The sequence below is a fragment of the Dermacentor andersoni genome, chromosome 1 (genome assembly GCF_023375885.2).
Source record: "Dermacentor andersoni chromosome 1, qqDerAnde1_hic_scaffold, whole genome shotgun sequence".
NCBI lineage: Eukaryota > Metazoa > Arthropoda > Arachnida > Ixodida > Ixodidae > Dermacentor > Dermacentor andersoni.
In genome coordinates, this window is record NC_092814.1 from 307,205,729 (window position 1) to 307,277,817 (window position 72,089).

Consider the following 72,089-nt stretch of genomic DNA (forward strand, 5'->3'; position numbering starts at 1 on the left):
ACATTAGACATTTGCTGACGGATATTACTTTGAGAAATTTAATTAGTTCATTAACGCCTTTGCGTCATGCGGAATGTCTGCGTGATTCACGATGCGTGGCTTTTTGTTTCACGGTCAACGCCGCCGATGCTGACACAGGATTTTCTGCCACGCGAAGCCCTTAGCGCTATCGCGTTAAAAGGAGGGCCTCAAAAGCCTCATGAGAGAGGATGTAGGTTTCCTGCTGCACGCTGGCATGTTCAATGTCTGCAGATCCCAAACTACAGAAAAGCTAGAGCACGCAGTCTCAATAGAAAAAAAGTGCGTAAAGGCGAAATAGATTATGATACGCAGTGAAAATCGAAAAATGAGCTTAGCTATTACTTCCGTAGAATGCTTTGTCGCATGGCAGCAGCTACTACAATGGGCGTTTCTCCTTTTTTTTCCGTCGCAATTGTTGAACTAAGGAAAAGGAACACTGACGAACTGTGTACTTGTTCAAACACGACATGCGGGACAAGAAAATTTAGTCTCCACGAGTCTGAGTAATCTTGCACTGTTAAATAGCTCGTTTCTCCTTGTTCAAACGTTTGCTTAAAGCCGAGGCTTTCCTTGTGCGTCCAAAGTCTATCACTTCAAGCATGGCCTCCAAGATCTCGCGTGCAAGACTTGGACGTCATGCTTGAAGTCTCGACCTTTCTGTGAGCCCTCTCCCGTGTTTAGAACCCCGTTGAATAGCCTTCTTGGTGCCTGTTAATGCAGAGCTAGTTCTTCCCTTCGGTTTAGAGCTATCTATAATCTATCTAACCTCTATCGACTACACGGGCGCACAAAGGGGTCAAAACGCTGCGCTCCCACAACTCGCGGAAATCATGCCCCAATATATCTCACTGAAACTTTCTACGAGCATTTCGTGATGCATTCATGGTGTCTCCAGAGCAATACTGACGTTCTCCGTATGCACAGTTATTCTTAAGCGTACTTTCTTTGACGCATCGCGACTGGTAGATTCCAGTCACGAAAGGGATGCACGTATCAGCGGGACATAGCATTCCTGAGGGAAAAGTACCGAGCGTATTACATTAAAGGAGGTATAAACAAGATAGATGAAGAGTATAATTGAGGACAAGCTAAATAAGAAGGGTGCAAAATGTTTTTAGAGAGTGGGGCGACAATTACCACTGATCGTTTTAGAGCGCCCTCAATCTTCCAATTGCTTCCGGGACACTATGGCATCGTCGGAAATGACCTTGTTGATGATGCCGCCCGGTCAGCCCATAAAGAAACCCTGTCACTTCCTATACCCTTATCAAGGACAGATGCTGCGATCGGCCTTCGTCAACTTGCTCAAACCAGGACTGAAACTTTGGGGAATACCCCGATTGTCTCCAACTGCTTTTGTACATATTAAAACACGTGTTTGTCAACGGTTAATTGCTTGTTTCCTGCAGTACTCGCGACAGCAGGAAGTTTTTTTAAGCAGAACGCGTTTGATATTCAAACACACCTGCACAGGTGTACCACAATACACGTTCTAATATAGCGTTACGCAGAATATGTGCATTTTGCTGCCCTCGGCACCGTGCGCCGGCCAGTCGAGTCGAAGCAAGTAAAAGCCGTCTCCACCGGCTGAATCCTACATTGAAGCGGCAGATTTGAACTTCTCCCGCCGTGATGCAACTTTACTGTGCCGCCTCTGGTTAGGGGTGGCTTTTACGAAAGCCTATTCATTCCTTATTGGAATGTCCGACACACCAATCTGTGACTCGTGCAACTGCGAAGAGACGATAAAGCATGTGTTGTGTTTTTGTTATGTCTATGACAACGAACGCTACGTTCTTCGGAGGGTGCAAAATGGACTAGGTAAAAAATCGTTTTCAGACGCTAAGATTTTCGGACCATGGCCCCGCGCGTCGCAGGCTTACAAAGCGACGCGGGCACTGCTACGTTTCATGAAAGCGACTGGCCTCAGTAACCGATCATAGGTATGAAGTTATGGACATTCGCACGCATTCACACCGATAGTACCTTCTTCCCTCCGTCTCCTTTCTTTTATTCCCTTGAACCCGTTGCCTTGTGTGGGGTAGCAAACCGAACGTGCGTCTAGCTGACCTCCCTACCTTTCCTTCCTTCATTTTCCTCCTTATCCTCCTTACTGTGCTACAAAAGCGGTAAAGGAGCTCTGAAGCTGTATTTATAAATTAAACCAATTTATGCTCACACTAACTCTTATCTGCTGTCTTGCACGATCTTTGTAGTGCGCTGCCGGAGCGCTCTAAGTACAAAATCGGAGTGCCCCAAATCCACCAGCGTTTTGTATTCCGCTGCCGGAAACCACGGCATTGAGTCATTCAGCAGACACTGAGTCATCGCGACGTTTACTCCGTCAACACTTCGACCTCCTTACAGCCGGGGACAGCTGCATACAGTCACATCATCCGGAATAGGTTCGAGTGCTTGTGACGTCACAGAAGGGAACTCCCAATCGTAACATATATTACCGGTCCCTTGGAGTTGCGTTTAACGAGATTCCGTGTATTTGATTCACTCAACGTCATTTTCAGTGCCCGATTGGTAATGGTATTAATTTCTTCGCATTGCATTGCGCACTGTAATTGACATTTATCAATATCACAGCAAGTTCAAGTGCACCATTTTGGTTCGACTCTTCCAAAACTGTCAGCGCAGGTTAAAGCTTCCTTGGGAACCTCGAAGGTTGTCGTGGCCGACTTGGCTTTGATGGCATTCCAAACGATCGCCATTTCCATCGAAGAAAATCTGTTCAAATTCCAACGGAAGCGTAAAGATGAATCCCGCAGTTGATGAATACATTATAGGAACTCCACGCATCTGGTGGCCTGAAGAAAGCCTGTTTCTCATCGTTCGCCCCACATAATCTCAGCAGCATCTGCGGCTGAGACAAGTTCTTCGCCTCGAAAATCCAGTCTAATCTACCCAAAGCGAATGATGTGCCGTTAAAGTCACAAATTCGCGCAGTGTCCCTTCATACAAGATCGTCGGGGAACCAGTGTATGTAGCCTTTCGGTGCGTCGGTAACTAGAGTATGCGGAAATATCTCTTGGGGGCGCAAACATGTGACGCGGGTTCAGGCCACGCTACTTCGCCTGCGAACTGGCAGCGTATGGACAGCAGCCAGACACCACGCCAAAGGCCTCATCGCTTCACCTGCTTGCAGACGATGCGGGGATCCTGAGACGCTCGAACATCTCCTCTGCACCTGCCCAGCCCTTGCACAGGGTCGCTCGAGGGTCACCGCTGCATATAGACACCAGGGCCTCCCTGGTGTCTCCCGGACATGCTGTTCCCGTCCCGCCCCCACCGTCTCGCACTAAACAGCCTGCTGGAGTTTGTGGAGGTGAACGGCATTACAGCTTAACAACTGAGCACCACCGGCCTGCCCTTGCCGGCTCCTGCCTCTCTTCGGCCCCTCCTGGTGCGGACGGATGAGCTCCAACTGCTGCATATCTCCACCATCTTTAACTCACCTTCTCCCCTCCCCTACGACGCTGCGCGGTGCCCCCTAATGGGCTGCAGAATATAGCGCCTTTTTCCCTTCTTATTATCACAAAAACTTCGCGGGCTGCGGAATGGTATCGAGATGTTTTAGATCATACTTCGTGAAATTTACGCAATGTCCCATCATATTAGGTCGTGAGGGAAGCCTCTCGGTGCATCGCTAACTATATGTACACAGCACGCGGAAATATCTCTTGGGGGCGCAAACATACGACGCGCATTGTCAGTCGCGTTGTGTGTAGTGTTGAGAACTATTTTGCGTATATCGGTTTTTATTCAACGAAGAGGACCGGCGTTTCTGAAGCACCAGCATGAAATGGTAAATCTGCTCACTATCTGATCGCTTGGCGCAGGGACTAAAACTTAATAAGAGCGCATGCTCGGGTCGACCAACGTAAGGCAACCACGAAACACCTAAGCGGCAGGCGCTATAAAATATTTGTGGTACACCGGCATCCTTCTGACGCATTTCAAGTCTAGTAGGCTTGAAAACACTATATGTCTGCGCTAGCCTCCTCCATGAGGCCGATGGCACGGCTCAACACAGCGATGTGCTTCGGCATTGCCTTTTTTTTGCCCTGTAAAGCGGTAATATTCGAGATGGATCACATAAAAAGAATGCGATGGCTATTTTTGAGGACAAAATTTCCGTAATAAGTGTAAGTGCGTCGTAGAGAACGGAACGAACACAACCGAACAAAAAAAATTGGTTATCATCCTCTGTCTCGAAAAAGAAAGAGAGAACGGGCTAACGCCGCAATACGTTCATGGCATAGTCACGCCGCACAAGATTTATAGATCTATAAACGTTGATGCCACATGCTTGGACTAAGAGCTATATAGAACAACGTTATCTGTAATCCAGCACCTACCACTGCTTAGGATGTTCGCGCAGTTCGTAAACGGTCGCTTTGCTGGACAAGTATAGTTCACTCCTGTAATGTATGCTGTTATTACTAACCAAAAGTATTTTATTCATGGGTGGCTCCTGTCGTAGCAGAACGGCACTCACGCTGTTACGATCGTCATGTATGTTTCATTGCTCCTAAACCACAGCTTAGAACTAAAGGATAATACTGCAATAAGGTCACATTAGTGTATGGAACTTTCAGAAATACGCAATTGATCTCCCAGGCTGATTGTAGACCTGCGCGCACACATTGCGCTTCGCGCTCCGTCTGCCTCAACGTCTCCAGGAAGTTAGGCCATACTGACTTAAACCACTTCAGTACGTCTCACAGAATGTTTTCCACGTAGAAGTCACATCATACTAAATAGACCACGCGAAAACAAACGCCAGAAACTACCGCTGAGCGTATACCAGCCATGCAAAACGGAGCGCTCGCCCAAGCCAGCCAGCTAGCCAGCAAGCTCCTAGTCCCTTTTAACACAGGGCAGCCTTTTTAGGTGCCACAGGAAAATAAAGTTTTTTGCCGTCTCTCACAGTTCACTCTTTTTTTTTTTCGTGCACTGTAGAGTTTCCCCACAATATTGCAGAACTATCTATGAGCAGTACCCCCCCCCCCCCCCACTTCGTTCACAGTTCCGCAGATAATGCCGCGCCAAGACGGGCCAAGCCAAGTTTGGCGTCGCCAACAGAGTTGCATGGCGGTACATGGGTAGCGTCTCGTAGCCTGCAGCCAACGCTTTGGGTACCATCGCATGGGTAGATCTGGGTGTGCTCCACGCGGGTCTTGCGGAAGGATTGGCGACGGCTCCACCAGGTGTTCTTTGGCTGCACTCTGCGCAGCCGTCGTCTGTGCATCGGTGTTCAATAGGGGGCGTGCCGATGTGTGCGGTTGGCAAAGGGGTGTGTTGGGCGTTAACCTGGCCGGTCTGCTTTCGGTTTGTCTGCAGAGCCGTTCCCAATGCAACAATAGGTTCGTGGTTGACTGGATCCAATCGATTTGCGACTCATCCATTTGACCGGACAGGCGCAAGAGTTCAGTCAAACTTGGCGGTGTTCGGGGTTTATTATGCAGGCGTGAGCAGACCTGCAACACGTGGGCAACTGTTTCTTCGGGGGCACCGCACATAAGGCACAAAGGGTCCGAGTCGAACAGCTCCTGTCGTCGTTCTTGAGTGGCCAAAGATCCTGTGCGAGCTTGGAAGAGTAGTTCGCTCGGTTTGTCCCCCCTGTAGTATGATTCTCTGCAAGGTTCCAGTTTATGTTTCGCTTAGCACGATGGATTGTTTCTTTGAGGTCGCTGTGCTCCAGATGTCCGCGCTTGTCTGTGTTATCCATTTGCTCCCTTCTTTACTCCATTCGCTTTCACTTTTGGTTTCTTGGAGTTTTGGGTATGCGCCCGAATTTTGTTTCGATAGAGCCCAGTCGTTGCATCCAGAGGGTCTTTATGCTCTTATACCGCAGATGTAAGTATATTCTGCGGCTGTAATTGGCTTCGGACATAAATTTCCACCTACACATGTATTGCAATTTTGACCTTGCTTCTCGAATTTCTAACGGTGACCAGCCCATTTCACCTGTTATTGCGACATTGGCTGTGAAGATGTTTCCTCCCAGGAGCCAGAGTCCAAGTTCGTTTTCATGCCGGTTTAGACATTTTATTGTTTGTGTCGAGTATATTAGTCTGTCAGTTGCGTATGTTGTTGCTGGGACTGAGAATGTTTTCCACAGTGTGCGACCAACTGAATAAGGGTTGTGCGAGTGTCGGGATAGGTGCAATACTCGACCTTTTAGGCGGTTCGATTTTTTTATTATCGACTCAGTTTGTTTTTCGAGGTATTCTTTTTGTCTGATCTTTCAATTCCAACTTATAAGTTGCTGTCTTTGTTATAGAATTTCCTTATAGCGCGAATGTCAAACCTTCAGATTCTGTCTTTAAGCTCATCCGTTGCGATTTATCTGCGTTGAACTTGCGGTAGTCCTCAGCCGCAACTCGGGAGCAGATTTCAAGGAGGTCCTGTAGGTCTCCTGCCGATTCAGCCAGAAGCACAATATTGTCAGCGAATGCCAAGCATGAGATTTTTGCGTACACGTCTTGGTGGTGTGTTGTTATTGTGGAGAGACTCACTCCAGGTCCCTCGTCATTTAGTGCTTTCCGGAGGTTGTTTATGTAGATATTAGATAAGGTCTGTTATAGAGGACATCCATGTTTTAATCCGGCTTTTAGTTTCACTTTCCGAGATTTTGGTCCATGGACTCCATATACTGCTGTGCATTCTTTATAAAATGCCTTCAGTAATTCAATGAATTCCTGGTCCAATTTTATGATTTCAAGCTTTTCCCATAGTTTATAATTTGGTACAGAGTCGTAGGCTTTTCTATATCTGGGAAGGCCAGAAAGGAGTTGCGATTTTTTCTTTCATTTCATCTCGATTATTTGGGTGAGTTAAAATGTGATCACTTGTTCGTCTTCGGCGACGTAAGCCCCCCCCCCCCCCTCCCCCCCATTTTGTGATTCACTGTATAGTTTTTTTTTTTTTTCACAATAGTTTTGTAATCTACGATTTAGAGTTCTACTGAAGAGCTTTAATATGTTATTGAGCACCGCTATTGGACGATACGCATTGATGTCATTTTCTGTTTTGCCTTTGCGAATGAGTTGTATTAAGGTTTCTTTCCAGGCTTCAGGTATATCTTCTGTCGCAAGAATGTCATTGAAACAGTTGCGTATGCCGACTGCTCATAGATGGCGCCACTGCGCAGCAAAATGATGGCGCCCATGAAAAAAACGGTCTATGTATGTGCACTACATTATGTGTATGTACGTGCGCGTGCGCATGGTTTGTGCATTTCTCCCCTCGCACCTGCTTGATAGTTTGCAGACACGATTCCCACGGCGTGATCTATGCGCCGCGCTTCACTGTCAGCAATGACCACAGCCTTTATAGGGACGCGCAAGTAAAACACGAAATCAGCCTAGACGTATAAAGCTTCCTTTAAAAATTCTGCGGGCGTGTATTTCGAGGGAATATGTTTGTTATTCGAAGAGGAAGATGAAAGTTCTAGTTATTGAATTTCGCGTCGAATCCACAACGCCGGTTCGTCCCTGTGACGTTAGGGATTTCAAGGTATTTTATCGTACTTAGGCCGTGTTGGCCCAGCACAAGTTCCCGAAACTCGCCATGTTCAATGTTTGGCTCCTTTGAGAACACCATTCAGTCTGTCCTCACCGCTAAAGAATTAACTAGGCCCTTGAAGACGCTGTCAAAATCTATGACGTCACGCCAAGCTGGTGCGGGAATTTCACAGAGGCGTCGCCAGCCATTTTGTGTTGCGCTTTTTCTGAGCGTCTTCTCAGGGTGAGAGTGGTGTTTGTGACCTTGCGAACGGGTACTTTACTGATACAGAAGAAATCGCCTTTCCCTTAAGTGGCTCATTAAGCAAAACTGCCGTCAGAGGGCGTTTTCGGGGCGACGGAGACGGGACTGGACGATGCTGCCTATTATACTTTCAGGACCTTTTCCATCTTTTGCAGTTGATTGTATCAGTCTCTTGGATTGTGTGCTCTTACAGGCTGCTTGCAGCAAAACAGGTTCGGAAGGCCCATTCAACTAACGAACAAACCACTGAGCCTTTGTGGGTTTGCGGATAAACTAACTTGAAACCGAGGTGTTCGGATGCAAGCAGCCTACAAGAGGAGTTTCGGATCATTGAAGAGGACCTAACGAGGAACGGGTAACCTGAGCAATTTATTCAATGAACGATGAAGTTCGTTATGGGTAATCAGCAGACAAGCCATGGATGCTTCAGCATCGAGAAAAAAGCGCGCTGCTGTGGCGTATATTCTAGGTGTTAGCTAAGCCCTATAGCTCACGTTTTTAAGAAACGTGGTGTACAAATCGTGCATGTGCCAGCAAGCAAGCTTGAAGGTACCTTGATGAACGTGGAGCATACTCTCTTTCAAGAACGTTTTCCTGGCGTGGTATACAAAATACCATGCGCCGATTGCGAATGGGTGGTATTGGCAAAAGCGGAAATTTCTGCTGGCGTCTCAGAGAGCACTAGGATGATGCCGACAAAAGCCACACAGACTCGTACAACTGACCTCGCACAGCATGCGGAGAAGACGGGTCACGAGATAAACTGGGACAACGCGCGTATCGCGGACACGGAGAAAACTTGACAACGAGGCGCAATCTTGAATCAATAATATTTAAAACGCAAATAGCACAATCAATAGATCATCTGGTACTCGAAACGACGTGTATATTCCAGAATTTTGAGCCATTTGCTGAACGCTATTTAAGAACCTTGTGCTTAGCCGACATTCCATTGTGAACAAGGGATCTGTACAGATCCAGAAACGTAATTTTATTTTTTAATTTGACCTTGGTCAGTGTCCTGCATGCTTTATTTTATAACAATGCTTTGACCTAGCCAGACGGTATTCCGTCGAACTCTAGAAAATACTACAAGCTACGTTGTGCATCCTCGAATGCACGATAGGAATAATACAAAGTAAATTTTCTTCTCGCGGAAAAGTGCAGCATTCACACAGCTGACACATACAAGGGAGAAAAGAAAGAGCGCAGTTTTTTCACCTAATTCAAAACCTCCATTCTTTCACTAGACTTTCTTAGCACGCATGTACAAACACACATTACTCGTAGTTTATCTATGAAGGTAGTGCGGAAAAAAATACCACAGGCAACGTAATGACTAATGCTACTAGACCTAGACACACAGCAGTCTGGTTTGTTCAACAGCTGCAATGCCTTTGCTCCCTCCTTTCCCAGAAGCGTATCTCACACGAACATTCGGCTTGTCAATAAAAGGCCTCACCACCTTATCGATTCGTTGCTCGCTGTCAACCCATAAATCCGCAAATAACCACGAAATCACGTTATATGCTTAACTGAATTTGCGACAGCTGAAACAGCTTCGCTTGCTGCCTACTTCTGCGGTGTCCAGTGTGGTTAATATAAAGGGAATGTTCAAGAATGCCGCTGTTAAAGGTGCAGACCACATTTCGGTGTCGACAGAGTACATGACATCAATGTTTGAGAGCAAAACCGGCGATGTCGTATAGCCATGTCTCCAGACTTTGCTTTCTTGTCGACTCGATCGTTCAAGGCTACGAATGCGTTGTTCCGTTACCACTGCGAAAGGTTCCAGCAAGGAGCAAGTTATCGACGCTGTTTTCTCGCTCTCCGAGTTCGAGTTCCGGTTGCTACTGCTGATATTATAACGTCCTCAGTTTCTGCATCAGTCGAGACTTCGCCATGCTCTTCAGCCGCTGTTTTAGTGCCTGGCACTGTTCTTCGGTGTCTCTCAAAACCAGTTCCATGGGTCAAACGCAAGTGCCAGCGCGATGGAGAGTTCCATTATCGCTGGTTAAAGACCACGTCCGGCATGTCTGCATTCCCATGAGCCCCACGGGCCAGAAGCGCAAGTGAATGGCGAGCCTCGGGGCGCTTGTGACCACACATTCCGCACATGTAACATTTCGGCGTATGGCAGTTATTGAACGTATGACCTTCTCTGCGGCACCTTAGGTGGAAGGGCGGTCGCCCTGGGATAACTGCAAGAAATGTTGTACCGCTCAGTAGTAACTCCTGCGGCAGGTCTTGTTCGGTAACTCCTTTCTTGAGGAACATGCGCATAATCACGGTGGTGGATGGGACACAATCAAGCTCTTTATGCTCCACGCAGCTGACGCCTTTAACATCACCGAGCTGTTCCAAATAGTTTCGCAGAGGTTCTGCTGACATGTCGGACGGCACCCAGTGAACCTTTATAAAGTACAGCTTGAGGCTGGCATTGACGATTGCGCAGCGCTGTTCACTCGCCTTAATGCCGCCAATTTGGGCGACGAATCGTTTAGCCTCAGTCGTCCTCATCTTCAACACACATGCGCTGCTGAACCGTATTGGACAGATGGATTGCACGTCCCGAGGTTGAACTCCATGTTCTTGCAGTTCTTCTTTTTTTTTTTTCAAAAATGCCGAGTCAGCATATGGGCGTCCTTCTGGGTCACAATACACAAACAAAAACGCTGCGCTCAGCATCTTGTGGCGACAGGCCAAACGCTCGTTTACGCACGGCGGCCATGGCGCAGGGATGAGGCAAGGCCTCGCGAGCGTGCCGGTCCCACTCGACAGCCTAATGCGGAATTCTTACGATACGTCAGCTTGTATATCTGACAAGTAATCGCGAATTGTTTCAACGAGGGCCACCTGGTAGCCGACAGCAGTTTCCTTTAAGAACTAAATAAAACGAACAAAAATGAGCGTTATCGTGACATTGGGTTTTGTTAGTGCGAAAGGGATACGTCGCCATTTCGCTTGGCTTTTGCTTTGCCCACGGTGGAATGAAAAATACAACAGGGCAGCTGTCCTTCCCGTAGGCTAGGAATGATTGAACTAGAAAATTTTCAACTGCTTGAATAGCTTTCGAAGCCTCCAATACTACTTGAGAACTCAGCTCCACCGTGATAATGTTCTTCCGAGCATAAATACGGATCTCTCTCACATGACCTCAAGCTATTAGATTGTAATATTTGGTCAGAGATTGCCTGTTCAGCCAATTCGTATTCGCTCCCGATGTAGTTGCCGTGTAGCCAATGGAGAAGAACCGTTCGCCACATCTACATTTATGAGTGGAATCACTGCTGCTGACGTCGTGCGAAGCTTAGGCTTCAAGTGGCACGATTGGACTAGCGTGTAATGACTGTACGAGTCCATCTCTGCTTCTATTTATCTGCGAGATGAATCTGGAAGCCTATAATCTGTTACGTCACGGTTTACAAAGGGCTGGGCTACCGCCGTAGGACTCCCTTTGTCAGGAGGACGCGGAGGTGCTCCGTCCCTCATCACGGAGAACGACGTCTTCATTGGAGCTCCTGATAGCAAGAAGTCGCACAACTTCGAGGAACAAGAGAACCAAGGACGTTCATTCCGCACTTCATCGAGAGGGTGTGCATGCATTTCATGAGTGCCACAGCGCTTCGTAAATAACTACATAAGATGGATGCTAAGCGCAAGGGGCAGCAGTCAAAAGCGTAGCTTTACTTTCCGTTCGCGTCTGCCAGAATATTGTCACGTGGCAGTGACTGTGAAGAAAGCAGCCAAACTGAGAAAGACGAAACTAGCGTTTTATTGGGCGAACTTGTGCCCTCAAAAACAGGCTACACTCAAAGAACGGCGACAGCGGCGAACACAGTCGGCGATCGTCGAAAATCTGATCAACGGGTCAAGCGCGTCGGCTTTTATACGTCAATCGTCGAATGTTCCAGACTAATCGCTGGGTCCCGCGCGCCTTTCACAAAGTTCTACATTATTCGCGTCGCGCACACATGCAATCCGATTACACAAGTTTCGGTCACAGACAGTGGATGGAACCATCGATAACATTCCAGAAACTTCCCACACATGCAAGCGCGTCCTGCGCTGTGCGATAACATTTGTTAGGTGGTGAAACGTGTCGCCCGATGAAGACAAGTACGTGTGTCAATATAGCCGCGCGCAGCAAGAACAGAAAAAAGCTGCACGGGAGCATGTCAGGCAAGTAGCCTCGATGGGCAAGCCCCTCCTTTCCTTTAGGCGGCCCATATGCGCGTTGACCCTTGGCAAAAACGAGTTACATCCAGAGCGTTTGTTGTTGGACCATTCGTAAATGATATTTATAACGCAAACAGCCCAAACTATAAACGTACAAGAAAAATGGTCAGACACCGAGTTTGGCTGTCCACCTTTCTTGTACCGCTACTTCCCTGTTTCGTCTATGTTTCTCCATGGTCTCCGAAGCTTCCCAAGCATTGTTCGATTTGGTAGCTCGTAGTGAACGCGCCCGCCGCTGCTCTAAATGACCTCTTGCATATCGCGCGGTGAGTGCCTATTTCCGATGCGGTATCATTCTTCGTATTTATTTTTTATGAACTGCTAGTATTTTTCATTCCACCGTGGGCAAAGCAAAAGCCAAGCGAAATGGTGACGTATCCCTTTCGAACTAACAAAACCCAATGTCACCATGACGCTCATTTTTGTTCGTTTTATTTAGTTCTTAAAGGAAACTGCTGTCGGCTCCCAGGTGGCCCTCGTTGAAACAATTCGCGATTACTTGTCAGATATACAAGCTGACGTATCGTAAGAATTCCGCATTAGGCTGTCGAGTGGGACAGACACGCTCGCGAGGCCTTGCCTCATCCCTGCGCCATGGCCGCCGTGCGTAAACGAGCGTTTGGCCTGTCGCCACAAGATGCTGAGCGCAGCGTTTTTGTTTGTGTATTGTGACCCAGAAGGACGCCCATATGCTGACTCGGCATTTTTGAAAAAAAAAAAAAGAACTGCAAGAACATGGAGTTCAACCTCGGGACGTGCAATCCATCTGTCCAATACGGTTCAGCAGCGCATGTGTGTTGAAGATGAGGACGACTGAGGCTAAACGATTCGTCGCCCAAATTGGCGGCATTAAGGCGAGTGAACAGCGCTGCGCAATCGTCAATGCCAGCCTCAAGCTGTACTTTATAAAGGTTCACTGGGTGCCGTCCGACATGTCAGCAGAACCTCTGCGAAACTATTTGGAACAGCTCGGTGATGTTAAAGGCGTCAGCTGCGTGGAGCATAAAGAGCTTGATTGTGTCCCATCCACCACCGTGATTATGCACATGTTCCTCAAGAAAGAAGTTACCGAACAAGACCTGCCGCAGGAGTTACTACTGAGCGGTACAACATTTCTTGCAGTTATCCCAGGGCGACCGCCCTTCTACCTAAGGTGCCGCAGAGAAGGTCATACGTTCAATAACTGCCATACGCCGAAATGTTACATGTGCGGAATGTGTGGCCACAAGCGCCCCGAGGCTCGCCATTCACTTGCGCTTCTGGCCCGTGGTGCTCATGGGAATGCAGACATGCCGGACGTGGTCTTTAACCAGCGATAATGGAACTCTCCATCCCGCTGGCACTTGCGTTTGACCCATGGAACTGGTTTTGAGAGACACCAAAGAGCAGTACCAGGCACTAAAACTACGGCTGAAGAGCATGGCGAAGTCTCGACTGATGCAGAAACTGAGGACGTTATAATATCAGCAGTAGCAACCGGAACTCGAACTCGGAGAGCGAGAAAACAGCGTCGATAACTTGCTCCTTGCTGGAACCTTTCGCAGTGGTAAAGGAACAACGCATTCGTAGCCTTGAACGATCGAGTCGACAAGAAAGCAAAGTCTGGAGACATGGCTATACGACATTGCCGGTTTTGCTCTCAAACATTGATGTCATGTACTCTGTCGACACCGAAATGTGGTCTGCACCTTTAACAGCGGCATTCTTGAACATTCCGTTTATATCAACCACACTGGACCCCGCAGAACTCAGCAGCAGGCGAAGCTGTTTCAGCTGTCGCACATTCAGTTAAGCATATAACGTGATTTCGTGGTTATTTGCGGATTTAGGGGTTGACAGCGAGCAACGAATCGATAAGGTGGTGAGGCCTTTTATTGACAAGCCGAATGTTCGTGTGAGATACGCTTCTGGGAAGGAGGGAGCAAAGGCATTGCAGCTGTTAAACAAACCAGCCTGCTGTGTGTCTAGGTCTAGTAGCATTATTCATTACGTTGCCTGTGGTATTTTTTTCAGCACTACCTTCATAGATAAACTACGAGTAATTTGTGTTTGTACATGCGTGCTAAGAAAGTCTAGTGAAAGAATGGAGGTTTTGAATTAGGTGAAAAAACTGCGCTCTTTCTTTTTTCACTTGAATGTGTCAGCTGTGTGAATGCTGCACTTTTCCGCGAGAAGAAAAATTACGTTGTATTATTCCTATCGTGCATTCGAGGGTGTACAACGTAGCTTGTAGTATTTTCTAGAGTTCGACGGAATACCGTCTGGTCAGGTAAAAGCATTGTTATAAAATAAAGCATGCAGGTCACTGACCACGGTCAAATAAAAAATAAAATTACGTTTCTGGATCCGTACAGATCCCTTGTTCACAATGGAATGTCGGCTAAGCACAAGGATCTTAAATAGCGTTCAGCACATGGCTCAAAGTTCGGGAATATACACGTCCTTTAGAGTACCAGATGTTCTATTGATTGTTCTATTTGCGCTTGAATTATTATTGATTCGAGACTGAGCCTCATTGTCAAGTTTTCTCCATGGCCGCGATACGCGCGTTGTCCCAGTTTATCTCGTGACCCGTTTTCTCGTCATGCAGTGGGAGGGAATTTGTAACTGTGTGGCTTTTGGCGGCATTATCCTTGTGCTCTTTGAGACGCCAGCAGAAATTTCCGCTTTTGCCAATACTACCCATTCGCAATCGGCACATGGCATCTTGCATACCACGCCAGGAAAACGTTTCCGAAAGAGGGGATCCTTCACGTTCAAGTCACCTTTAAGCTAGCTTACTGGCACATGCACGATTTGTACACCGCGTTTCTTAAAAACGTGAGCTATAGGGCTTACTTAACACCTAGAATATACGCCACGGCAGCGCGCTTTTTTCTCGATGCTGAAGCATCCATGGCTTGTCTGCTGATTACTCATAACGAACTTCATCGTTAATTGAATAAATAGCTCAAGCTACCCGTTCCTCGTTAGGTCCTCTTCAATGATCCGAAACTCCTCTTGTAGGCTGCTTGCATCCGAACACCTCGGCTTCAAGTTAGTTTATCCGGAAACCCACAAAGGCTCAGTGGTTTGTTCGTTAGCTGAACGGGCCTTCCGAACCTGTTTTGATGCAAGCAGCCTGTAAGAGCACACAATCGAAGAGACTGATACAATCAACTGCAAAAGATGGAAAAGCAGCTGAAAGGATAATCGGCCGCATCGTCCAATACCGTCTCCATCACGCCGAAAACACCCTCTGACGGCAGTTTTGCTTAATGGGCCACTTAAGGGAAAATGGATTTCTTCTGTATCATTATATTACCCGCTCGCAATGTCACATACTCCACTCTTACCCTGATAAGACGCTCGGAAAAAGCGCAACAACACAAGATTGCTTGTTCCCGCACCAGCTCGCTGTGACGTCATAGATATTGACAGCGTCTTCAAGGGCCTAGTTAATTCTTTACCGGTAAGGACAGACAGAATGGTGTTCTCAAAGGAGCCAAAGATTGAACACGGCGAGTTTTGGGAACTTGTGCTATGCCAACACGGCCTAAATACGAAAAAATACTTTTACATCCGTAACGTCGGAGGGACGAACCGGCGTTGGGGATTCAATGCGAAATTCGATAACTGGAACTTTCACTTTCATTTTTCTCTTCTAATAACTAACCTATTACTTCGAAACACACGCCAGCAGAATTTTCAAAGCAAGCTTCATACGTTTAGACTGATTTCGTGTTTTGCTTGCGCGCCCTATAAAGGCTTTGGTCATTGCAGACAGTGAAGCGCGACGCATAGATCACGCAGTGGGAATTGTGTCTGCAAACTGTCAAGTGGCTTCGACGGCATAAATGCACGATCCCTGCGCATGCGCACGCTCATACAGATATTTCAGTCCACATATGTAGGCCGTCTTTTCATGGGCGCCATCTATGAGCAGTCGGCATACTCAACTGTTTCAATGACATCCTTGCGACACGAGATATACCTGAAGCCTGGAAAGCTCCTCTTATCCTCTTAGTATCCATTATTGTATGTTTGTGTTCTCTTTATTGTGCACAGTGCCATTTCTGTAGGGGGTACAGACCCCGTCAAGCCGAATTCATTTGGCTTTTTGTCTGTACTGCTGTCATCTGTACATGTATAGATGCAAATAAACTTGTATTGAAAAGAAAAATACAATACACACATTCACAGAGGCAAGCGGAAAGGAGAAAATGACATCAATGCCTATCGTCCAATAGCGATGATCAGCAACATTTAACGCTCTTCAGTACAACTCTGAATCGTAGATTACAAAACTATTGGGAAACAAAACTGTACAGTGAATCACAAAATGGCTTCCGTCCCCAAAGACGAAAAGTGATCACATTTTCACTCTCACCCAAATAATCGAGATGAAGTACAAGTAAAAATCGCAACTCTGTCTGGCCTTCCAAAATATAGAAAAAGCCTACGACTCTGTACCACATTCTAAACTATGGGAAAGGCTTGAAATCATATTGGACCACGAATTCATTGAATTACTGAAGACACTTTATAAAGAATGCACAGCAGTATATGGAGTCCATGGACTAAAACCTCGGAAAGTGAAACTAAAAGCCGGATTAAAACAGGGGTGTCCTCTATCACCGACCTTATTTAATAGCTATATGAACAACCTCCAGAAAGTACTAAATGACAAGGGACCTGGAGTGAGGCTCTCCACATAACGACAGACCACCAAGAGGTGTACATAAAGATCTTATGCTTGGCATTCGCTGACGAAATTGTGCTTCTGGCTGAGTCGGCAGCAGATCTACAGGACCTCCTTGACATATGCTCCCGAGTTGCGGCTGAGGACTATTTACCTCAAGTTCAACGCAGAAAAATCGCAATGGATGAGCTTAAACACAAAATCTGAAGGTTTGACATTCACGCTAGAAGGCAATTCTATAACAATGTCAGCAACTTATAAGTATCTTGGAATTGAAATATCAGACAAGGATACCACCTCGAAAAACAAACTTATTCAATAATTTAAAAAATCGCACCGTCTAAAAGGTCGAATATGGAACCTATCCCGACACTTGTACAACCCTTATTCAGTCGGTCGCACACTGTGGAAAGCATTCGCAGTCCCAGCAACAACATACGCAATTGACACACTAACGTACTCGACACAGACAATAAGATGCCAAAAACCGGCATCAGAACTAACTTGGACGCTGCACTTGCTGCTTTGAGATGATCATCTGCACCTGGACTTGACGGTAAGTCCTGCTGTTGTACTATAATGCAACGTGGTTGTCCAGTGCAGTTCCGAAGCAGAGGAAAACCAGCCGTTTGGGGCCCTCCTAAAGCCACGATAAGCGCCTTACCAACGGTTATCTTACCAACCAGTGGCTTTAGCTAGCTGTGTCGGTAAGGTGATGTAACGGATGGTGCTAACTAGTTAGAGTGGTTCATGGAAAACAATGAGCTTTATCCTGAAATGATAACCCGATTTAGACGTCTGCGGTCTACTATAGATGTGGCCATTAATCTCTTGTGCATGATCGAACACGAAAAAAGGAGGCGCCGACTTGCAGGAGCAGTTTTCCTAGATGTCAAGGGTGCCTATGACAATGCACGAAGGCATTCTTGATGACCTCATTAATTTTGGCATCGGCGGCCGCCTCTACATGTTAATTGTAAACTACCTAGATAGTCGGCGAAGGCACGGCGTTCTCCGCGGAGTACCTCAAGCAGGAGTGCTCAGCCCGAGCCTTTTCAATGTTGCCTTTATTGTCCTCACAGAAATATTTCCCGATACAGTATGCATCAGTACCTACGCCGACGACATATGCCCATATGGGCGTCCAGAGTCACGCGACCGCAACTTCGTGCAATATTGCAGCGAGCTGTTTCCTTAGCGTCTCAGTACATGCTGCAGGGCCAAGGACTTCAACTGGCCACAGATAAGTGCGCTGCGATAGCGTTCAAATGAAAGCTTACGTCGGTATCCAATTATTATCAACTGCAATGTCATTCCATATGTGACCCACCATAGATACATGGGCGTTGTCACTGAACGCGGTGTTTCATGTTCGAAACATGTTGCAATGTTACAGAAGAAATTAGCAGGACTTGTTCAAGTTTTTCGCTTTCTGACCGGTATGAACTGGGGCCCATCTGAGCATTCGCTACTCCGGCTGTACCAGGTGGTGGTGGTGGTGGTGGTGGTGCTCTCTACGCCGGCTACATTCGGTATAGGCTGCCAGTTTTATCAGGTATGAGCCAGTCATGCTTGCGTACGCTGGAAGAAGAAGAAGAAGTATTTTAATGATTGGAAAATGTAGAGAGGTCGGCCGGATAATGGAGCATCTGGCCTGCTACTCTACGTAAGGGAAGGGGAAGAGGGGAAGAAAAAGTGTCACAATGGGGGATGATAATGGGAGGAACGAGGTGAATGACACATTACACAACTGGTATCACAGGCGTGAGTCCAGGCCCGTGTCACCTAGGAAACGTGAAAGTGCACGCATTGTCTCTGTCGTCTGCCAACTCTGTGGCCACGCGCCTAGCAAGAGGTCCTCCGACAGTGGTCCATTGTGTAAGTGTCTCAATGTATCTGCCAATGTCAGTCTTTCGCGCGCATACTCAGGGCACACCACGAGCACATGTTATATATTCTCTACAGCGCCACACACTGAACAATCCGGGGAGTCTGTCCGTCCAATAATGTGCAAATATTTGCGCGTGGAGGCGACGCCTAATCGCAGTCTGTGTATCAGGCATGTATGAGTGCGTGGAATTCCACGCAGAATCGGAAATTTCATATCGGGATCCAGCCATTTAAGGCGGACGTGACGAGCGTCTGGCTGGGCCCAGTATCTTCTCGTCGCACTCCTCATTAATTCCGACAGGAGGCATGTGATGTCCGGCCTGGAGAATGGTACTACAGTTCGCAGGCCATCGCTGAGGGCGCGCCTTGCTGCAGCATCGGCCATCTCATTACCGTTGAGCCCACAGTGTCCCGGGATCCATTGGAACACGATGCGGTGGTGTTTTTCTTGAGCGTATGAAAGTAGCTCGGTGATCTGCAGGGCCAGAACCTGATATGCGGTGTGGCGCAGGAAGCATCCCAAAATTTGCAGCGCGGGTTTTGAGTCCGTGAAAATGCACCACTCTTGAGGTCTTTCCCCGCAGATGTGGCGAATCGCTTCCCGAATAGCCACAAGCTCTGCAGCGGTTGATGTTGAATTATGGTCTAGTATTAAACCTCGAGTCATCTGTTGGGCTGGTATCACCACAGCTGCTGTCGATGCCCTAGGTGACGCGGAGCCGTCTGTGTACACATGAACATATGTCTGGTATTCTGACCAGATGTACGTGAGAGCAAGTTGTAGTCCACTGACGGGAACCAAAGATTTCTTTAGTATGCCGGGGACATGTACGCATACGGAAGGTTGAACCATCACCCACGGTGGTATGACGGGGTGATATGGAAGGGCATAGCCTGATGTTATGTGGGGTAGATGGCAGCGGAGTGCACTTGAGAAACTGCTGTCCGGCCGCTCATGTAGAACCGACGTCAATGGATGGCAATGGTGTCGTGTCAGTAAGCGTAGATACACACGAAGTGGTTCGTGGGACAGGTATATCGGTAATGGACATACGTGGGCTTCCTCAATTGTGCCTTTGTTGGAGGCACGCCGTGGCAACCCGAGGCATATTTTGAGTGCCTGCGCTTGGACGCTCTCTAATGTCCGTAAGCAGGAAATGCTCAAGTTTGAGAGTATCGGAAGGCTGTATCGAATGTAGCCTACGAAAAGAGACTGATAAAGTCTTAGTAATGAGCCTTCCGTGGGGCCCCCCATGTTTTCAAGCACAGATGCTGAGAACATGTCTAGGGGTTCCACCTTGCGCCTCAATTTATGGTACAATTTGAGGAAGCTCGCGTCACTCATACCTGTATTCCTGCGATGCGAACCTGTTCGATTATTGCTGCGGCTCTTGTGCCGTCACCGACGCCATCTCTTATCGACACTTCCCGACACCCGGCCAGACTCCACTTTTTCGAGAGCCATTAAATGCCAAGAATCTGCCATACCATCATACCTTGCCCCTGCGTCATGATTTTTTAAGAAATACGGGTACGTCTCCCAATTCCCGGAATTTCTGAGAAATCACGAATACCTAACGTGGATCTGACGTGACATGAAAACCTAACGTGAATACCTAACGTGGATCAAGATATGTCAAAAGAATATGGCTCATCGGCGAACGTATATACAGACGGATCGGTCTCGCCATATGTGTCAGGTTGCGGCTTTCGTCGTGCCTGCATGCGCATCAAGTCATTCGACAGTTACGTTCGCGAAACAAGACGACACCGACATCCACGGAACTAGTGGCAATCAGAGGCAGCGCACTATATTTTACTACAGCCTCCTCAAGTATGGACAGTCTTTAGCGACGCGAAATCAGCTCAGCATATACTTAGAGCCATAATGGAAGAAACTCTTACAGAGTATTCGCTCTTCAGACTGCCGAGCTATACGTCCAAGCGGCAGAGAACGGCCACCACATTACATATCAGTGGGTTCCCAGTCACTGTGGTGTACACGGCAATGAAACGGTCGATGCCGAAGCGAAGAAGGCGCTCGAAGAACCCGAGCCGCTGCATGCGATTCCTCGTTCAAGAGCGGACGCCAAGTGCCTTCTCTCAAGTATCATCCGAACAGAGGCAGAAAAGCACTGAGAAAGTCCGGATAATCGCCACAGACGACTCGAAAGATTGGACCCTACCATAGAATTTATACTACCACCTAAAATTCAACGCATCTGCATGCACCAGTCTCCTGTACAGACTTAGTCTGGGAGTGGCGTTTACACGCGAGTACGTGCACCTCATGCGACGCACCGAGTCTCCAGACTGAACTGTGCAATGTGGTCACGTGCTGTGTGACTGCCCTCAGTGCGTGGAAGAGCGTCAAAAGTTAATCAATGCCCTTACGCGCCTCGGCAGGCCGCCGCTGTCGGGGGACGTTATTTTAGGCCGTTGGCCAGACGTTAAATCTAGCTTTAGAGCCATCCAGGCCTTACTTAATATCTTACAAAGCACGGGTCTGGACTGTAGGCTTTAAGTTGTCCAAACAGCTTACTATATGCTTAGTTCACGATTCACTAGTAAAAAAAAAACATAACAACAAAGAATGAATCACAATATTTTCAATGAAGTTGTGTAATTAACAAGACCAGAGTATTAAACAGTATCAACAATTAAAAAAAAAGACAGAAAATTTACTAATGCGACATTCTGACGGAAGGCTAAACATTGCGACATAACAGCGCTATAATGCGACAATAAGGTGGAAAACATAGTGCAAGTACAAGAAAGCATGGTGCGACAACCGTAAAACCTCACATTTCTTTAGTGATGTAGTCAGTCAAGGCGTCAGGACTGAATCGTAGTTGTACCGGCATGCAATGCTATCCGGGAGCGAATTCCATAATCTGATAGCACGACAAAGAGCAGAGTAATGGAATGCATTTGTAGAACAGTAAAGGAGGGCACAACTTAAATGATTATGAAGCCTATATGACATCCATGGAGTAGGGTCCTTTCAAGCATGCGGGTGTTCGAGTGGAGTGAATGAATTTGTGGAACAGTGATAAAAGGGAAACGTCCCGGCGAATGTGCAAGGATTGTAATGAAAGCTTAAGTTTTATTTGCGTTACACTGGACTGGTAGCTGTAATTGTTTATGATGAAGCGGCTTGCTCTGTTCTGGATCCGTTCTAGCGTTTCAATGAGGTATTTCTGGTCAGGGGACCAAATGGGAGATGCGTACTCGAGCATGGGACGAACGAGAGTTAGATAAGCTAGCTTGCGAACTTTAGAAGGGACATTTCTTAAGTTGCGTCGCAAGTACCCCAACGATTGGGAGGCGTTAGCTGAAATGGACGTGATGTTCTCTGTCCAAGAACGATTAGATGGGAATAGAACTCGTAGATACTTATATTGTGTAGCCATTGCAACAGTGTAATTATTAATATGGTAAGGACAAGGCGAGGTTGTTGACTTCAGGGTAAACAATATTACTTTGCATTTCGAGGTATTTGAAGTAATTAGCCATCTATTGCAACAGCTCATAATTTGTTCGTCTTGCTGAAGAACGAACCGATCATCTGAACTTTTAATTGGGCGATAAACTATGCAGTCGTCGGCAAATATTCTTATAGTGGAGGAAATATTGTGAGGTAGGTCGTTAATAAAGATTAGAAAAAGCGAGGGACCGAGGACGCTACCCTGTGGTACATCAGAAGAAACGCCCGTTACGGAGGAAGATTAGTTATTTGCAATAATAAACTGCTGACGATTAGATAGAAAGTTATGGAGCCATGCCAAGGTAAGGCAGTCCAATTTGAGTGCGGATAGTTTTGATATTAGGCGACAATGTGCGACACGATCGAATGCCTTCGAAAAATAAAGAAACAAGCAAACAATTTGTAAGTTATAATTTAAGTTAGGGTGTAGATCTGTTGTAAATTCATATAACTGTCTCGCACGACAGGCCCTTGCTAAAACCATGCTGATTATGAAGAAGGAATTTGTTAGTCTCAAGATGTCTGTAAATATGCGAAGCGATGATATGTTCTAGCAACTCGCAGGGAATGCATGCCAAGGAAATGGGACGATAATTCTCACAGGAGTTCGTGCTGCCATTTTTAAATACCGCGATATAACTTTCGCCATCTTCCAATCTGTGGGAAGGTGGCCAGTCGCAAGTGACTGTCTGAATATGTGAAGGAGAATTTTGCTTCAAATTTCTACCGTATTCTTTAAAACCTTCGAGTTTATACCATCTATGCCATATCAAGAAGACATCTTCAGGTTATTTATGAGAGAAGACATCCCCTTCACAGTGACCTCAATAGGTTCCATGTATTGGTAGTTTAATTCTGAAACACAAAGTATATTTGAAGTGTTCTCTTGTGTAAATACAGAGCTGAAGAATGAACTAAAATCCTCCGAACATTCGCTGTCTGAAATAGGAATATTGGTGCTGTTTTGTAATGACAATTGATCGGATTCGCTGTTAGGCTTTATTATTTTCCAAAACTTGGCAGGATTGTTTTTAAGCAGCTCAGGAAGATAATTAGACAATTATTTATCTTTAGCTTCACCTAAAGTTGAGCAGTACTGTTTAAGGTAAGTTTTGTAATTCTGCCACGCAGTTGATGTGCGATCTCGCTTAGCAATATTATACAAGTGTTTTTTTTTCTTATTCCTCATGCGCTGAAGCTTTTTAGTGAACCAATACTTCAACTTATCGTTCGTTATATTAACGAGCGGAACATACTTGTCTACAAATGCGCACAGTGTGTTTTTATACATTAGCCAGTTTTCTTCGACAGACCTATCGTAAAATGATGGCCACATTGTATTTACGAAGAAAGTTTCAAATTCTGAGATTATTGTTTTCTAATTACCCTTATAGTAATCATGAATTTGCTTTTGCGTTACATGCATAACCGGTAGCGTTGTGTTTATTGTTATTTGGAGCAAATGGTGGTCGCTGAAACCATCCAAGTATTCTATGTGACCTATTGTTTCAGGTGCAGTACTAAGAATAAGATCAAGAACATTGGCACCACGTGTTGGTTTCGTCACAGCTTGAAAGAGATTGAAATTTAAAGACACGATGAATTCAGACGATATATCACAAAGAGATGATAAATTCGTCCAATCAATTAGAGGATAATCGAAATCCTTAAGAAGAAAAACTACATCAGCCAGGACGAGTTTCATGGCTTGGTTGATTGTGTCGCGCAGAGCACAGATGAAGTAATTGTTAGAATCTGGCGCACGATAGCAATTAACTATTAGTATCCTAAAAGATAAGATCGTGCAGGCCACCCAAACAATCTCGAGATCAGAATTAGTGTTGGCCAAAAATGGCGTAATGGCATTATTTACACCAATCAGGACACCGCCCACTCTTTTAAGAGACCGGTCACACCTATATATGTCATACATGTTTGAAGATAAAGAGATTTCATCATTTTTTATTGCAGAATGCAGAATGTGTCCGTGAAAGCGATAATGTCGGATTTACTGTCTTCCAAGAATGAAGAGATGAGATCGCGCTTTGATAATAGCCTAGGCTTCATATGTTTGCATACGATAGTGATAGCAAGGATGAAGTCGCGAATAGTTTGAGTGCTTGGTGACTGTGCGCATGCTCCCAACCGTAGCTATCTATTCAGTGGGACAACTGCCCTTACAGATCCATCGTAGATATAAATCCTTGAATCAATATGCATTTTGTCCACTGAAAGCTTAAAATCTTTATGGGCTTTCACAAATTCAATTAGCTTTTGTCTAGCACGTTGAGTTTCCAGTGCTAAATCTTCGCGAATGGAATATGACGTTCCCTTCAGTTTGTGCGCGGAAGAGAGAATGCGATTTAAAGAAGGTCAGCGTGGCTATTATGGGTCTACGCCTTGTCTTCACATTTTCCCAACCGATGCACCCGCTCAAATTGTTGTTCATTTATTTTGATGCCAAGCTTATCTGCAGAGAAGTCGGTTATTTTCTGCTCCGACTTTGCCGAGTCTTCTCTAGCATTATCTTCCAAACGGAAAGAAAGCTGATTCGAAATCGGCAGCGTATTCTCGGAGTCGTTATAGTGTGCCTTAATAACCACCACCTGCACAGACACAACGCGTACAGCGTCGGCATCTGTCCCAGCTTTGGGTGTGCGATTTAATTCTATTGCTTTTTCCAAAGACACAATCTTGTCACTCAAAAATTTTGTTCTCAGATTCCACTTGCTTCTCCCTGGCAGACTTCAAATCAGCTATCAGGGAAGCTCGACCCTCTTCAAGATTGCGAATAGCATGTATAGCCTGGACAAGTGAATCTGCTTCACTTTTTGTCATAGGGACAGGATTACATGCTATATCTCCCGAAAGCCATAGTAAAATAGCAGACAAGGTACGAGATTAGCAAGTAAACAGAGCCATAAAAAACTTGAACTTTTCAATAGCCTGCGGTGGGCACGACACCGCCGACAAAGAGTAATTACTACTTCTTAACCAATGCGAACCTTTCAGGTAACTAACCTGTAATAATAGCCAGTGTGAGTGCGGCACCTTAGATGCGATGCCGTGCCCGAAGTGGGAGCCAGCCAGCTGTCCTTTATATCCTGCATCGGCTGCCGTGAACGCACTTGATGTAATCCCAGGTTGTCAGGTGGACCAGTTGGATTCATCTGTAACTGGCGAGTGATGAGCTGGAGTGTGCAATCGTCGATGTGGGTTGGCAGGCAGCAGCAGCAGGTCGGCAGGCGGTTGTCGATCCGGGCGAAGACACACGGACGATACCATCAGCGTTATCGTAGCCTGTAATAATAGCCAGCGTGAGTGCGGCATCTTAGATGCGATGTCGTGCCCGAAGTGGGAGCCAGCCAGCTGTCCTTTACATCTTGCATCGCCTGCCGTGAACGCACTTGATGTAAACCCAGGTTGCCAGGTGGACCAGTTGGATTCATCTGTAACTGGCGGGTAATGAGCTGGAGTGTGCAATCGTCGATGCGGGTTGTGAGGCAGCAGCAGCAGGTCGGCAGGCGGTTGTCGATCCGGGCGAAGACACACGGACGATACCATCAGCGTTATCGTAGCCTGTAATATTAGCCATCCGGCACGATGCGATGTCGTGCCGCCTCGTCATCGTCACCCATCATGCGCCTTTTTCTTCCCTCTCTCTTTCCTTCTTCCCCTTCCCCCAACGCAGAGTAGCTGGCTAGAGGAATGTACCTCAGGCCGACCTCTCTGCATTTCGTATCATTGAGCCTTTCCCTCTCTCGCATGCCACAAAATCGTGCTTTAAAAAGCAATAAATAGGTGGCCCACGTTTTACAGACGCACAAGTCCGCACTCCGAAATGATGCGCGGTAGTTGCATACTGTCAGGACATCAATATTAGACAACGAAGCGGTTCGCTTTTTACAGCGAAGCTGTATATGGCTAGGTGATGTCCATCGTCCGCAAACAACCAGCGAACTAGCTCGCTGGCGTCCCTCGGCGCAACCGCGCGAACGCGCTCGTGCCAGTGCTCGCGCGGTCGTCGTCTCAGTCCACGGCTGGCTACGGTGCCGCTCATCAATCCAGCCTAGTACATGGCAGTCAAGGGTCATCTAAAGGACATCGAATGTCGTTGTGATTTGAACATCTCTGGCACATCCAAAGCTTCCGCGCTTTGATTGTACGTTGTGCGTTGTGACTAGATCAATGCACCATGCCGCAGAAATACAAGCAAATTGTCTGTAATGCCTAACAATAAGATGCTGGGAGAGGAAAAATCATGCTGCAGTCTGTTCCAGCATTGTGGTGGGGCACTTACTTTGTTTCTTTTTTTTTTCCTTCATGTGCATGTTCGGGATACTGCGAGAAGGAGAATGTGTTCTTGAATTGCGTAATATCCATCTTTTTCATATTGAAAACATTCAAGTTGAAGTACTAGAGCCCAGAATATCAGTGATCACTGCATTTATTTTTTGTAACGTGGTTACGAGTAGCAATTTTGCATGACCTCTGCACCCACGGCTGGACACCACGCGTCAAAAGCCAAAACTTTCGGTTTTGGTTAAGTTACTTTCTTTTTCATACACAAACGCTTTCTTTTTCAGTTATACCTATTAGTGCACTGTTAAAAATATGTAATCTTTAACTTTCTGATATATTTTGACAGATTCTAAAGAAAAACGAATCTTGAACTTGCAATATATTTCACTTCACATAGCCACGGATATCAAATCAGCACGCACCTTCACGCGAGTGCAGGCTAATTTACAGCGCACGAGCAGCATGAAGTGTGCTTCATTATTGTGTCTTTCCGACTTTTCGTCAGTTGACCATGGCCCAAGTACGTATATGCTAGGGAGAACTGTACAGTTGCGTACTCAAATTTAGAGCTGTGCTTCTGACTGCTATTTGTGGTCCGTTTGCCTTACGGAGCTCCTGTTTCCACTTTCCGTAACAAAGAAAGAAAACATAAACTTCAAATTCCCTGCTCTTATGTCGTCGCAATGGGGAAGCCGCATTGACGGGGGTATTAACCATTGCTTAAGAGGCCCCTCACCAGGCACCATAGCGAATTTTTTTTATACGCTGGAAGTTGTTACGTGTCCTCTAGGAAGCGTTCTGCCGAAAAAAAATTGCAAATCGGCTCATTAATAGCCGGCACAGAAATATTTCAGTGCCGCGAACCCATGACTTCAGGAAGCGAGCTGCACTTTCAACGAGACACTCTCTCCACTTGTCCCGTCTAGCCTCCGCAAGCGAAATTTCTTCACTGCGTTCTCCCATACCGGACCTCGAAGATCGCGTTACGCATACGTCATGGGCCCTGCATTCATTTATTTTTCTTGCTTTTTTTTTGCGGCGCTGCGCACTTCCGCCAATGGCGTTGCACGTGAGCTGTTGTGATGTCTCCTTTCGCGCAGCGCACGATTTTGCGCGCTGTTCACGAGGTCACCTGACTATCGGTATAAGTCAGTGCTACACGAATATTGATGTTCAATTCCAATGGCGGAGTCGGAGCAAGTTTTTCTGCTCGTTTCGGAGCAAGTTTGTTCCAATGACAGAGTGAAGGCGGGAGTAAGGTGTTCCAATGAGAGAGTCGGAGGGGATCCGGAGCGGGAGTCACTCCGTGGAGCAGAAAAAGATGCTCCGCCAAATCGGCGGAGTGGGCTGGAACTCTGCGTGACGTATTTTATTTACCGCGTTTGTCTGCTAGGAGACGCCACCGGTCACGACTCGCGAGGAAGCAAAAGCTGCCGTAGGCTTGACGAGATATCCATTCCGTACTTAAAAAAAAAAAAAAAAGCAGGTGAACGGCGCTGAAGAGACAAATGACCGGTGCGGCGGTTCTGGGAGCAAACAGCGCAAGTAGCGCAAGGAAATGACAACACGCAAGGTATCCTGGGTAACTCGGCGATAGAAGTTCCGCTTCCGCCTTGCTCCGGCGGCGCAGGCTGTGTTCCACTCGCGGATTCGGAGGCGTTGCTCTACGCCAGAGTCAAGTGCTCGCTCGCGGAGTCCGTCGGCCACTCCGACTCCGCCATTGGCAGACAAGCGGATCACAGAGCGTGATCCCGCGCTGGAACATGGTAGAAAACGGCATAGTTTCGGTACCTGCGCTCGCGACTGCACGACCTGGGAACAAGCAGGTGAAACGGAAGTACATCTCTCTTGCTGCAGTGCGAAGTAAAACAAAAAACATACATACATTCGGTTTGTGTGTTTTATTATTTCTCTAAGGAACATATTACACAAATAAAAGATGTTGCCTTGAACAATTCTTGAAGTCACGTGTCACCATGAGCGACGTCACAGCGCAAACACGTGCACGTAGACCAAAAAAGGACGTAGGCGCACTATCACGTGTACGTCATCCTCCGGCTTGGAGCCCGGCGTCCGCGAGGAGAACGGTAAACAGTGTTTGGTTTGAAATTTCCGGTCGTTCCGCGGCGCGTAGCGATGTAATACTTTGCAGACACGATCGTTATGGTGCAATGTATGCTATGTGCTTGCCAGCTGAAAATGGCCAGACCTTGTGAGGGGCCCTTTAAGGGGGTATGAGCCATTCATTGTCAAGAGGAAACTATATTCATCACCATCATCATCAGCAAAGAGTCGAGCATCGTCGTCTTCTTCCACAGCTGGCTCGGTTGCTGCTCATAATTCCAGCGTAGAATTTCATTTCTCTTCTGTCGTCGTAATGAAGCGGCCGCATTAATCTTTTTTAATTTATTTACGGTGGTATGAACCATTGCTTGAGTGAGTATAAGCCATTCATTGTCTTACGTAATGGACGCATTTAATAGCAGAGGTGATACGAGAATGTGGTGTGCGTACCTATCGTCACGATGACCACCGATCATGACAACAAATATGTTTGTGCCTTTGTTCAAAATTATGTCACCTCTGGGCAGTGTGCTAAACAGCTTCGCTCGTCATCCACCTTCATAGAGTGGAATAAGTCATATTTTTTTATTGCCATGGGCAAGACATTCAGTAGAGAATACAATTATGCAGAGGTATCCTGCAGGGCAGAAATGTAGCGCGATTTCTCTTGAAACGCATAAGTGCGATTTTGGCTGCTTCCCAATAGTTAACGCATTTTGATTAATTAGGAGTACAGAGATCGACGATCCAGTTTTCAATCTGCTTCCCACGAGCCAAGCCAGAGTTCCATTATCGGAACATTTTGCCAAGTGTCAAGCCTGCAGTGCAATAGGGAAAACACAGCCTCCCCCCCCCCCCCCCTGACCTCTCATGTACATTAAGACAGCATGAAACTTCACCACAAGATTACGCGAGGCGAGAACCATACCTTTACAGTATGTCCTTGCTAACTTTAGCCAAGCTGCTCAACAAAAAGAAATTTGTAAAGCACGGTGCAATATCTCTGACGACCAAACACCATAGCTCTTGAAATCGTGTCTTGCCCAGTGTATTTCAACTTTCTTTCTTTTTTTTTTTGGGGGGGGGGGGGGGCGGGCGGGGAAGAACCGCTTGGCTAATGTTAGCTGGCACATCCTATATATTTCGCCCGTTCGTCACATTGTAGAAATGCTTGATCAGCTGTGGTTAGGAACGTTGCTGCAATACTAATTTCAACGGAATCAAATCCCGCCCACGGCGGCAGCAGTTCGATGGGGGCGAAATGCGAAAACACCCGTGTACTTAGACTTATGGGCACGTTAAAGAACCCCAGGTGGTTCAAATTATTCCGGAGCCCGCCACTACAGCGTGCCTCATAGTCAAATCGTGGTTTTGGCACGTAAAACCCCATACATCTTTTTAAACTGCTTTCAATGAAGGCCGACAAACCTGTTTGGAGATAAAACAAGCGAAAAAAAAAAACGGACTCACCATCCCGGCCCTGGGAAAGTCAATGCCCAGCGAAGCTGTTGAAAACGACCACTATAACTGCGAAAGGGGGTATGCAACGCTTTATTGCTCAATACGAGAACTCCGCGACGTGCGGGGTTCTCCTGGGCTAGAATTCCATGGCAATACGACCAGCGGTAGCACGCCGCCGCCGGTCGTATTGCCGTTTCTTATCGCTTTGGCACTCCTCGTATTCACACAGCTCCTCTGGAGTCCTATCGGACTCCCGAGGAGCATATCAACCAGCATATCAACTGCTTTCAGTGTTAGTTATAGCTAACGCTTAAAGCAGTTGATGTGCTGGTTCTTTTGTATATGAAATGCTAGTGTCAAGCTTCCGTCGCGGCGGCAGCTTGACCGGGTAACTTATGCAGGGAGTGTTGCGTGCTTCGCATTGTTAGCAGGAGCACCTTATCATCAATTATGTGATTTGGTTCTGCGCTTGTTCTTTATGTAAACGAACGCTGTGCTGTGTGTCGCATGCGCGATATAAAAAAATGTGTACACTTTTCGCTTCAACCGCTGAAGTATTTTTTTTTTTTTTCGTGAGGATGACGCCGGAAAGAAATCCCAACTAACTGGAGCCTAACAGCTTCCCTGTAAAAAAAAATAAATAAATAAAAAGTATATTCCGTAATTATAACCCTTGGGAAGTTTTGCGGCCGATAGCGATCTGCAAATAAAGCGAAAAGAGAACCACCACAAAGTTTGTAAAAGTGCTCATGCAGCACACATTCAATGAGCGCACACTCACGGATACAGTTTCAGGTTGTTGTTGTTTTTATCCGTATTCTAATGAAGCGCATGTCTTTCATTCAAATCAGTGCATCGCTATTCATTAAAGCGGCTGCAATCAACGCTCATTATTTCTAGAGCATTAAATTATTTTGTGCGCGCTTCCTAAATATAAACACGACCATCTGCACTTCGATTAAAGCCAGCACTTCACGTTTCTCGCACTTATCGGTCACGCCTCCAGATCTGCGGTAATGCTCGAGGTCGGCGCTGGAGGCAAGGAAGACAAGAAACGCCAAGAAAAGCTGTCGAACACGTGAGACTAAGGCATATGTAAGCGATGCAAACACATACGCGGGCAACAGATAACGAACTACAACAAGCCTGGTGATGTTGATGTGATTTCGAAAACAGAAATAGATCTTCCTGCTTGCTCAATATCTACCCCGCAGACCGATGAGCGCGAGCATGCATTCGTAGCAGCGAGCAAAAACTTCCCCGTTGTGACGTCACGAGGCACCGCTTAAAGCCGATTTTTCCCAGGTCGTTTCTAGAGACTGGGATAATATATTAACGCAAGTACTTGTTACCATTCTCCGGTGACCGCTTTTCACCGGCTAATAAATGTTAAACGTTATCCTTCGGCGCAGGACGCGTCCGCATGTATTGGAAGTTTCTCGAATGTTATGAAGGTTTTATCCGTTGGCTGCTGTCACAGAACCTTCTGTAATCTGATTGTATGCACGACGCGAATTGTGTAGTACTTTCTAGAAGGCACGCGGGCATCAGCGATTACGCTAGAACCTTCGACGAATCATATACTGTATAAAAGCCGACGCGCTTGACCCGCTGATCAGATTTTCGACGATCGCCCGCTGTGCTCGCCGCCATCGTCTTGCTTTGAGTGTAACCTTTTTTTTTTTTCTGCGAGCAGGCTTGCCCAATTAAGAGTTAGTTTTGTGATTAAGATCTTGCTATCGTCGTTTTCAAACCAATATTGGCATTGGCGATGTCACTTTCGTTTACAGTGGAGGTGGAGCCCATGCGCTCTCCCTACGCGCGACTCCACAGGTTCTACAACGGCGGTATTTCATTAGTTTCTGAGGCAGGATATGGGTTCAACGACCCCTACCCGAAAGCACCCCCTCCCAGTCTAGTCAAGCCGATTGCCCGAAACACGTCTTGTTGACGCCTGAGCGACACGCTGATGCCTTTCGAGGAAAACACCAAGCACAAAAACCGGTAGGAAGGTCGGCAGGGCGTCTGTGGTCGACTGAAAACGGTTGGTCCGGACTGTTCTCGCGTATGCCAACTCGAGGCCGGGCTAGAGGGAAGAGTGTACGCGTCGCCCCTCTGGCCCGGCCGCGACGAACTTGGGTAGCAGTGTCTTTTCCTCGCCAGAAAATTCTGCTAAATTCTGCTAAAAACGAGAAAGTTTCTTCTTTTAAATCAGAAGAAACACACAAAAAAAAGTTATTTTTTTCAAAATGAAGAAATCAGTGGTTTCCCTTCAAAGAAATCTGCAGCAGTAAAAGTAGAAATTTCCTGTTGTTTCTTTTTTTCTTCTTTTTCTCCAGATCTTCGTTTATTTATTTACCCTCAGGGCCTTTCGGCATTAGAGAGGGGAGTGGGTTATACAAGAAATAGGGGGGAAATATGTTACGAGCTTATACGCATTGTTTGCAATTTATACAATGTTTGCTGAAAGTATGATAAATACAGTAATAGAACGTGGCATAGATAAGTAACATTAAAATAGAAAACAACCAACAGTAGTTTATAAAAATGCTTGCTATTATACAGTGTTAGCTAGTGCTTTTCGAAAATTATCATTGTAAATTACGGAAACAATATCAGAGGGAAACGCGTTCGAATCTTTTGACGTACGTGGCAAAAATGAGCGTAAAAATATGTCGCATTACATGCACCAGTGCACTTTGTGCTGATGATTAGTACGGTGAGACAAGTAATATGGTAACGGCATGAATTTCGGATGACGAGTAGGGCGGCGAAGCATCTTATGAAAAAAAGATGAAATGCGGCAAATCCTTCGACGTATTGGCCAGCGGCTGAAGATCCAGATTCGATTTCATTGAAGATACGCTCGCAGCATGGTTGTATTTCCAAAGAATAAAACGAATGGCGTTCTTTTGGATTAGTTCAAGGCAGCATATTAGGTTTCCGCCGAAACGGCTCTTATACAGCTGCAGCATATCCTAATTTTGGCTGCAACAAGGTTTTATAAAGTAGTCATTTTTAAAGGAGATGGAGCACGAGAAAAGTTAAGGCGTAAGTATCCCAACAAGCAATTGGCTTGGTTAATTATGTATCCGACGTGATGATTCCACGTTAATTTATATGTTATATGCACGCCTAAGTACGTATAACAGATTGTTTCTAAAGCAACGGTATTCAGGTAGTAGTACACAGGCAGGTTATCGTTAGGGCGGGATACGCTCACAAATTTGCACTTGTTAATGTTGAGTTCCATTCGCCACAATCGGCACCAATTGCTGACGTTATTAAGGTCGGCCTGAAGCAAGGTGATGTCGTGCTCGTTAGTTATTTCTCTGAATATTACACAGACGTCTGCAAATAAGTTTACGACAGAAGTTATAGCTGAAAAAAAAATTAAATTATGGGGTTTTACGTGCCAAAACCACTCTCTGATTATGAGGCATGACGTAGGGGAGGACTCCGGAAATTTCGACCACCTGGGGTTCTTTAACGTGCACCTAAATCTAAGTACACGGATGTTTTCGCATTTCGCCCCCATCGAAATGCGGCTGCTATGGCCGGGATTCGATCCGGCGACCTCGTGCTCAGTAGCCCAACACCATAGCCACTGAGCAACCACGGCGGGTTTATTGCTGAAGGTAAGTAATTATTATAGATAAGGAATAATAGAGGTCTCAGGACGGAGCCTTGTGGCACACGGGACTGAACGTCGCTATGAGGTGAGTCATGACCATTAGGCATTACAAACTGGGAACAGTTAACGAAAAATGACTCAATTCATTTCAGAACGTCATGACCGAGCTTTAATTTGCTTAGTCTGTAAAGCAAAAGTGTATTGCACATTTTGTCAACGGCTTTTAAAAAGTTTAGAAGGATGCAATCGGCAAGAGAAGAACGTTCAAGTATTTGGTGTAGTTTGGGAGTAAATATTAGTAATTGAGATTCACATGAGAATGATTTTAAAAATCCGTGTTGTGGTGGCGAAAAAAAAATGAATTAGACTAAAGGAAATCCGCATCGTTAGTAAAAATAATATGTTGTAGTTTGCAGCAGACACTGGTTAATGATATAGGGCGATAATTTGTAGCTGATGCTTCGCTGCCAGATTTGTGCAAGGGAACATTTTTTCCTGCTTATCATTCTGACGTAACAATAGATGTGTTGAGCAGTTGTTGAAATATTTTGGTAAGCGAAAGCTTTAGTTCTGGCCCAACTCCGACGCAGCCTATTCAAATACATGTAAAATACAAAGATGTTTTTCTGAGATAACCCCTGGACCGATTTTAATGAAATTTCTTGCATTTGTGAGCGAAAGTTAAGTTCTAGTGACTGTTGGTTTGAATTTTGTTAAAAAGATTTTCCAAACTTCGAAGGCCCGAAAAAAATACAAGCAAGAAGTTCACAAAAAGAATAGCTCTGCATCAAGAACAGATATCGCGGTTCTGTAAACGGCATCCGCTAGATCGTTGAAAGCGGACAAATTTGATATGTCATTTTATATCGTACATGAATTTGTTAGGTTGTGTACAAGGGTTTTGCAAAAGCTGTATTTTCATATTACAAAATTTTTTGAGATTCATGTGTAACATAACAATCTTGTCCGCTTTAGATCTACTATTAGATGCAATTCACATAATTGTGATATCGTTTTCCATTGCTGAGTTACAGAGTTGTACACGCGATAGTTTCGTTTCCTGAAAATTTTCAATTTTTGCCACTTTTTAATTAAACATTGACGACCTAAATCAAAAATTCCAAACCATCAGTCACTAGATTTTAAGTATTTCTTTTAATTGCAACAAAGCTCGCCAAATTTGGTGCAGTGGTTGCAGACAAAAACGAGTTCTCATTTTACGGGTATTTAGATAGGAGCACCCGAGCTAAAGCTTCCTCTTAATATAATGGAACTATAACAGCAGGTGTTTGTCAGAAATTTTGGCACTGATGTTATCAAAGCCTGGTGACGAATGTATCGTCAATGAATCTATTAGTCGAATAACACCGGGAACTTCAACAGTCACTGGAGGCATAGTTAAAAAGTTATAGTCATTCAAGACAGCTAGTTCAATATCAGCAGTGCACGAGACATCTTTAACAAAGATATTATTCAGGAGGGTTGCGCATAGGTTTTTCCTAACAGGGCTACCACAGCAATTGTTGAGACGTATAATCATCGGAAAGCGGTTGTACGACGCGCCCGAATTTTTTTTACGTTCGTTATCAGCATAGATGCTAATGTGGTTGATAAGAATGTTTGTTTAGCGCATTTGAGTGCGCCTACATAGGCGTTAGATATTAATATGTAAGCTATCCAACGTGGGTCAATGGGTGATTTCTTCTCGGAACGATACAGTCGTTTCTTTTTGTGGTTGTTGGATAGCCGCTTCAAATGATTGTTGTGCCAAGGCGCGCTAGGGTGGCAAGTTATAGTACGGGTTCGGATGTTTTTTTGTTTAATGATACTGTCAGCCCATGAAGGGCCACTACAGGAGTGGAAGATACAAACACATACAAGAATACAGCATAACAACAAAAAGCAAGTAAATGAACAACTGCAGACGACTCAGCAGGGATGCGAATCAGTTTAGATTCTATGCACTTTACAAATTTCCCCCAAAAATAAGAACAAATATGAACAGATACACCTTTGGCAAAGTTATGATATACATATTAGTTAGCGGCAAAAAGAATAACGTGTACACATTGTAAAAATTCTTCAACGCATGAGGCTGACAAAACAGAGTCGGGGAGCGCATTCCATTCTGTAATACCTCTCGGGATAAAGCTGTGTTAAAACAGTCTTTTCTGACTTCAGGGGGTGTGATGTACTGGCTATGACGATGTCTGGATATTTCATTTGTCGAAATTTTTAAGTACTTGTCATGTGTTTTTTGATTAAGCGATTTACCTCGGCCGAAAACATATTCCAGTTTGACCGCACAGTACGAGTTTCAAGATTACTCAAGAACATATTAAGAAATAGAGTCAGCTCATTATTTATTGCTTCAACGTTCGCTATCTTATAGTCTAATTATTTTTTATTCTTCGGAAGTTTAAGGAACGGAGTATTGAGGTGAACATTTAGTATTAAATGGTCACTAATACCGGTTAAGTGATTCAGTTCAATTGTCTTTATTTACCAGAAAATATGCTGGCTGGACTCCTGGGCTAAAAACTTCAAGAAAGCAGCTTGACGGGGCCCAAGAGCGCATACATACATGGCGACATGTGACAGGTAAACTGGTAACAGATGTTTAAAAGCATCATACACGAAAGTTGTTTACACAGGTAGTAGAATATCAGTATACATTAATTAAGAACGTGCACTCTTACTCGAAAAAAATGCATTTGTGTTGCACTGCACAACAAACATACATTGAAGAAACTAACAAAGCACCCAATTCTACCATAATACATAACACTAATTTTACTAAGAGAAAGAAATGGTAACACCACTAATTCAAGAACTAACCGCAATAGTATAAAATTAAATCAGTTATATCGGTACCAACTAAGAAGAATAAAACAATACCACATAAGGCGTCAAAAACCAGAGTAGCATGTTTTGTAGAACAAAGTTCATCCCTAATGAAGACCCTATTTTAATGTATAATTGAACGAATAAATAAATTACTTGTTCAGAAGTGTTTCACGTAATATATTTACTTTGGCTTTGTCTAAGTCATTATGTTTATTTACAATAATAGAAAGATTGTGTATTAAAGACTGGTGATTATAGACCTTGTCATCAGGCGAGGAGGAAAGGGCGCGCGGCGAGCCTTTCCTCCTCTCTGGCTTGTGCGATCCGGCGCGGCGCTGCTTGAAGGTATTGCTGTCGCGTGCTGCGGAACGCTTTCGGGATGTTTTAGATCGTTCTTTATGAAATTTACGCAGTGTCCGTTCATATAAGGTCGCCAAGGAAACCTTTTGGTACATCGATAACTAGAGTACGCGGACGTATCTCTTGGGGGTGCAAACACGCGACGCGCATTATCAGCCGCGGTGTGTGTATGTGTCGTGAACTATTTCGCGTATATCGGTTTAATTCAACGAAGAGAACTGGCTCTCTGTATTACCAGCATGAAATAGCAAACTTGCTCACTATCTGATCGCTTGGCGTAGGGACTAAAACGTAAGAGCGCATGCTCGTGTATTGCCAACATAAGGCAACCACGAAACGTCTAAGCGACAGGCGCTATGAAATATTTGTGAAACACCGGCATTGTTCTCACGCATTTCAAGTCTTGTAGGCTTGAAATATATATGTCTGCGTTAACCTCCTTCATGAGGCCGATGGCGCTGCTCAACACAGCGATCACTGCGGTTGGTGAACCAGCATGATACATGCATAAGCTATGTGTTTCGGCATTGCCTTTTTGCACTGTAAAGCCATAATATCCGAGATGTATCGTATAAAAAGAATCCGGTGGCTATTTTTGAGGACAAAATTTCCGTAATACATGTGAGTGCGTCGTAGAGAACCGAACGAACACAACCGAAAAAAAATCGCTCATCATCCTCTTTCTCTAAAAAGAAAGAGAAAACGGGCTAACGCCGCAGTACGACCTTGGATATTCACACCGCACGCTTTTAGATCTGTAAATGTTGATGCCGCATGCATGGACCATGCGCTATATAGAACAAAGATATCTGTAATCCAGCACCTATACCAGTGCTTAGGATGCTCGCACGGTTCGTAAACGGTCGCTTTGCTGGACAAGTACAGTTCACACTGTAAGGTATATTGTTATTACTAACCGAAACTATTTTATTCACGGGTGGAAACCTCATCCACCGAACCAAGTAGTCACGCAGTGTAATCTGCAGCTAACAGCTTGAATGCTTGTCAAAGTATAACAGCACAGCTCCTATCGTAGCAGAACGGTACCCACGCTGTTACGATCGTCGCGTATGTTTCATTGCTCCTCAACCGCAGCTTAGAAATAAAGGATAATACTGCAATAAGGTCACATTAGTGAACTGAACTTTCAGAGATACACAGTTCATCTCCTAGGCTGATTGCAGGCTCAAACATGCGCGCACACATCGCGCTGCGTGATCCGTCCGCCTCAACGCCAGCAGAAAGTCCGGCCGTACCGAGTTAAACCACTTCAGTACGTCTCACAGAACCGTTTTCCACGCAGAAGACGCCACGTCGTACTAAGTAGACCGCACAAGCGCGAAAACAAACGCCAGAAACTACCGCCGAACGTATACCTGCCATGCAAAACGGAGAGCTCGCCCACGCCAGCATGCCGACTGCCCATAGATGGCGCCACTGCGTAGCAATATGGTGGCGCCCATGAAGAAAAGGTCTATAGTCGGTACGAAAACGGGGTATAAGCCACTCTCCCACCTCAGGAGAATTGATATTATGAATGTTGCGCTGCAGTAAAACAGTAGTCTGAATGAATTGTTTCAATACAGAAGAGCAAATGTAAAATGAACGCTGGATGCAAAACTCATACATATCTGGAATTTTTACTGTGAGTGCGAAATTATGTGCACGATGGAAATGAATAACCGATGCTAGCAATGTGACGGACAGCTTTCTTCTGTAAAAGTAGTATTCTATTTACATTACGCTGAGTTGTAGTAAGCCAAACCAAACTGCAGTAGTTTATGTGTAAATAAGTTAGGTATATCACTGATCCAAACTATATTGATCCAAACTGATTGTTCCAAACTAGTGTTGTGTCATTTGTTTGGTAACAATGATTGGTGTCCAAGTGATCTCAAAGATGATGTGGATGTATGTGGTGTGTTTTTTTTTGTATTTTTTTTTTTTTTTTTGGTGCACGGGCCACATCTCAAAGAGAGCAAACGCTACTGTTGTCATAATGCACCTATTTCCTCACCCCCACATGCAGGGTCATGTATCTTGTAATCGTCACCACTCGAATAAAGGCGTGCGCTTCTTTAAGGCGACAGCCTTCTTTGGCTTCTTGCACTCCATGGCTTCTTGCCATCGCTCTATGACCTTGACACGTGCAAAGTACATTTCGGATGGGTGTATATTTCTAACCCGGTTCCCCGAGCACCGATAAGCCTGATGCTCTTACCATTGAGCCATGGACGCATTCTTACAGAGGCGTAATGAAAGACTTCGTGATGATAAACTTGGAGGTTACACGATGCGTTCGTCGCCAAAACTCGCCGCGCGTCTCTCATCCTACTAGGCCGCGTTTAAAAAGTCCAGTATGTCGTATGTTGTAAATAAACATGTTTTAATGCGGAACAAAAGTTCCGCTTTCTCGAAAGGTACCCCATAGCGGCTGAGTGACGCACGTTCGTCCCTTGTAATGCGCCTCTCTTGCAATGCGTCATTCTGCATTGCTCGCTCACCTAAGCTTCGCGTACACCGATTCCCACAGCTGCACCAGTTTTCATCCTTTTGTTTTTGTAATATTAAATTTTTCGTATTTTTGGTTGCGAATCTTACACGAGTGGAGCCTTTACTCGAGTGTATTCGGTCTTTCTTTTACAGTTTATTTTATTCTAAGCTAGCTCCTTCACGTTCAGCGCCACGCACTTCGCCATGCACGTTCTTCACCTGCGCTTGGTACAAGGAATGCTATGCACCGGTGTGCATCATTGTCTCCTGGATTGTCTCCTGGAAAGCCAGTAAAGCGAAACAGTCGTTCTGGCCCTTGCCACGCCTCACAAAGAACACTTTAGTCGCGGGCGCTCTCCCTCGCCCAGCTCAAGCCACAAAAATGTCATCCCATAGACCGCCCGCCCGCCACGTGTCTGCAGGTCATGCTCTTACACGCACCATATCAGCATGCCGAGAAATGCACGCGTGTGCACATTCTTGAGTTTAGGCTTCACCCGCGAAAGACATCGAACAAACCACGAAACGTACGCTGCTCGCCAAGAGTAAGAGCGGTCAGGGTAACCAAAACGAAAATACTGACACATTCTGGGAAAGTTAATGCTGCCCAAGCAAACGTGATGACAAATAGGATTGAGCAACTTTTTCTTTTTTTTACTTTTTTTAAAGCGAAGCTTTCATCGACTTTCTCACTACTGCTGCTGCTGTCCGGCACACCGCGTCGGGGGGTGGTTCATAGGCATGAGTAGAGAGGAAAGGCGACGGGAGAAACCACGTCGAATGCGCACGATGCCCTCTGAAGCTCCCTGGCCGTCGCCACATTAGCCTCTTGAGAGCTGTAATTATCCGTGACTCCCCTCAGAAGCATTGCCGAAACTGAAGCGCTTCCCTTTCTACTAACGTGCGAGTCCAGAGGGGATGTATATAGAACTGTAGAGAGAAAAGACAGTTCCCATACAAGGGGGGGGGGGGGGGGAGGCTCACGTACGTAGACGCTAAAGTTGCTTCATCAGCTTGAGTTTATGCCTCCCCCATCCGTCGAACCCGGCTGTGGCTGCCGGAATAGCAGACACGTTCGGCGCAGCGACAGAATGCTCGCAACGCACGCTGCTTCAATAGCACACGCTTGGGGTCGACTGCCAAGCAGCTGGCGGAGAGTTTGGAGAGGCTTCGCGCGCTCGCTCCTAGAGAACCGGAAGTCGACGACACGACGTCCCATCATGACGCGGAGCCAGTGAAGGCGGAGCTTAGCCCCGATCACTCGGCGAACGAGTTGAGGAGAAAATGCATGGCTATGGAGGAGGGTAACTTGTAATCGTCCGTTCCTCTCTTAATATGAGACGCTTCACACAAATTGTTGTGCGAATGATTAACTTTACCTGTACCCTACACGTCTGCAAAATTTCTCGAAACCGTTTGAGGGGAAATTTAAGAAAACTTCTGAGGTGGGAGGTGAATCTACACATATCTTGCAATACGAAAGCTCAGCCGCCACTTTACGTAGTCATCTGTTTTGTTATCGCTCTCTGCCAAAGCCACCTATAGAATGAGTTTTAATGGGCACTGTCTCTGCTGGCTTGTCAAGTATGCCCCACAGGGTAAGGCATGTATGTGCTGCAAATATGTCTGCAGACGACTCGGTACATCATAAAGGCATGCTGAGATATTCAACCAGCAAGACTCGTAGGGGATGTTCTCCTTCCAGAAACGTCTGGACTCAAAGAAGATGACAGCATTAACTGGTTCCCAGTCGACATAAGATACGATTAGAGAATTGGTGGAGAAAAAAGCGGGGAAGAGATAGATGGAACGGGAGTCATTGCAAATGTATTTAATGGTACAATATAGGGATAGAGGTTTAAATACGAAAGTTAACACCTAGATCAGGTAGGCAAAAGGCTAGATGGCGATAAATGTAGAAATAAAACTTGAATAAATCCAGCAGACTAGGTGACATACTTGCTTACGCCCTGTTTATAAGGCGCTGCCAATAAACATCGTCACCATCGTGCCTCCAATGTGATGACACACCTTTCTGTCGTTCTAGTATCTGTAGCTTACAAAAAGAATGTGTTTTTACATGAGGGATCAACGTTGGGCTAGTTGGTGTTGCATATTTGGACGGGTAAACAGGGCGTAAGACGAGGACAAGTGAAAGGATCACAGCACAAGTGCTGACTAGCAAGGTTGTCTTCATTGCAACAAGGCAATATAAGAAAACCAGGTACAGCGTCCCCGCATGCGCCGACCATATCGTCAAGGGTAAAAAGAATTAAGCGAAGCTTTTGTTTTGTTGTAGAAAGGATGAATCATCAATTTATAAAAGTTATTGTTCCTGAGGAGCGGTCTAGGAATGCGAATTCTTTTTTTGCTTAAAGCTATCGGAGCTGTGCTCACGCATACATTGCCTCCTTTGTGAATGGCGTGCGCTTCGGCAGCCAAAAGCCCGTCAGTCTGTCGGTATCTGCCAATAACCCTGCACGCACGGAAATACCGCTTGCGGCCGCATTTGCCACAATGTAGGGCCAAATTGCTCCCTTGCTTGCAGATACCGACAGACCTACGCGCGCTTGATAGCCGAAGCACACAAGACCTTTGCACCGGAAGCCTCGAACCAGAGAGTGGGAAACAGATATCAGGCCCCCGGTAGCGAGAGTAGCTAGCGTCTCATAGTTGTCATCTCTTGCTGGACTGTCACGCGTGCAGTTCCCGCATTGACTGCACGACGTTTTCGCGATTTTATGCTTATCCGCACAGGCTATGCGAAAGTCCTGGCAGCACTGCGCTGTGTACGGTTGTTCGAACAACCAGAAGAAGCACAATGCAGCAAGAAAAGTGCAGTGCAGCACGCACAATGTTCAGCAAGAGGACTGCGGCTGCATCATGTACCTGTTGTATCGGTTTCCTTGCGACGCGGTACTGAAGCATCGCTGGATTAGCGCTGTAAATCGTAAGGGATTCCTCCCTACGGAGTCGTCGCGCGTCTGCTCGATTCATTTTATCGACGGGAAGCGGACATCTGAGAATCCAGAGCCGATGTTTCAGCTCGGACACGCGAGATAGGTAAGATGCGCTGTGTGTGTCTCCATCGTCAGCCCCTAATGTTTAGATGGGCTATAAATATGCAAATATGAGCCAACAAGGTCAAGTTTTGGCCTTGTTGGCTCTTTCTTTATTGAAATGAAAATAAAAGAAAGAGACGTAGTCACCTTACAATGTTGACGGCTACTCCTTTTCTCATAGCAGAAACAACAATACAAAAAATAATGTAGAAAAATGAAAAATATTACGAAAAAAATCACTTCATAGGGTGACAAAGCCACAGCACAGTCCTATACGCCCATGAACATCACAGTGTAAAAGTCAAATGCAAGTTGAACCACAATGAGTTCGTAAACAGTCACAAACACAAACAAACGGCCATGACGTAGACTTCGATGAGCATATAAACAGATGAAGAATTACAGTGTTAAAATAATTCATGCACAACAACAAAAAATGTATAACACGTAATATACAAGTACTAATAATTACAAATAATGGAATAATGTTTTAGTGACATCGTGTGATTATTCAATGCAATACCTAGTATTTGTTGAGGATGCCTGTGTCTTCATAAAAATGTTCAATCGCGTTCAATGCTTTTCGCTGTGCTATTTTCGATTACCATGGGCCCAGCAATTTTGCGAGTGAGAAAGGCCGGTGAGAATCGATGGAGTGCAGCTCTTGTTCTCGCTGCTGTCTTTGTATCTCGTATATGGGGCATTCGAGGAGTAGATGGCGAACATCCTCATCGTCGTGGCCACAGGAGCAAGTCGGGGAAGGAGTCCGTCTGATGCGATGTCGGCTCAAGGCGGCAAGCCGACAGCGGCTGACGTCGACGCCATTCCGCAATCGCACGGACTGATTCGCAGCCACGGGCGCTCAAAACAGGAAAGCATTCGTCGTAATGCGTAAAGCGACACCTCTCAACACTGGTGATACTTGCACTAAAGGTCCAAAACGACGCTGAGGAGACTTAAGACACGGAGAATCATGGGTGAAAGCAGCTGCAGCGCTGAGCTGACGCTTCCCCGCGCCATCCGGCAGTCGCGTGCAGTCGTACGGCCGCTGCCAGCAGGAAAGTTTCCGTCTCGATGCATAGCCGATGCCTCTCGACACTGGTGAGAATAGCACGAAAGTGGCAAGACAACTCTGTGAAGGGCGAAGATTCGGAGATACAAAGATGTAGATAAGGTCTGAAAGGAGGCAATATATGCTTGAGCGCAGCTTCGATAGCTTTAAGCAAAAACTCAGTGCCCTTCCACCTTGTGAAGAAGGATGACCAGCGAAGCTGCGTACATTGTATGTGGGCCCCTTAATGGCGAAGTGCACCTCCCCCGCGAGTAGGCCCTATATTTCACTATCTTCGGGATCGGCCCACGGAGAGCTTAAAGCCTGCTTCACCTCCGCCGCGGGTGGGGTCGGCATTGGCCTTCGGGATCGGCCCACGTATGGAGAGTGCTTAACGCCTGCTTTTAGAACATGTATATTTCCTTATTTGATGAAACGTGGTAAAGCATTCCCTGTATTCAAAACGCGTTCTCGTGACAACCTTAATAACTATCTGCCCAATTCGCATTTTGCCGTTTTTTAGTAAGGTCATTGAAAAAATTATTTACAGTCGTGTAATGTACCATCTATATTAACCTTCTTTAACCATTCCAGTTTGGTTTTACGCATGGTTACTCGACGGAATTGGCTTTAATTACTTCACAGATAACATCGAGCGATTTATTGACGAAGCGTTTGTTGAAGCAGCCATCTTCATCGATCTCCCAGAAGCTCTCACTCTGAGGTACTTGCAGACGGGAACCTATCCCAATCCCCTATTAATAAGCAAAAAAATATTTCCCGAAGCCTTGGCTTCATACACTTGCCCTCGATGCGGTAGCGTAGCAGACTTCGAACATATGCTCTGGCGGTGCTCCGCGTTACGCAGCGACAAGGACAACAGCAAAGAGCGTTGGGACGTGGCTTCCCGCAGCCCCGAACCAGAAGAACAGACATGGGCAGTCTATCGTGACCGCGATGCGGACGAGAGGCTAGGCCTTTCGGTCCCGACATGGGAGCGGCCCGCTTCGGGCTCGGAATCTAGCGCGACCTGAAGGACCTGAGTAAAGTTTTTCCTACCATACCATACAGAAGCATTTGAAACTTTCGATCATTCTATTCTTCTGTGTAAGCTCTTAATGGCCAGTTCTCTTCTGCTAAATTAATTGACTGCGGCGTTCCCCAAGGCTTAATACTAGTTCCATTGTTGTTCTTATTATTTATAAATGATCTACCTAATGTACTTACCACTTCTAACTGTTCGTTATATGTTGATTACACGGCCATTTACTCTTCACAGAAATCGCTTAGCGCGCTTCAAGACACACTTAACACCGAGCTTTTAACTATGTGTATCCTGGGTGAAGAGATAATCAAATTCAAATCAATCACTTAAAAACAACGTTTCTACTATTTCATAACCCACAAACTATGATTGCTTCTTCCATAACTATCTCGTTAAATAATTACGCTATACCAACATCTGATACTATTAAATTCATTGGTGTTACTCTCGACACGCACCTTAAGTTCAATAGGCATGCCAACTCACTAATGAAAAGAGTTTCATTTGGTATCCACATTATCAATAAAACACGTGCATTTTTCCAACCTGATGTTATTAGCTCGTTGTATAATGCTTATATTAATAGTCATTTATTATACTGTTAATCTTCATGGAGTAAACACATATCCAATTAATCTCAAACCACTTCAACGTCTCCAAAGCAGGCAATAAAATGAATGATTTTTAGCTCATTCCATTGCTAATCTTTACCCATTTATCAACATCTGCGCATCTTATCCATTCAACAGCTATTCTATCATATATAGTTCACACTCGTTATATTTCATCTCCTTCATCGTGAAATATCATCAGACAACCTTCCTTTTGATAACCTCATAAGCAAACATAATACTAGGTTTTCAAAGCGCAATAACCTTCTCTTACCCAAAATCAGATCCAACTATGGAAAATTTACACTTAGCTTCTGTGGTATTGCACTTTGGAATCGTATACCTGTTAATATTAAGTCATTTCATTCACTGCACTTTTTAAAACACGATATGAAAAAATACTGTTAGCAGAACCATCTCTTCATTTGTCATAAACACATTTTCATAATTATTACATTTTCTTTACGTTACCTTTATTTCTTTATTGTTAGGCTTCATACTTTTGTAAAACAAGTTTTAATTTTTCTTGTTAGTAGTGTGTAGAAAAGCGTAATTTTTTGTACGTTAGTAGACATTCCTGTTTGTGACTATTTATTCTGACATTATTGTATAGCGCTGTTTTAATGCATATCGAATTGTTTTCCATTTGTTATAAGTTGTTTCCTACCGATTGTATTTGTATATCTGTACGGGACGCTCATGATATAAGTCAGTGACGTGCAAACTTGTTTTCGTGTGGTGATGGAAGAGGGCCAATGCACAAGTCTTCTGACCTCTCTGTCTCTCTCTCTCTCTCTCTCTCTCTCTCTCTCTCTCTCTATATATATATATATATATATATATATATATATATATATATATATATATATAATGATTAACAGCTACGCTGATTTTTGTTTCCGAATATAATTAGAAGGCCCCGAGGAACTCGGTATGATGCAAGCGGCGGTAGGTGAAACTCAGGGTGTTGTAACTAAATCTTTTTCGTTCTGGTTTCAGTTTCGTTCCACTGAATGAAGTTACGATCCTATTCTGCTCCGGAATGAAAAAAGAAAAAGATCCGTAGCGGTTGATAGAGGTCTTTCTTTGCATGCAAAACTTTTCGAAGCAGAGTAACAATAAAAGCAGTACAGTTTATTCTCAATAATTCAATTATGAATTCTGAGGTCATGCTCAGTGCTTTGAGTCAAGCCACTGAACATGATCTCAGAATTCAAAATTCAGAGTCAGTGCACTAATTCAGAAGCGACACGTCATCGGTGTACCCGCCGAAATGCAAGACGTTCCTTCGGTAACAAAGCGTTCAGCAATGAAGCGGTAACTTCGGTAACAAAACGAAGCAACAAGTCTTTCAGCGCGCAAGCCCTGGGTTTTGCTACGATGCCGGTCTGCTAGTGCACCGATGTGTTGGTGTGGGTGTGTGCGTGCCCGTGAGTTCCCCCCTTAAATACGCCTTTGGGAAGTATATTAGGTTGTATAAGTAAATTACGCATGAGTAACGGCAAAACGTTGTGAATCTTGTGAAGCGTTGCGAACAAGGAATCAGCCCTTTGGTCAAACAGGAAAGCAGCAAACATTAAAGACGCATGGTGTGCCAAGCTGCAGTTCCCCACGTGGGTTTGTTGTAATGTTTTGTATTTCACACAGCATTTGCATGGTGCCCATAAATTATTTTTGATTATATAAATGCTGCACTGCGTTCTGAAATAGCTAAAGGCTCGACATAACAACTATACTGAAAGTTTTACTGCAGCAAATGATGCAAATACGAGGACATATGCTATGAAATCGGTGACATCATACATGCGTACCGGTGAAAACTTCCTCACTTTCCTACATTTCGTCATTTTCCTACCAGAACAGTATATTTCTGAATAAATATTTGGCATTCTACCCCGCGACCTCGTGCTTAGCAGCGCAACGCCATAGCCGCTAAGCAACCCGCGGCGGGTTGTCTGTCCCGTGTGGTTTTTCCGGTTTTCTTCTTTGCAGAGCAATGTGCACATTCCTTATGAGGTTTTGAGGAGTATAAGTACGCATGCGAGAACTGAAAATAAATCTGTTGAAAGTTAGCGCTGTGTGTTTGTCTAACTTGTGGTGCCGTGTTCGTCTAGAAGAAGTAGAACGCACCACATATACAAACCCACGTAGCATTCTTTGTCGATGAAAGTGTCGGAATAAAATTTAAAAATCAATCAGTGAACCTACGTACGTGTCTTAATGATCTTCACAGACTTGTAACGACCGTTCGAACACGCCATTAACCACGCAGAACAAGTGGTGATCTTCAGGCGACCGTAAAAGAGAACGGGAGAAAAACAAGTAAAGAGAAAACAACTAATGAGAATTAACAACGCGTGCACTCGAATGAGAATGTCAAAGTAACTTAATGGATGCCTCTTGAGTGCGCAGGCTCTCATGAGCGTATGCCAAAGTGACCTTCAACTCTTTTGAACCCGCCTGCAACGCACACATTCAAAATCATTGAAACATTTGTGTATACATAACTTGCACACGCGTCACTTCCGGCGGCTTCCGTGACTGCGTTCGCCATTGCCAGATGCCAGCCGATCTGGCAGCCGTACGGACCCCCGGCTGTTTACGCGTATTTCCGTATTCCTTGTTTTGCTCGCATTAATTCCTATATGCGCAATGTGTGGTTGCCGAACTAGAATCGTGAGTGCCAAGAGGCCCAGCCCTCGGACCGAGTTTCTGCAAATGAGAGATCGCGCAGAAAACGTGGTTCCAGCATTCTCAGTTGATGAAACATGGCACTGCATTTTGGGTGCGCCACGAAGACAGCTGGTGTATAGCTCCGGCATCCGCAAGACGTGAATGAAACAGTTGTATGGACTCTTCAGTAGGAGTTAGTAGCACAGCTGGCAGGGCTTGTGGAGGCACGTTGTTGCGCTTTCAACACCTAGCTGCAGGTGAATCGAGTTCATTCTTTTCTTCCTCTTCTTGAATGACGATATGTATGTGTCTTTTAGGTGCTTGGGCTGTGTGCCAGGGCAGTTGGCTGGGAGTGATTCATTTCTTTTTCTGTGCACGTTCTCGTTTCCTTAAGCGCATTTGTGTTTGTGCAGCAAGTAGTGAAGCACCGTTGTGCGAGTATGCATCCCCTGCATCTGCAATGCAGGTGCAGCGAGATGTTATAATGCGGCCATCTGTGTTACCTAAGCACCACACTTTTATGTCTGGCTCCAGAAGCCGCTCAGAATGGCTGACCTGATAAAGGAAATGTTGTTTGGAACTAGTTTTCGAAAGTTGTGTTTGGTTAATCACCTCATCGAGAAGCTTTATACTGCGGTGTACAACAGCTGCGGCATCTAAACGTGCAACCTGAACTTAACCGTTGGGTAGGTAAGAAAGGTTGCACCACGTTTACATTTAACTGCTATGAGCACAGGCTTAGTAGAAAGACTGAACTACAACATCAGATCACGCGGCAGATCGGCTACGTCTGAACGGAACCGTAGAATAAAAACGAGGTATCTCGCTGTAATTTACTCTTCCTGGTGTGCAAAACTGTGTTTTCATTCGTCCTTGCTACCTTACCTCGCCGAGTACGATGACGCGCTCCGACTGGAGACGCATTTCTGCGATGTTCTGCACCCAGCCGCTCGTGAAATAATTATGTGCATTCAGCGATTTAAACGGACTTCATCTACTGCAAAGTAACGTAGCTGTTCGACAAAACCAAGTAATTGATTATGTTCACATGCGTTGTGGCTGACAGTTGCTCCACATCCGCAGTTGCATCCGCACCGACTCTGAATGTGTAAGGGTCAACGCCGTCTCAGAGTTTGGTTTTCGTCTCGTATCGTACACGCCAATGACAGGCGCGTTTTACTTCACCGACAACGAGCAAGCGATACAAACGTTCTACCAAGCAATGGCGGTCGGTCGGTGCAGACGATGGACGTGACGTCACGTACAAGGCATGTATTATACTGCGTGCACTAGCCTATGCCAGCGGTGTTTTTTCGTAACGGATTCATTATTAAGGTCGTCGAGTACATATTAGCAAACACGGGCCTCTTAAGGTGGGTCACTTAATTGAAGGGGCGTACATTGTTTCACGCGTCGACTCCGAAACGCCCATATAACCGGCAATGCAATTATTTAAGCACGCAAACATGCCCGATCTTCTAAGACAGCACGGTAGCTACACAGCACGAGAAAACGTAAACACGAGGCAAGGCAAAAGACAGGATTAGCACTCCCTTCACAATGACATTTATTACACAATAATGGAAAGACAAAGAACGTAAAAAAAATAGCACTTACTACAATACTTGTTGCAATAGGCTGCAAAGCAAAATTTCTGAAACTTGATTTCCGCAATGGCAACGTGCGCATAAATCGAATTTGTTCGAAAGTAATAACCTGTGAAACTTTAATTTCTCACTTGTCAAACAATAAAAAGAGGAGAAATTTTTGTCACATGAAGAAGCTAACGTGCGTATCGATCCTATTGTCTGTCAGCATTTTTTGTACAGCGAAGCTGTTACGAGCTACTTTCCACACTATCGTGCTCGCGTGTAGAAAAAAAATCCCGAAAATAGTGCAATGCAGGGTCGACCCGCGCCGTAGGTTACGCGGGCGTTAAGCACGCCCCATACGTGGACCGATACCGAGGATAGTACAATCCCGGGTCGACACGCGGCGGAGGTGCAGTTCGCCACTAAGGGGGAACTGCACTGTACGAAGCTTCGCTGGTGATCCTTCTTCACAAAATGGAAGCGCACTGAGTTTGTCTTCGCTTTAGTTGTCAGGCGCGGCACAGAATAGATCAAAATTTTCAACGAGACTTGACAGTTCAGTGCAATACCGAATGTCAGTTGTCACAATCATGCACATACTAATACACCCATGAACATCACGTAGCACACAAAGAACTTGACAAAGTAGCGACAAACACATCGAACACACATTGCACACAGCCATAATAACACAGCTATAAACGAGGAACACCTCTTTGCACAAGATTAGGACTCGCGGATCTTTAGGCTCGCTACGCTATATCCGAGAAAAAGAACACCTAAAAATAACTTCATAGATCCAATGTTAACACATTGTGCCAACTAACCTTTCGACATAGATAAGAGCAGGAGAAGCGACTGTGCCGCTTTTCGCATCATACACATGTCTGCCATTTTTTGGACATATGGTTCAGTCTGTTGGGGTCAATCTATCAGTACAAACATGTACCTATTACATGCGCGTTTCACACGCTTTATGCCACAAGGCAAGCTTTGGAATTTAAAAGAAGATCACATGTACGAGTCTCATGATCACAAGTTTAAAGCAGTCTACATATTCTAAAGTTAGTATAGGCACGGGGTTAAAGTAGTCTACAGTTTAAAGAGTTTCTACAATCACGGGTTTAAAGTAGTGTACACCAGTCTGTCCTTTACAAAAACCTTTGAAGGTTTGTACGAGGCGCTAAAAATATGACACAATAATTCGCGCAAGCTGCTTTAAGAAGTTTTCACGCCGACTTTGACGAGATTTGTTGCATCTACAGCAAGAAGTTACAGTAGTAGAAGTACGTGTAAACAATTGGATGCCCGTAACCAGGCATCCAATTTTTGAAAGAATTCTCAAAATTGTTAAATAAAAGATAACTCAACTATGAAGTTTATTTACATCAAACCCAAATAAAAAACGATATCACAAGTTTGTAAACTGTACCTAATAACACAACTGCACAATTCTGATACACGTATTGTATAGCGCTCTTGCGCAGCTATTATGCAATTTCACTTAAAGGGTAATTTATGTATATCGTTCGTCCGCTTGAGCCGTTTTATCAGATGCAGTTTAGTGAACTGTGAATTCTGTTTTTGGCGCAGTTACGGTATTTACACTTCGTGTCTTTATTCAAATTGACGATTTTCAGCAATCTTAAGGAAACAATAAATGAAGCACTAAATCAAATTCTGCTTCCTAGAGCTGATAGCCTCCCCGCCCCTCCCAATTAACTTTCTCAACTGCAACAAACTTCACTCAAATCGGTCCAGCCTTTGCCTCATAAAAGCACTTCTGCGTTTTGCATGTATTTGAAGAGAAAATCCTAGTTAGGTCACGGGTTTGATCACGGCCCCTGGAAGTCGATTGGGCGGAGTGCAAGAACATTCCTGCACTGTGCATTAGATTTACGTTAAATACCTTCCGGTCGTGGATATTAATCCGCAGCCGCCCATTACGCCGCGCCTCATAATGAGATCGCAGTTTTGGCGCGTAAAACATGTTTTTTTTTTTTTTTTTTCGTTGTTGACCACAAGCTATAACGATTCCGCTTGACTAACCTTAGAAGGAACATCCTGAAAAAAAAAGTGAGCCGTGATTTTGTGATGATGCTTCCCGCTCAATTTTGTGCCACTTTATCATTAACCTGTCACAGCCGGCAGCCCCCAACGACAACGCGGGCGGAGCATCGCTCTGTCTTTTGACGAAGCTCGAAGAGCGAGAGGCATCGAAAAAGGCATCGCCACAAGTTCTCGGCCAAAATCGAGCTCGGGTCAAAATATTGTGCCGGTCAGAGCATTTCACCGTCTTACAATTCATAATGTTCAAGTAAATACAGTGCAAACTCTATCGAAACACTGAAAGCAAATGCAACAAGCGTCGTATGACGCGTAATACGCGGAAAGTTACGGCACTTTCGGACAATACAGAAAACTCTCACATCTCTTTTCGTCGCTTTCACGTGAAACTACGCAGATAAATATCACCGCACAAATAATTATAAATACAGCAAGTCCGTTGTAGTCATAATTTTCTATCTATGCTTTAGGCTTTGTTGGCATGCACGCACAAATACCCGTAGTTAAAGGTCTCGAATAAAAGCGTAGACAACGTACTGACAAATGTTAAGAGAAAGCACTGTTACTCCAGACCAATTCGTGTGACGGCAATTATCGCCTCTCCTTTTCCAACAAGTAAATCATGATCAAAATAAAGAACTCAGTAAAAGGCCTAACCATCTTATCCGTTGCTGAATCTTCACAACGAAATCCACAGATAACCCAAAGGCGAATATTTGTCTTGCCTAGAATGTGCAACAGATGAAACTCCTTTGTTTACAGCCGAGTATACCCCAGTCATGTTCGACCAATCTAAACAATAGTCGAGTACTACCGTTCCTCTACTACCAAGGGAAATTCACTTTAGAGGCAAGTTGTGAACGCTGTTTTCTTGCTTTTTTATAACGCGCTCTGGCGACAGCTAGTCAGTGTTCCCTGTTTCGACATCAGTCAGGACTTCGTCGGGGTGATTGACCCACTGCCTCTTTGTCGAGAAGTGGTGTTCCTTGCTGGTTCTCGCTTCCATGCTCAATTTCACACGCCGCAGTCGGGGTCACCAGTATTTTTTCCTAGCTTCGTGGGCACGTATTCGTTCATTTGGACTTTACCGGTCTCAGACTCATATAAAAACGCGCACTTCATATGGTCGTACGTACTACAAGTGCTGCATTGTGGGATCTACAGGCACAACTCAAATGGCCTATCGTGCTGCACTTCAGGCACATTGGTGGTCGCCCTGGGACAATAATGTGAAGCCTTCTTTCCTGGTAGTACCACAGGTATGGTAGATCTTTAATTTCCAATCCTTCCTTGAGGCACAGTAGAACGTAACGGGTGGCCGTTGCGCCTACTGTCAGGATTGGGGGCTCAATCCCATCGCTCGAGATCCGTTGCCAAGATTGGAGTCCGGCATGAATTCGAAGGTAGCTGGCCCATGCCGTCGTCCAACTTAAACACGCTGAGGACGTTGATAAAGGGAAGAACTGCTTCTCATCGAGAACGAGGAAAATGGGTTTATTTACAGAAATTAAATCAGTCTAACATGACTGCTTAAGAAAAAGAGTGTCAGTGCAACATGACTGCTCAAGAGAAAGTGTGTCAGTCCAACCTGACTGCACGAGAGAAGTGTGTCGAGCCTCCGCCCAACAGCCGTTTTTAAACCCTCGGTCCTCCGGCGATGCAAGGCAGCGAATGTTCGTTTCGTCATCGCAAAACTAGCCGCCTCCCGCGACAAGGTGACGCACACACACACACAAACACACAGGTGCGAAGGACTGGAGCCGACGACAGAGGGGAGTCGTTCCGCAGTGTCGTTTACGCCCACACACACGCAAACACACAGGTGCGAAGGACTGGAGCCGACGACAGAGGGGAGTCGTTCCGGAAAGCTCGGAGACATTCTGGGTAGCTCGTTGTCCCGCTGCGGCTTGCTCATGCGTAGCAAAATCAGGTTCGCGCTGGAGACCTCGGGCACAATAGTTCGTCCGTCGAACCCGTTTCGTCACAACGGAGATGGGGCTCGTGGATGGAGGCGGTTTTCAGCACAAAGCCCGCTTCTTCGAACGCAGTCTAGCTGCAGCGAGGGAGTGGGGGATGCGCGCCTTGTCCCCCAGTCGTAATTGGGTGGCAATTTTTCCTTGCAGCTCGCCATTCTTAACAGCGCCTCCATGGCCCGAAAAATCTCGACTGTCTAGCGCTGACAACCGCTAGGCAGGAAGAGAACGGCAGGTGGTCAGGGGGGGGATTGATGTCTTGGCTCGCAGCGACCACTTGTGTATTGATGTCACCGCCCCAAAACATCCAACAAGGACAGGCAACTGCAAAATGAACCCCACAACACGGCTCTGCGCCGAGATGACGTGCATTGGCTCTCACTTTAGACTCGCTAGGCTTCAAAAAAAAAACAAAACAACAGAAGTGCAGAAACAAAAAATGCTGGATTTCGCTATGCCAATTTCTGAAGCAAATTCCTGCTGACGAATTCAGCAATCATGGAGGGAATCCTGCTAAATGAGAGGGGATCTTCTTTGCTTAATAAAATTAGCACTAGTAACCCTAAAATTTAGGCGGGACCCTCAAACGCAGAATTCAAATTAGCCTGCTCAAACCATCCGCATTGCTATGCAACTTTCCCTTCTTATATCTAACGGAGAAGTTGTACTCTTGGAGAGTGAGGCTCCATCGGAGCAAGCGGCCATTTTTGTGTGACATTTGATTGAGCCACGTCAGAGGACAGTAGTCGGTATCGAAGATGAACTTCGCTCCGTACAAGTAACCCGACAACTTCTGTGCGGCCCAAACTAAACAAGCACATTCCTTCTCTGAAGCGCTGTAGGCTTCCTCTCTTACATTTAGTTTACGGCTGGCATAGAGGATAGGGTGCTCCTCGTTATCGTCGCCGACCTGACTAAGTACCACGCCCATACCTCTGTCGCCTGCGTCGCACTGAACTATGAATTCCTTTGTGTAGTCTGGCGCGCGAAACACAGGGCGAGAAACCAATAGCGTTTTCAATCTTTGGAAAGCGTTCTCCTTGTCGTTATCCCGGCGTACGTTACTCGGTGCTCCCTTTCGGAGGGCGTCTGTTAATGGATTTGCCATTTGCGAGTAATTCGGAATGTACCGTTGATAGTACCCCACAAGTCCCAAAAATGAACGAAGGTCCGTTTTCGTGCGCGGCTGAGAAAATCCTCCAATCGTAGCTATTTTCAGCTCCGCCGGCCGTCTCATGCGCTGACCGACAACATGGCCCAGATAAGTAACCTGCGAACAACCAAACCTACACTTTTCCGCTTTCATCGTCAAGCCGGCTTCTCTCAACCGTGAGAACACCTGTTTGAGGTGCGATACGTGTTGTTCCCAGCTGTCCGAAAAAATTGCCACATCATCAAGACAGGGCAAGGCGAACTCCTGCAAGTCTTTTAGGACAATATCCATTAACTTAGAGAAGCTAAACGGCGCGTTCTTCAGCCCGAAGCTGAGTGCGAGAGGGCGAAAAGTGCCTACAGGCGAGATGAATGCGGCATAGCGGCTGGCACTTTCTGAAAGGGGAACTTGCCAGTACCCCCGCACGAGATCTATAGTTGAAATGTATTTAGCAGCGCTAACTCTTTCAATTCGTTCCTCAATGTTGGGTATCGGGAAGAGCTGATCTCAAGTGATGGCATTTAACTTCCTGTAGTCAACACACGGACGAGGGTCCTTGTTAGGGGTTTCTACCAGTATTAGCGGTGACGTGTAGTCACTCTCAGCGGGCTCAATAACTCCTAACTCTAGCATGCGCTGTATCTCTGCCTCCATAATCTCTCTCTGTCTTGGAGACACCCTGTAAGGCTTTGATCTTACTGGTTCGGTTGATGTCAGCTCAATTTCATGCGTTATCAGTTCGGTTCTACCCGGCCGATCGCTGAATCTGTCGAGATATTCCCCTAACGCCTCTTTTAGCTCATCTAGCTGCTCGGGTCTTAGAGCGTGCGAGCTTACCGAGTGCTCGACTACTTCTTTTAAACCGATTTCAGAGTTGGAGGTCACCCTATACTCCTTAAACTTGGTACTAGTGCCATCCTGCTCTTTGATGGTATAGTTAACGACTCCTCTCCGCTCTACATACGGCTTCATCAAATTACAGTGATATATCCTCACTTCCTTCCTGCGACCGGGCATTCTCAAAGCATAGTTAGTGTCTGAAAGTTTGTGCAACACTTTAACGGGCCCGTCCCAGTGAACTTCAAGCTTGTTCTTTCTTGAAGGTTTGAGGATCATTACCTGGTCTCCGGCGTTAAACGTACGAAGCCTCGCATTCTTGTCGTAATAGAATTTGGCGTTCTTTTGAGCTACTCCCATGTTCTTTCCGACTAGTTCTTGGGTTGCGCTTAGCCGTTCCAGTAAATTTAGCACGTATTCAACCACTGTTGGACTCTCACCTCTTTCCTCCCACATCTCTCTTAACATTCTCAGTGGAGAACGGAGTGTCCTCCCATACACTAGTTCTGCTGGTGAGAACCCTGTCGCTTCATGTGGAACCGTTCGCAAAGCAAACAAAGTTGCCGGCAGACAGTTCTCCCAGTCCTCCTTATGCTCGTAACAGAGCGCACGCAAAACTCGCTTAAGCACCGAAGGCCACCTCTCTACACTGTTTGACTGAGGGTGATAGACAGAACTGTGTATTAACTTTACCCCGCACTTTTTCAAGAATGTGGAAGTCAGTGCGCTCGTGAATACTGACCCTTGATCTGCCTGAATTTCGGCTGGAAACCCAACTCGTGCAAACACTGTCAAAAGCGCGTCTACTACTTCGGTGGAACTGAGCTCTTTCAAAGGGATTGCTTCTGGAAACTTGGTAGCCGGACACAGCATGGTAAACAAGTACCTGTAGCCTGATTTTGTTTTTGGAAGAGGCCCTACCGTGTCTATTACAAGTCGTCTGAAAGGCTCTGTTATTAAGGGCACTATCTTCAGTGGAGCTTTCCATGTCCCTCCTGGTTTACCAGAACGCTGGCAGGCGTCGCATGATCTTACAAAGTTTTCTACGTCTTTGAAACAGCCAGGCCAGTAGTATTCCATAAGCAATCTTTCCTTTGATTTGTTTATGCCTAGGTGGCCGGACCACCCATTTCCATGACAGAGACTCAAAAGGTCCTCCCTATACTTAGTAGGTACGACTAACTGATCTAAAATCCTACCCTTTCGATCTCTGTAGTGCCGATACAATAAACCTCCTCTCTCATGTATCGTCACGTTGCGCCTAGCAATGCCTTCTTTAGCTGTGTCATGTAATTTAGCTAAGCTCTCATCATTCTTTTGCTCAGCTGCCAGGGACTCTTTATTCACACGCAAGAGCTGATCAAAGTTCTTTCAGGCCGGTGATAATAACGACCCTGTCTCGCTTGTGAGTGCGTCAGCTTGCTCTTCCTGCAGGCTAGAACTTTGACGCTCTAGTGCTACGCTCTCATTGAGCTGGTCAGCTGGCAGGTTCTCCTCAACTGTTCTTTTGTCCCTCGGGCCTAGCTCGGATTCGGGTATTGAAGTTATCCGCTTTTCTGCTTCCGCTGGAGGAGCTTGTGCATTTTCAGCCGAAAGCGCCGTGATCTTACGAGCTTGGCCTCGAGTCAACGCTTGTACTGTGCCCTCTCCCAGGTTGAGCCCTTTTTCGCGCAGTAACTGATTCGAACGATTCGAAAAGATGTAAGGATACTGCAGTGACAAAAATTTGGAAACTGCAGCCTCAATCTCTAGCTCCCCGAATGGTCCATTGATTTTGACTTTGGCCATGGGCAGACACACGCTGCGTTCTTCTACAACCTGTTTTATCCATGCTACTTCTCCGGTGAAGTCATCTACCGTCACGTAAGACGGATGGACAATGTCCATCGTGGCGGCACTGTCTCCTAGCACTCGGCAACGTTTTCCATTAACTTGCAGGTCGTGGAGATATGGACTTAAAAGTTCCATATTCTCATCTTTTTCCTCCACGTAGGAGAAAACTACGCTAGACTTCTCGCAGTTTACAGCTATATGTCCCAGTTTGTGGCATTTGTAACAGCGCATTGGTCTAAAAGATTCGAATTTTCTTTTCTGTTCTTTTTGTGCGGTTTCTCCATTAAGTTTCTCCTCGCTCTTTTCTGCGGGCTTTTCCGCCATGTCTACAGGCTCCGATCGTCTAGTCTGCGCACCCTTTTTGAACGGAAATGGTTTCCGCGGTCCATTTCGACCGTCCCAGTTTCCCTCCTCGGCGTTCAACTTTCTACGGGTTGCGTACTCCTCGGCTAATTCAGCCGCCCTTTCCACAGTGTTTACATTACCTCTGTCTTGCACCCACAGTTTCACAGCTTGGGGGATGGTTTTGTAAAACTGTTCTAGACACATGCATTCAATGATCATGTCTCTGCTGTCGTACGCTTCCGCGCTTTTAAGCCACTCGACTAGGTTGGCCTTTAAGCTATATGCAAACTCCGGATATCCCTCGCTATCTTTCTTGCCTGTGCTCCTAAACCTTTGCCGAAAAGCTTCCGCTGAAAGGCGGTGTTTCTTCAGGAGACTAGCCTTAATTTTTGCATAATCATATGCATCCTGTGCACTCAGTCTGGCGATTACTTCCGCCGCCTCACACGGCAACATAGACAGCAACCGCTGTGGCCATGTATTCGGGCCGAAGTTCATCTTTTCGCAAGTCCTTTCAAAATTGCTTAGGAACAAGCCTATGTCGGTCCCGACCTCAAATGGCTTTAATAGCCTGTCCATGCGGTACGATTCTGCCTCACTTGATCGTCCCAGAGCGCCTTCACCTCCTTGAGACAACTCCAAACGTTTGCTTTCAAGTTCAAGTTGCATTTTTCTTAACTCGCGTTCTTCTCTTTCCCGTTCTTCTCTTTCTCTTTCTCTTTCCCGTTCTGCTCTTTCTCTTTCCCGTTTCTCTCCCAGTCGTAATTGGGTGGCAATTTTTCCTTGCAGCTCGCCATTCTTAACACTACATCCTCATCCCAATACCACATGTGACCGCTAACGTTTTTAACAGTGCCAAACTCTTCAAGTGCTTCTCGTAGAGATTTATTCGAGATGTGAAGCGGCATCCAGCGAACCCTTATCAAAGCATCCTCCACAAGGAAATCAACGATAGCGCAGCAGGGTCTTTTCCCCTGCATCGCAGAACAGATCTCGCACAGCCTTAGTGGTCATCAATTTAATCAGCCATACTTTTCTGTAGAAGAACAGCCCGATACCTGCGACCTCGAGGTAAAGTACAAAATTTTTCATCGATTCCAGGAAATCCGAGCGCTCTTACGGACGCTCACTTGGGTAACAACGCCAAAAAGGCAGATCTCCCGCATGTCGGCAGGCTATACTCTAAAAACAGCTTCACCCTTTGGGGTGTATATTTGCCACACAACAATAATTGTCATCTGTCTTGCTTGCTTTTCCTTTCTTGAAAACCCTGCGCTCGTTACTTACCTGTCGAGAACGCTCTGTCATGCTGATAACCCGCATGCCGTTCGTGGCTTCGAAGTACCGGGCTCGCAGCGTTAAAGATAGGAAATGCGGGCAAGGCAGATGACGATTATCGTTGTGTGCTAGATATACGCCCCAAAGGGTGTAAACGTTTCTTAGAGCGTACGTGTTAAATAGTTACACCCTTTGGGGTGTATATTTGCCACACAACGATAATCGTCATCTGCCTTGCTTACGTTTCCTTTCTTGAAAACGCCGCGCCCGCTACTTTCCTGTCGGCAATGCAATGTCATGCCGATAACGCGCATGTCGTTCGTTACTGAGAAGTATCGGGATCACAGCGTTGAAGACAGGAAATCCGGACAAGACAGATGTCGTTTATTGTTCACTCTAGGAAAAGTTTACACCCTTTGGAGTGCTCCTTCTGCCACACAACGATAATCGTCATCTGCCTTGATGCGTTTCCTTTCTTTAACGCTGCGAGCCCGGTACTTTCCAGTAACGAACGGCATGCGCGTTATCAGCATGATAGCATTCCCAACAGGAAAGTACACTCTTAGGCAAAGTTACACCCTTTGGCTTGCCCCTTCTGCCACACAACAATAATCGTTATCTGCCTTGATGCGTTTCCTTTCTTTAACGCTGCGAGCCCGGAACTTTCCAGTAACGAACGGCACACGCGTTATCAGAAGGGGCAATCCAAAGGGTGTAAACTGTTCTATGCTGATAACGGGCGTGTCATTCGTTTCTGGAAAGTACCGGGCTCGCAGCGTTAAAGAAAGGAAACGCATCAAGGCAGAAAACGATTATTGTTGTGTGGCAGAAGGGGCAAGCCAAAGGGTGTAACTTTGCCTAAGAGTGTAGCGAGCGCGGCGTTTTCAAGAAAGGAAACGCATCAAGGCAGATGACGATTATCGTTGTGTGGCAGAAGGGGCACTCCAAATATGTAAACTTTTCTTAGAGTGTTTTGTGGCAAGATACGACTCAAAGGGTGTAAACTTTTCTTAGAGTGTATGCGTACGTCAGGCGCTTTATCACCTTGATATGAAGCGACCGATGGCTTTACCAGATCCTCTTCAGCAGGTGATGCGTAAGACGCGTGGCCATCTTGATCAGAAATGACCGATACGTTCAATATCTCGTCTTCTTTTGGAGGTGATGCGTCAGACGCTCGGTCATCATGACCAGGCACGACCGATGTCTTTAACATCCCTTCTGTGGCAGGTGATGCACCATATCCTCGACCATCTTCACCACACACTACCGATGGCTTTGACATCTCTTTGGAAGGCGATGCGCCAGATGCTTGATCATCTTCTCCAGACACGACCGATGGCTTTGATATATTGTCTTCTTTGACAGGTGGTGAGTCAGACGCTTGGTTATCTTGACCAGGCATGACCGATGGCTTCAACATTTACTCTTTAGCTGGAGATAAGGCAGACGGTTGGTCATTTTGACCAGACAAGACCAATGGCTTCAACAGCTTTTAGGCAGGCGATACGCCTTGACCAGACATGACTGATGCCTTTCGAGCGCTGCCTATGGAGTTCACTCCACTCTGATGCCACTTGCAGAATGGGCCCTCAGCTCATCAGTGCCAGCATGCGTACGAAACAGGGTGCGGGTGATGTCCCCATACAGCGCTATATCACCGCTCCTTCCCTTGGCAGTCACTGGAGTAAGCAATAATAAATCACAAACGAAAAGTGGCGTTGGCAGCATCACACCAACCCCTCTTGCTTAGACAAAAAGTGATTCTTCGCCAGGCACCCCATCCATCCCCTTGCGCTTGCAATTCGTGACTAAGCCGCGCAGCCGCAGCGTAAACAGTCTAATAGAGAGATCATATTGTAATAAGGATTTTACAGGGGCACACGGACACACGGACAACAAAAGTAGAAGTGGACAGGACGCGCAGTCCTGTCCTTAAAGGAGTTTTCTTGAAACCTGAGCAACAGCCTGAATCTGTGCGATGCCCTTCAAGAAAGGTATTATATGATCAGTGTAATGTTCCTTTCCCCATTCCCCCTCAGTACATGAGTTCTGCCCAGTTTGAACGATTCGAAAGCTTTGCCCATCCCTCCTTTCTTTCTCTTGTTTCAGCCGTGCACGTTTTACAACATTTCGACGTTGGCTACTGACAACGGAGTAGTGATAGGATGGGCGGAAACTGTTGACAACTGCTGCTCCCCCTTTTGCGAGAAATGGAAGGGAGTGCACGCGTGCGTGCCGTCAAGCGATCCCACAATGGCTGAGGTCAACGTGCTGTTGCTGCTTATCTTCAGCGGGCTTTACAAGAAAGGACGAGACACCATCGTTTGATTCCGCATACGGCATGGGACAAAACGAGGGCCTCAAAAGCCTCATAAGAGAGCATGTAGGTATCCTGCTGCATTCTGGCATGTTCACAAGGGCATTGCCTGCAGATCCCAAACTACGCAAAAACTAGAGCACGTAGCCGCAATTAAAAAAAAAATGGCGCATAAACGCGCAAGAGATCATGATACGTAATCAAAGACGGAAAATGAGGTCAGTTGTTAGTTTCGCGGTAATTCTTTGTCCCATGGTGCCAGCTACTGCTAAGGACGTTTCAACCTTCTTCTTTTTGTTCACCTCACCTGGCTCAGCAGTTGTTAAACAGAGGAAGAGGAACGCTGAGGAACTGTGTTCTTGTTCAATCGCGACATAAGAGACAAGAAAGTAGAGTACACGAGTCTGAGGAATCTCGATGGTTAAGTAGCTTGTTTGTCCTTGTCGAAACGCTTGCTTCAGACCGTGCAAGTATTGGACGCTATGCTTGATGTATCCACCTTCGTGTGAACTCTCTGCGTTGTTCAGAACGCCGTGGACTAGCCTTCTTGGTGCTTGTTAACGCAAAGCTAGTCTCGTGCTGCGATTTGGAGCTATCTAAATTCTATCTAACTACTACCGACTGTCCAGGCGCACGCAAACGTCAAAACGCTGCGCTCCACCATATCGTGAAAATCATGCAACAACATATATCACTAAAACTTTTTACGAGAATTCATTGATGGATTAACGGTGTCTCCAGAGCAATACTGGCGTTCTCCGTATGCGCATTTTAGATTTATTTTATAGCGTACTTCTTGGCTGGGGGACAAGGTAAAGAAGAAGGGTGTAAAATTTTCTTAAACTGTGGGGTGACAAATTCTACTGGCCGTTTTAGCGTGCCATCACTGTGCCACACAAGCGGTAAAAGAGTTCTGAAGCTGAATTATTAGAATAAACCGACTGATGCTCGCACTAACTCTTACCTGCTGTCTTTCATGATCTTTGTGGGGGGCTGCCGGAGTGCTCTAAATACACCATCACAGTGCAACAAACCCGCCAGCGTTTTACATTTTAATGCCGGAAATCAAATCCAATCCGTGACACTGAGTCAGCGTGTTGCTCACTCCGTGAAGACTTCGACCTCGTTACAGCCGGGTACATTTGCCCATGAGTCACATCACCGGAAATGGTTCGCGTATTTGTAACGTCAATGAGGGGATCTTCCAATCGGATCATATCCTTCCAGTCCCTTGGTTGGGGTTCCGTTTAACGAGATTCCGTGTATATCCGCCCCCCTCAACGTTACTTCCAGTAACCGATTGGCACGGGTAGTAGTTTAGTATTAGTTTCTGCGCATTGCATTGCGCACTGAAATTGACAGTTATCAATATCCGAGCAAGTGCAAGTGCACCATTTTGGTTGGCGGCGCAGTTTGAAGTGTCCTTGGGAACCACGAAGGTTGTCGTGACAGCCTACTTAGCTTCGATGACATTGCAAACGATCGCCATTTCAGTCAAAGAAAATGCGTTCAAGTTCCAACGGAAGCGGCATCGTGAATCCTGCCGTTGATGAGTACATTAGGGAACCATCAGCTTGTTGACGAAGTTTGCACTCATTAAATTAAAATATGAGGTGCAACGTCCGGAAGCTGTCGAGTGAGTAGGGACGCCATAGACCAGGGGGCTACCGATTAGAGCGGACCTAAACCTGAGAAATGCGAGCGTGTTCACATTTCGCCCCATGTAAATGTGGCCTGGAATCACAACCACAACCCAGCGCTCAGCAGCAGATCGCGCCACTGCCAGAGAGTTACCGAGGTGGGTACTTGCGCGTAAAAAGAGAGACTGTTCTCTGCCCGTCTGCAAGAACATGGCGGAACAGCTGACAGACCAGGAAGGCCCAGATTTATAAGAGAGCGCGGACTCTTCGGAGTGAATAACAAAGTTATATGATCTGAATCGCGACAGAAGAGTGTATAGCTGGCCAGTGCGGTCGTGCTAAGGAGTTTCGTTAGTGCTAAAAGCGACGAGCGGCATGCGACTCGCATTTCAACGCCAATATATGCGCCCTACAAATCGTTGTCTGTGCTTGTGCATGCACAGGGTGTGTGCGTTTCTACCAGCGCAGTCACTTTACAATTTGCAGACGCTATTCCCACTGCGTGATCTATGCACCGCGCGTCACTGTCTGCAGTGACCAAACCCTCTACAGGGACGCTCAAGCAAAACACGAAATCAGTCTATAGACGTACAAAGCGTTCTTTGAAAATTCTGTTGTCGTGTACTTCGAAGTGATAGGTTTGCTATTAGAGGAGGAAAATGAAAGGAAAAATTCCAGTTATTGAATTTCGCGCCGAATCCCCAACGCCGGTTCGTCACTGTAACGTTACGTATATTTCAAGGTATCTTTTCATATTTAGGCCGTGTTTGCCTAGCAGAAGTTCCCGAAACTCGCCTTGTTCAATCTTTGGCTCCTTTCAGAACACAATGCAGTCCATCTTTATCGCTAAAGAATGAACTAAGCCCTATATGACGCCAAATATGGAGAACTGTGCGAGGTCTACGTTCTGTTCCGGAACAGCGTTTCCCGTTTAAGGCCCTAGCACTATTCCAGCGCCGACAAGACATTGATGTGGCGGAAGACTTCTGTGCTATGACTGCGGGCCAGCCAACTCGCACACGTTCGCTTACATTCACGAGATTCACGCATGGATCTACCTTTCACGACGCAAGAACTTGACGCGGCGCTCGCCCTATGTAATCGGTTGTCGTCGCCTGGTCCGGATGGCATATCTTACCGTATGGTGTGTCACCTTGGTGAACGGGCACGAAGTGCGCTCCTTAATATCTATAACGAGTCCTGGCAGGAGGGCAAAGTTCCTCAAGATTGGAAGATCAGCCGCCCGGTACCGCTGCCTGGCAATTGAGTCTCCCTTAGAGATTACTTCATACCGACCAATTGCGCTGGCAAGTTGCGTTGGGAAGGTAATGGAGCGAATGATCCTCGCCATACTTGAGTGGTACCTTGAATATCATGAAATCGACCCGGACGCCATGGCTGGTTTTCGACGTCACCGATGTTCTACCGACAACGTTATCGATCTGGTAGCCTATGTTCAACACCAAAAGACGTGTAAGAGATTATTTATCGCAATTTTCTTAGATATAAAGGCAGCCAACGACAACGTTCTGCAGGACTCCATACTTGAAGCATTGGAATCGGTGGGCCTAGGCGGTCCATTATATCACTGGACACGCAGTTATTTACATGGGCGGTCTCTATTTCTTAACACTGAAGCTGGCCCAACCCCGCAATATTATACGCACCATGGAGTTCCACAAGGCTGTCCCTTGAGTCCCACGCTTTTCAACCTTGTACTCATTGGTCTCGTGGAACGACTTCCGAACACACTTAAAATATCAATGTATGCCGACGACATCTGCGTCCAGGCATCTGGTGTGACACGGTCGCAAGTACGCGTCAGGCTTCAAAAAGCTGCCACGTCAACATCGGTGTACTTAAATGAACAAGGCCTCAAGATCTCGCCAGAAAAATGCGCATTGGTCACGTTTAGCCGAAAGCCAATGAGATTACACGATGTCTCTATCGACGGTCAAAGCATACCTTATGTCAGGATGCACCGATTCTTAGGCGTAATCATTGATCGTGACCTCTGCTGGAGTCCTCATGTGGCCTACCTAAAGAAGCGCCTGACGGATATCTCTAATGTGTATAAGTTTCTTGGAGGAAAAGTCTGGGGTACTTCAGTACATGCAATGATGCAACTGTACAGGACACTCTTTCTTGGGTATTTGCGATACAGCTTGCCTGTGCTGACCAACACCTGCAGAAGTAATATCCGTACACTCGAAAGCGTCCAGGCCCAGGCACTTTTCTTGGATTGCCGCGGTGCTGGTCAACGGCTGAAACAATTGCCATTGCACACGATTTCCCAGCCAAGCCCCATATAGTCATGGAAGCGCTCAGAGCACACGTAAGACACCTTGCTCGAGCACCTGCCCATCATCTAGCCTCACTGTCAGAGGATCGACCACGTGCTTCCTTTTGTGAAACAGTCCTGCCCTATCGTGCATACCTTCAATTAGGTTATACAGCTCCAGTGAAAGTTCCATTTCCACCATGGTGCTTGGCTCAAGCAAAGGTTCGACTAATGGTACCAGGACTACGAACGAAAGCCCAACTCTCGTCTCCAGCACTCAAGCAGCTTTCACTGCTCTTGCTGTACGAGACGTAAAACGAGCATCATCTTCTATATATTGACGCTTCAACCACGGTGAATGGCTCTACAGGATCGGTGATCTTTCCTGCAAAACCTTCCACCATAAAGATTCGACTATCTCACCAGACTACATCGACTGCCGCGGAGCTTGCTGCTATTCGTTGTGCACTTCGTGTAATTTCTGAAGAATCACCCAAGAAATGGAGCGTGTTCACTGACTCGAAGGCTGCTCTTCATTGTTTGGTTTCTGCCTTACGCCAAGGACCCCACGAACAACTAGTTCTAGAAATCAGACTGCTGATTCACTACCTTGTCGAGCAAGGACACGACATCACGTTACAGTGGATTCCAAGCCACTGTGGCATAATGGGCAATGAACATGCCGACGCAGCAACACGATCTGCACATGAGGAGGGCTCGCAAGACTCCATTTCATTCTCAAGAACACACGCTGCAATGAAAGTTCGTGCGCTTGCAAATGAAGTCATCAAAACTTTATGGAACACACCAAGCTTGAAGCATACACATCTACACCGACTGGACCCATCCCTTCGACTTCGACCCCCATCTGGACTCTCTCGACTCGAAACAGCAGTACTTTGCCGACTGTGGCTTGGTGTCGCTTACACAAGATCTTTCGCCTTCCGAGTCGGTATGGACGACAGCGCGGCTTGCAGTCCCTGCGGTGGCGAGGAGACTATCGAACATGTACTTTGCCACTGTCCTCAATACAGCGCGCACCGGCTGTCACTAGCAACCGCGTTGGCACGCCTTGACGACAGGCCACTTTCAGAACAGTCAGTTTTGGAATGCCGACATGAACTGTCGTCGCAGCGAAAGTCGGTCAAGGCATTGTTGACCTTTTTACGTGACAGTGGCCTATTAGAAAGACTATAATGACCCCATTCTGGGTCCCTTTTCATATTTTTTTCTCGCGCTTTTATTTTTGTCACGCTCTTCTTTCAGTCTTTACTTCCCCTTTCCCTTCCCCTAGTGCAGGGTAGCAAACCGGAGGTTTTAACTCTGGTTAACCTCCCTGCCTTTCTCTCATTTGAATCTCTCTCTCTCTCTCTCATGACGGCCCAGCGAGCTAGTGCGGAAACCACGTAGGCGTCGCCACCCGTCTTGTGTTGTTACGCTTTTTCTGAGCGTCTTATCGGGGTGAGAGTGGTGTTTGTGATATTGCGGACGGACAATTTACTGATACAGGAGAACTTTAGTGGCCCTTTAGGCAAATCTACGCCGGGAGGGCGTTTTCGGTGCGACGGACACGGGACTGCGCGATGCTATCGATTATCCGTTCATGATCTTTTCCATCTCTTGCACTTCATTGTAACAGCTACAACTAACGCTAAGAGGCTCGCAATATATACAGAGTGTCTCACGCAACTTTTGGCAAAATTGATAAATATGCGAGTGTCATATACAACTCGACACGAGCGCCGAAAGCCAAACCCACCGCTTTCATGTGTTCTCCGCGTCGCCTCCAAGATCACTCTTCTCCAAGGCGCGCCGGAGCTTCTCCACTGCGCCGTACAAGCGTACAGGCGACCAAACCACTTCAGCGTCTACTGGACGAACAAGAGCACTCAAAGGTGTTTCCAAAGTGCTACCAAGAGTAGCTGCGGTTCCAATCGGCCAACTCATAATTTTCAACAAAGCACTATGCAATAAATAATTAAATGGACATTACTAAAATAGCCCGACATCTGCATTCGAACACAGGACCTCCAGCACGGAAGCCTGATGTTAGAACCATCACGCCACGCACGCACCGACAAGAGCAATGGAACGCCCTCGTGAATTTTTTTTTTTTTTCAATTCAATTCAATTTTATTTCCCAGAAGCATCTGGACGGCTTCCTGGCCAAAAGCGGGCAAGTCAGCTCGTTGAGACGACTGGTGCATTTCGCCACCTCGACAGTTTGAACCGCTGCAAATTAGTAGCGATTGTCTTCTGCACTTAGAAAGGTATTGATTGCTCTGAAATTAACTGCAATGAAGGCAGAAAAAACGTAATGAACTCGCAAGAATGTCTGAAGCCACAAGCACGAAGGTCAGACAAATCCATGTACTACCCGCCATACCCATGGTGGCGGAACGATCGCAGCGCCAAAGTTACCTCTAGTAATTGCTGCAGGAAACTCTCTACTTTGCAATGTCACGAAACCATTGAATGCCAGAAGGACGAAGTTTAGGTAAATTCATGTACTAACCATAATTCCGATGCTAGCTGAACTGCCCTGCTGGACGCTCCCGTTGACACTAAAACTTGAAATGTTTGAAATGCTTTGACTTTGGCAACGCCGAGAGCAGTTTCATCGAGCTGCTCCTGCGCAAGAAAGTGTAGTGCGAAGGAAGTCGCGTGACTCAAACACGTCATATCCTTTTATTTTGGTTGTTTCCGTCGTTATGGTTCAGTGTGCGGCAGCAATAGTGGAAGAAAGCGAAGTTCGGGTGATAATCACCGCTCGAAGGTAAACAATCTGGTCACATGATACCACTTTCGCCATCGCACCTGGTCCCGGAGCGCATGCAACGTTTCAATGGGGGAGCAAGCAGTCGCACTCTGGCTGCGCTACTGCTCTGGTCTTCTCTGCGCTTTGCCTCCACTCCTGTTCTGTCAATGGAATGCGCCGCAAAACTCTACGTGGTCGCGCTCTCCGCCGTGGTGAGCAACGAGTGTCAACATCGAACACGTACATTCTTACACCGCGACGCTTGAAAGAAAATGGCTCATCGCACTTCACGGCGATCATGAAATAATTATACTGGCGTAAAATAAACAATAAAGCAAACGCAAAAATGAAGCGCGCGCATGCATACTTGGAAGTTGTGGCTGCTGCAAAGAACAGCGAAGCAGGAAGAGAAGAACCGATAGCCTGTTCCTGACCCTTCTCAGTCGCGCCGAAAACGCCTTCTGATGGCACATTTGGTGGAACGGCCGACAATCGCGCTTTAACCACTGTAACCCTTTAACCTTTTCATATCGCGCTACTGTACAAACACCAGATGCAGCCCTCTTCCTTCCAAGCAGCGGACGCAGCTGCTTCGGCTGGTTTGCTTTCAGCTGGTGTTGCGCACGAACGTTGAGAGCACTGCGATAGCCGCATATGTAATTACAGACATGGTTTCGGGCATGCGAACACATAACCTAGAAATACAATATCTTCATTGCAAAAGAATACTTACAAAAAAAAAAAGAATGCAGAATGTTCCAGGCACAAAAGCGATACCAATCACTGCCTTTTCCCCATGCACGCATTCTTGCAGGTCAACTACTTAGTTAAGGGAAGGGTTGCTGTCGAAGCACATACACGTGCAAGCAGGTATGAAGCAACTGGTGTTCATAGTCATTTGGCACATCTTTATACAAAGTAGGTTCCGTCGTCTCCTATTCGCCGTGCGAAGCATCCACTCGTTGTGAACAGCTGCGGTGCTTCCGGTCTATTTAGAAAAAATTGCGACTTGGATCGGCATTGAATTTGAAACACTGAATTTTTACAGAAAAACACCAACCACATCAGAAAGGCCACCACGTGCACTCAAGTTGTATGTACACAAAAGTCCCTTTATATGTTATCATCCGCTACAATTGTTGTGTGTAATGCCACCCCCCCCACCACACACACACACAAGTATCGCTCACTAAAAACAGATGCGATCAATCTTGTCCAGCTGATGTACTCAATTTGTTCTGATACCACTCTGCATGCTAATAAATCAGCACGTGGAACACCCCTTGCACGTTATCTCTACAAACGTAATAAATTGCAAACGGACTTGTACATAATCATGTACTGTAACAGAGTAACGACTCACGTTGTGAAACGCATTCGCTATATTGTGAAACATCAACTGCCTAGAAATTTACATCACAACATTAAAAAAAGAACTGCGAGTAAATTAATGATACATATTGTTTCTGCGCCTCTTATCGCACGCGAACCAGTTAAATCAATTTACCTGTGTAATCACATCACAAGACCTTTAACGCGTTGTGGTACTCCGTTACAATACCCAGTTTCAGGAGATGACTACATTTTTTACATAAATATGCAGCGCATACACAAGCATGAGACTGCTGAAACTGTACGTATAAAAAAGAAAGAGTAAACATTTTTTATCATTACAGCACCGATATTGCCAAGAACGCTTTCAAAATACCTATTATATCCCTAGCACAGATGGCTCTCTGTCAAGAAGGACCACCCTCACGATGGTCCACGTACCATGGAATGTTAAACCAGCATCACCCAGTTCTTCAACGAGTTATAACCGAGGACTAGGGCAAGACATCATCAACACTCACAACTAATGATGACGAAACAAGGCCCATCGCCTACATCAAGCAGCATCTAGAACCCCATCGCTAAAGGCTCATTCACACTAGGCCGACCCGACACAGATTTCGGTCTGCCGACTGTCGGAGACAACGTTTTTTCCTTTGTGTCGGCGCCTCTGTCACACTGTACCGACGCCGACAATCTGCCGATGGTCGGCGGCCATCGCCCCCTGGATGATGCTAACGTATGCTTCCTGACACCTACTCTCCCTTTCCCCCTCTATCCCCTCATCTTTCATCCCCCGCCCCCATCCCCAATACGCTGCGCCGTGCTCCTATATGGCTGCAGAATAAGCGTGCTTTCTCTCACAAAAAACACGAAGAAACCCCACGGTTGCGGGGAAACAGGATAAGCTTAATTAAGTTGAAGGTACGGTACAGTACGTTAATGCTATTTCTGAAAAATAAACGGCATGCAAATATGTCAAGCGGGCAACTTACGCAGGGCGTGCAGAAGCAGAGCCGCATTTATTAAAGCGCACCGCAGGGCCTAGGACACACTACGGAAGCGGTCGACCGTCAAATCAACACTTCTGTGCTCGCCGCGTTAGCTTTGCGGCTATGGCATTACTAGAGGTCGTGGATTTGATCCCAATCGCGGCAGCCACATTTTGACGGGGGCGAAATAGAAAACTCACGTGCACTTAGATTGGGGATACGTGAAAGAACATCACGGTGTCAATATTAATCCGGATTCCGCCACTACGGCGTGCTCCATAATCCGAGTGTGGTTTTGCCACGTACAACGCCATAATCCAATTCAAGTTTAATACTTCTGCCACAATGCGATGTGCCATGTGAGGCAACGACAACGCTCCACCCTCTCAGAGGTTATAAAATATGGTGCACAAGAACGCCTCAACCAAACACCTCTTCATGTGTGTTCTGTGTACTACGCAAACAAACGGCAGTGGTAGACGCAAGGTAACGTTTAACATCAACTCACCACTGTCGTGCTAGCCTAAACATTGAAGAAATTAAGCTGTAGTCGTCAACATCACCGCTAATTATCGTCAATCAAAGCATCCGGCATGGAAAGCTTCGCTTACATCGATTCCGACACCGCGCGATCTGCATAATTTTGATACTGTGTTTCTCGCCGTCCCTACAACATGATAATATCACAAACAAAAATTGGCACTATTGATGTCACTTTCGTTTAGGCTGGCCGTGCGTTCTCCCTACGCGCGACTGCCCTGGTTCTACAACCGCGGTATTTCTCCTTTAGTCACTGAGGCGGGATATGGGTTCAACGGCCCCTACCCGAAAGCACCCCCCCCACAGTCTAGTCAAGCCGACTGTCCGGAACACGTCTTCCTGACGCCTGAGCGACACGCTGATGCCTTTCTAAGAATACACCGTGCAGAAAAACTGGTAGAAAGGTCGGCACGGCGTCTGTGGTCGACTGAAAAGGGTTGGTCCGCATGGTACATCGTACGCCAACTCGAGGTTGGGCTAGAGGGCAGAGCGTACGCGTCGCCCCTCTAGCCCGGCCGCGACGAAGTTGGGTAGTAGCGTATTTTCCTCGCCACAAAAGTTATCGCAATATCAACGGGCAATTCTGCTAAAAAGGAGAAAACTCCTTCTTTTAAATCAGAAGGAACACACAAAAGTTATTTTTTTCTAAATGACGAAATCACTGGTTTCCGTGCAAAGAAATCTGCTGCAGTAAAAGTACAAATTTCCTTATTTCGCATTATTGTTTATTTTTTCACAGCATAGGCCCGCCATGGCGGCTGAGTGTCGCACGTGCGTCAGTTGTAATGTGCGGTTCTTGCCATTCGCCCTTCTGCCTTGCTTGCTCATGAAATCTTCGCGTACACCGATTCCCATAGCTGCACCAATTTTTATCTTTTTTGTTGTAATTTTTAATTTTTCCGTATTTTGGGCTGCGAATTTGCGGTTGTGATATTACATGGGCGGAGTCGTTACATGAGTGTATCCGGTAGTTTTTCTTTTCGCAGTTTATATTATTCTAAGTAAAGTTTCCCTCTCTGGTTCACGTTCTTCGCCTTTGCCTACGCTTCCCACAAGGAGCCCTGTGCACGTCGGTACAAGTATCTCCTGTGCGCGCAAGGTACAGTGACTTTTTGTGCAATCAATTTAACGCATCTACGGAATGCAGTGCGTTCGTGCGACGCGAAGGTGGACGGTAGGTGCAGTAGGGGTGTAGATGATTGTCTCCTGGGTGCCTGTCACCTCAAACGAAGGTATCGTTAAAGCCAGTAAAGCGAAACAGTTGTCTGGCAGCTGCGCGGCCTCGCAAAGAACACTTTAGTCACGGGCGATCTCCCTTGTCCAGCTTCAGCCAAAAAACTACTCCCCCCCACCCCCTCCCCCATCCCCGTCCACCCCAGGTCATGCCTTTACAAGCCCTTACGTGCCCTGAGAAGCTCGCATATCAGAATTCGAAGAAATGTGCG

At 46.1% G+C, this 72,089-nt stretch overlaps 1 pseudogene; it reads right to left on the minus strand.

The window, feature by feature from the left end:
- Window positions 1–3,161: 3,161 nt before the first annotated feature.
- LOC140219025 (uncharacterized) lies at window positions 3,162–57,212 on the minus strand (annotated as a pseudogene).
- Window positions 57,213–72,089: the final 14,877 nt, after the last annotated feature.